We start from the raw sequence: 72,089 nt of genomic DNA on the forward strand, positions 1-72,089 counted from the left end.
CTCCTCGGAATTTTGAAAGTAATGATGTGTTGTTGTTAGATAGCAAGTTCGAATGATTCGACTTTACGGACTAAACCGATCTTTCGAAGATCTGTAACTTTATCTTTTATGATTTGACTCTAGTTTCTTCTTTTGCTTGGCCGGATTATACCGCAGGTCAATATTGAGCATATAAAACTTTTTATCCGGTGGTACACCTGCTATGTCAGCATGGAGGCAAGCAAAGCAATTTTTGTTAGCATGTAAAAGTTTAATCACCTTACCTTTAAATTCGGCGTTGAGTCTCGACCAACGTAAACCTTCCTATTTGGGAAGTCAATGATAATTTCTAGTTCTTCAGCATTTGACCTCGTGGCTTCTGATGCCTTCGGTTCAATGATTGCTTCTGAAAATATTTGTATAATTGTCCAAGGTTATTAATGAAACTTCCTTCCTCGTGTTTATTCCATCCCGCAGCTATCTCTTCTTTTTCAGTTGTTAGTTGTGGTATCTTTGTAAGCAATTTCGTGGGTGTTTTACCCATGTTCTTCCTAATCTTCTCCTGTGAAATTTTATAATTTAGCAAGGTAATTCCTTGCCTGTTCGGGTAGAGTCGGATATTTTCCAGCGCGTGAAGAAAATCTCGTACCTCTTTGCTCGGACCTGTTTTTTAAATTTTTGCATTTAGATTCGAATCACCCAAGAATCACATCCGCTTGATCTCCGAACCTATTTTTGACTTTCAATTGAATGAACGTGTCTTCCTCTATTCGAAGCTTTGTATTATATCGAATGTAAATTTTACTCCTCAGTTCCGGGAAGGTCCGGCGTTATTCTTCTGACCCTTTCAATCATATCCGGAATCACCTCGGTTTGGTTTTCGAACCTGTTATTGGACACTTATTAGTATCGATTCGACTTATCGTGTCTTCTTCTATTTAAATTCTGGTGCTGCAACAATTATGCATATCATTCTCGCAGGATAAATAGGAATTTCTGGAGGTGTTCTATCTGCTCGTTCTGTTCCTTGATCTGTTTCTGTAAGGTTAGAACTAAATTTTGCAAATTAAAATTACCTGGTGTAACTGAACCTCCTGTTCCGGAATTGTTTCGTACAGATCCGTTATAATCAGTTCTGGTATAGATAGTTGCGGTACCAATATATCGATGTACATTCTCTATTTTTCTCTGCTTGTTACTTACATATCATTATCATGACTATTCTTCCTTTTTTATTTTGCATGGTACGCCATCTCCAACTTGGTTGTCCTCAACTGTGTTGATTGGTAAATTTCGGCCATGATGAAGGTTTAAACTGAAAACAAGTGAATATTAACAAAAATTGTTACTATCTTTGGATGAATAACAAATTTGCTTGAGTTCCCGGTAACGGAACCAAACTGTTTAACCCAAAAAATAGTTTTCAAGGTCAAAGCAATAATTTTATATGACGGGCCACAAACAACCGATTCAATCCGAAAGATATAAAATTTCGTTAATACAATGTGATAGAGAAGTGAGAAATAAATTCAATGACAGATAATATAATAAAAATAAAGCAGAGAAGAAAGAATTCTTATTGAATGATCCTTGATAGGATAATGAGCCGAACAGAGCTTGAAGGGTCGAACTATGACTAACTTGGGAGCAAGATTCTATGAATTACAATGTATAAAATTGTAGAGAAGAAATTTAGATTGCCCAGCTGGTGGTAAAAGTATGTCTATTTATAAGGCTAAATCTAAGTAACTAGTCTCGTGAATTATGGGTCCATTATGAGCATTTACTCAATCCATCCATTACTTTTGGAAGACTTGTAACAGCTCTGTAAATGCTGGAATTTCGTAACTGATGAGTTAATTCCGTAATTGATGAGTCAATCCCGTGCTTGATGAGTCAATCCCGTGCCTGTTGAGTCAATTTCGTGCATGTTGAGTCAATCTTGTAATTGATTGCATTGTTGTGACAGTTACAATCATTTATTGCATTTATTAATAATTGATTTGTAACTGATGGTGTAATGATGGTAAATCCCATATAATCCGGGATTAATTGATTCCTTCCTCATTTGTAATTATGAGATATTCTCCCACAGCTGATCTGGGCTATTTCATGATGACCAGTTCCGAGGCTAACAGGCATGGTACGAGTATGTTCGATCCCGGGGGTGTTTCACATATCATCTTTACATGTCATTCTTCACTTTTCTTCAAACTTTGCTGACACGTGTCGCCATTTAATAGACCTACATGGCGAGTCTAATTTTCACTTGTACAGTAAGGTCTGCGCACACTCTATCCTCCCTAGACCACACTGGTGGAATTTTACTGGGTTGTTGTTGTATAATCTATCCAAAAAAGAATGATATTTTTAAATATTCAAAATTAATCTTAAACTTTAAACTTTACATATCATAGAAATTTTCTAGACCTGAATTTCACTTGTTTTATATTATAGAAATACGCATAACTTGTTTTAAACTAGTATAAACTTTTTTCTTTTAAAATAATCTTAAATTTTGTATCCGACCAAGATGCATCACATCAAATTGGACGGAGGGAATATTTAAATTTTGGGGAAATGGGAATAGTGACAAATGATATCCACGTTGAGTAAAATGAATAGCTTGACACAGCACATTGTCTAGTTTTGTTCACATCAATGAAAACAAATCTGTTTCTCTATTATTATATTATGTGTCGATTCATTTAAAGAAAAGTGGAAAAATCAAAGTTTATCAAACCAAAGCCGTGTCAATCACTCAACTTTTTCTCTATCATCAGCTTAATGAATAGTGGGTCAAGATTAGCTAGCTCATCTTATGCGAAACTTAGCTTAAACGCAAAAAATAATATTCCAAAATTACCATAGAGCTTCAACAGAAAGTACAGGATTCCAAACTAACTTCCTTTTAACAAAAGCAATTAACCAACCAATATCTACCTTTTAATTAACAAGGGCTTACCACAAATACTGTTTTTTTTTCTTCTTTTCGTCTGTAGAATCCTTGATAGTACTTAAAGAAAATAAGGAAACTGATAATTGTCAAAATTTGGGATTATCATTAACTGATTAAAGATGAAATAGTAGTACAGATAATTCTCCGAAACTGAGAATATAGTCATATAACTGATGAAAACTAAAAAATAAATTGGATATGGATTTTCCATTGAGGTATAGACCAACAATTAAATTCAAAATTCAGATCCAAATTGTCTTGGATCTTTGACAACACAATAACATCTGTGTTTAATAATTCACATATTGAAAAGGAAAAAGAATATATATATATATATATATATATATATATATATATATATATATATATATATATATATATATATATATATATATATATATATATATATATATATATATGAGTATAATCTTACATACATCAAGTGTTCTTTCCTAATTAGAAGATCGTGGAATTTTTCTTTTCTGGGTAACATTCATTGATTTACAGAAGACACCTCCTTTTGACATGATCAACAGACCTGAAGAATGAGTCAACTTCTTCTCTTGCCGCAACTTCGAAAAACTGAAGCTCATCTACTAATTTTCTCTTGCACGAGATCACTCTTTTGGGCTTCTTAGGCGCCGGTGGACAGCTCAGAATTTTGGGGATCAAATTCTGAGGAGATTTTGGGGTTTTGATTTCTTCTTCTCCTCTTGAATTCTGTGAAGATAAAGTAGTAACTACGTTGATTTTCGGCAATTGGATTTCCAACCGGAATTCTAGATCTGTAGACATTTTGAGTAGAATTCTATGGGTATGTGAAATGGACAAGAAATAGGAGGGATGTGTGTTAAGTTTGAGGTCAATATATACGGGCGGAAAAAGTGAAGAGAAAATTGTTAGTTAAAGGCGAGACGCGTGCCATTGAAGGTAGGAGTAATTGAGTTAAAGAAAAAGGGCGTTTACTATATTTCTTTATTCTTACACTAACCAAACACCTTTCTTCCATGTCTATTTCACACTCTTATTCGCATTTAATAAATAAATAAAAGTTATTGATAAATATTAAAAGTACACTTTAAACTTGTAGTATCAAATACAATATATTATGACATTTTTTATTACTATAACAACATATTATTAAGGATACAATAAAAAAGGTTTAAATGTATTTTTTTTTAAATACGTAAATATATTGTCCTTTTTTGTGGGGAAATTGGAAGAAACTAAAATGAACCAATGGAACACAGAGCGTATAACTTAAATACATGTTGATCATATGAAGCTTCTCCTTTCTAAGTTTGCTATTCTTTCTAAGTTAAGCTTGGAGAGAGATTAAAATGATTCCTCTAGTTAATTTTGTTGCTGCTTTTGCTTAATGTAGAGCCTTGTTTTAAATGTATGCTTTGTATGAAGGGAAAGAGTAAATTCCCTTAGTTAATTTTGTTGCTAATTTTGCTAAATGTAGTGCCTTGTGTATCATTTGAGGAATGTATGAGGACAAAAGTGAAACGGATGAGTAGTGCCTTGCACTTGGTGTTAGGTATATTCTTTAATACCATGATTCTTGAACACGATTCTGAAGAGGATATGTTTTTTTTTTCACTTCTCCACAATTAATTGCATTCAACTTAGAAATAAAGAAGGGAGGAATGAGGATCAACTACACAAATTTTTCTTACATTTCAATAGATGACAATTAATTAACACTATCACTTTTTTGTTTCATTCTCTAGTTTTAATTTGTAAAACTTACAAGTTTAGATACTTCTATCAATGAAAACCTTATAAACATTTATTAATTTATTACAAGGGGGAAATGGAAAACATTAATGAAAAGATAGAGGAGAAAGACAAAATAAGAGAAAATTTAGAGAATTAATGATTAGTAGAGGCAGTAGTGGGGGAGCAACAAAAAAGAGGATTGGAGAACCTTTCCTTTGCTGTCTCAGTCAGATCTAAAATTCATAACATTCTGTTTTTGGGGATTGCCATGTGAACTTTACAACTTGCTTTTGACACAAAAAGTTGTAACTCTATCAACTTTGGGTACCTCCCACCACCGTCATTACACCCCTTTTTCTTGCGCTCCCATCTCATCTTTCTTTTTGGGAACAAATTAACAAATGTGATTTTATAACGATCCGATCAGTTATTTTGAGAGTATTAGCTATGATCTTCTATTTATTATCTCCTCTGCTTCATTTTATGCTTACTTGATTTGTCGGGGTACTTGGTGTCGGGTTTGGGAAAGTTTTGGAGTGGAATAGGATACATAGTCCCTAAGTGTGAAGTTTGAGTTGTAAGAGTTGACCGAAGTTTGACTTATGTGAAGACGACTCCGGAACGAAGTTTCGTCGGTTTCAATAGCTCCGTATGGTGATTTTGGTTTTAGGAGGGCGTCTGAATGTAGATTTGGAGGTCCGTAGGTCATTTCAGCATTATTTGGCGAAAATTGGAAATTTGAGGATTTTTGGAAAGTTTGATCGGGAGTGAATTTTTTATATCCGAGTCAGATTCCAATTCTGAAAGTTGGAGTAGGTCTGTAATGTCAAATATGACTTGTATGCAAAATTCGCAGTCAATCGGAAGTGATTTGATAGGTTTCGACATCGGATGTAGAAGTTAGAAGTCCAAAAGTTCATTAAGCTTGAATTGGAGTGCGATTCATATTTTTAGCATTATTTGATGTGATTTGAAGGCTCCACTAGGTTCGTATAATATTTTAGGACTTGTTGGCATAATTGGTTGAGGTCCCCGGGGCCTCGGTTGGTTAACGGATAAACTTTGGAACTTAGAAAATGGCTGAAGTGCACCAGTTCTAGTACAATCGCAACTCCGCAAGTTTGACCGCAGGTACGAGCTCGCAGAAGCGAGAGGGCAAGGGCAGAATCGAGATTGAAGAGGTGGCCAGGGATCGCAGGTGCGAGGGAAATGTTGCATCTACGAGCCCGCAGATGCGCATGTAGTTCCACAGAAGCGGAGAGTGAGCTGGAAGGGAGGTTCGTAAAAGCGGACAATGTTCGCAGGCGCGCACGCGCAGGTGCGGCCTATTAATCACAGAAGCGGACCCAGGAGGCTTAAGTCAAGTCCGCACTTGCGATGAAAATTCCGCATGTGCGACTGGGAGCCCGCAGATGCGAAATCGCTAGGGCAGAAAAGGCCTAAGTCAAGGGTTTGATTTCATTATCTATTGTTGGATCTAGAGAGCTCAGATTGAGGCAAAATTTTAGGGTATTTTCAAAGAAAATATTTGGGTAAGGATTCTTGACTCATTTTTTTATTATATTCCACTAATTTATCGTTAATTGCGTCATTTAATTGAGGATTTGGGTTGAAAATTTGGGGGAAGGTGTGATTCCACTAATTTCGTCATTCCACTAATTTCCTGTTTCCTTGATTTGTATGTAGTCTTTAACCGTAGGATTTCCTTGATGTGAATTCGTTGTTCCATCGATTACGAGTTATGTATTTACTTTGGGATTACGAGGCGGCACCTCGGGAGCTTCCCTATTGAGTATTTACTTTTGGGACTATGAGGCGGTACCTTGGGAGCGCCCCTGTTGTTTACCCCTATGTGCTATGTTGTTACCTTTCTGTAATTTTTCATTGTTAAATTCTCAGTCTTTTCATTATACTACTATATCTTCTGCCTTAATTATTATATTCTAGTGGGCCCTGACCTGACCTCATCACTGTCACACCTCCTTTTACCTACACCCCGGGAGGGTATAAGGGAGTTTTTCCAATTAAAGTGACAATAACCAAAATGGGATTAATTATTTTGAAAATCAGAGTCGCCACTTGGGATAATTTATGGTATTCCAAGTCACCAGTTTAAAATCCCGAATCGAGGAAGTTTGACTCTATTATTGGTCCGCGAACACAGAAATCCGGGTAAGGAATTCTGTTAACCCGGGAGAAGGTGTTAGGCACTCCCGAGTTCTGGGGTTCTAGCACAGTCGCTCAACTGTTATTATTTGGCCTATTTACTGATTTTTAATACATGTTTTAACCTATGGTACAATTTTAACTTATTAAACCGCTTTTATTTAATTATTTTTGGGGAAGATTTCAACGTCATATAAAACACGTCTTGAACCACGTCACATAAATGCACCCACGGTCTACAACACATTTCATCTAACGTTGTTGAGATTTGGATTTGGGTCACATAAATGCACACCCAAATTTAGGAAAGTAGCTTTTTAAATAGCGTGCCTAAAGCAACTACGCACTTTCAGGTTTGCAAGGGCCATGGAAAATTCAACTAAATGGCACACCTCGATTTTAAAAGAGTTAAAAATTAATTAAGTGAGGGCCATGGGTCTTGGGATATTTATTCAACATGACACACCTCAATTTATTTCAAAGGGTTTTATTATTCGAAGTTGCTATGATCGGGCTACATGAAATGCACCCCCGAATTGGGATTTACATATCGTGACCATGCCACAGGAACCGTACCCATGACCACGATAATTTATTATAAAAACGCGCCTAAAGCAAGCTACAAATGTTCATTATTCTTCCTAAATTTTGAGATTATTGTGAAGGCCATGAGTTATGGAATTATTGTGAGGAAGAGGCCGACTTACTCGTTCCCAAGTGAACTTCGACAAATTAAACGAGAACAAAGACAACACAATAAAGCCATACACGTTATCACCGATTCCCCTTTTATGTTATTTCTCGATCAAAGCAACAACAGCATTAGTATAAAATTTGAGACCACACGGTTTGCAAGAAATGGAAAGATCATTAATACTATACATTTTGCCCCACATAACGGTGAAATAGAATATCATTGTGCAGAAACCTCAAATGCTAAGATCAATAATGGACCAAAAAGCTCACTGACTACACTATATTTAACTATAGTGTAGGAATCTTATTTCATTTTAACACTTAACCAAAATCACTCAAACAGGTCATGAGTAGCTTCAACAAATAATTAAACATCCAATAGAATCATACACCGAATGATCCATACAAGTTGTTTTTATTTTATTTTTAAAAATGGAATAAAATTGACGAAGAGTTAAAAGAATTGGACCTTTGTGTTGAATCTGAGCTTTTGAGTTTTATATCATGGAAATCTCAAAGCAAACAAGACCCGGACATGACCACGATGAACCCAGACCTTGGCAGACAAAACTCAAATCGGCAAACAAACCTTCACATCGACCGAAACGGGATTCTACTGAAGCTACAGCTCACTCTAGTTGCGCCAAACAGATCCAAATTCCTCACGAAAAGTGCTAGGTTTCGTTTGTGTTTATGGCTGTTGATTTCCGTTTCTCATGAGGAGTCAGATGAGGTCCTTCATTTTTGTTTTTTTTTTCGATCTTTTCCGGAGAAGTGGCCGATCTTTTTTCTTTTCTTTGCTTTAGGCGTTAGTCTATCTCTAGGTTAGCTCATGTTTTTGGGATTTTTGTTTTGTCCCATCTATGGAAACGCTAATTGTTGTGTGTCCGTTTTGCTGAAGATAGAAACGGCGGATCAGATGGTTTTAGGCGTCCCTCCATTATTTTGTGCATTAGGACCTATTATATAGGGGTAGGAATTAGGTTAGGGGTATGACCTAGGAATTATGGGCTTGAGAATTATGGGCTAGGTCCAAAATTAGGCTTAAAAATGGGTTGCTCGAACCCAAGTTTCATTCTTTCCCTGTGAACGAGATTAAAAATGCGATCTCATTTATTAATTAATCCTACTTAAATAAAATAACTATTAAAGTAAGACTGACCGCTAAAATAAACTATTTTTTTTTTGTATTTTTCAAGATTAAAAATGACTACAAAAGATTAATGGAACAATTTTTGTAATTTTCATTTTTCTTGTAATAAAATAAAGTAAAAGTGTAAAAATTAGTTGAAATAACTATATTAGGCCTAAATTAAATATTTACGTGCTAAAATATGAAAACTCTTGGGGAGGGTCAAAAATCACATGTCTACAGCTGCCCCTCTTTGACTGGAAACGCGAAGAGTTTTTAGACAAAGAATGACTAGACATGTTTTTTGACCCAACCCTTATTTAAGGAGATCAAAAACGAAGAGGAAGGAGAATGTGACCGAGCCCTGGTATCTGAGCTGCCTACATATCCTTGGCTATAAAGGAATCAGGCCACGTGTAATTCAGAAGTGAGTGAGATGATGGAGTATGCCGAGGTGAGGAGCTGGTCGAGGTGTCGTTCCGTCAAGGTTCTGGTCCGTGGTCCTGATGTTACATCAAAAATCAAAACATGAAAAAGACTAGCTAAGCCTATCAACTACGAGTTACAAGATTCTTATCTATAAGTCTTTTGAAGCTTGATCTTGAGTCTTGAGTGGTTCTTCATGCAGACTTTAGATTTGAACCTTGACGATTGCTAGTTGCAGGTGCTAGTTCGTTCTTCTTTAGCTTTTTGGATCAAGACCGGACATGCAGTACTTGTGACCTCAATCATGTCTTGAGCAATCCGCCTCTTGTTTCAGCTTCTGCATTTTGGCTTCACTCCCTTTTTCCCCTTTTTCTTTTCTTATTATTTATTTTTTTTTATTTTTTTTTTAATTCTGGACTAAGATTACTTCCATTGATCATCTCGTCTGTTGACTCGTCTTCTTGCCGCGAGCTTCTGCTACTTCTAACTTGAACTATTTTCCTTTGAGACTTGAACTGCTTTCCATTGAAACTTGAGTTATCTTCCTTCAAAACTGCTTTCCATTGAAACTTAAGTTATCTTCCCTTGTTCTCCAGGTGGGCGCCTGATTACAATAAAACAGACAAAACAAAAGAAATTTTTTCTGCCCCATTTTGCGCTAGGAAGATTTGTGAGTTGTTAGCAAAATTGTAAATCACTTGTACTATTGATGCAATGATGAGTGTAAACTAAAGAATAGACTAGGAAAACTATAAACTAAGCTTGACTAAAGTAAAAACTGATCCTATTCTCCAGGCGGGCCCCCCTGATTTCAGGAAAACTAAACATTGATAATCTTAAGAAAACTAAAAAAAATGACCCTTTTTTTTTCAAATTCAGACTTTCTTTTTTTTCAAAATATCCTAGGAGAAAATTCGCCAGACTAGGTTCTCTATCTTAGGAGAAAGATTCATCAGACTAAGACGTTAATCCTAGGAGAAAATTCATCAGACTAGGTCCTTTTCTCTCTTTTTTTTGTTTTGTTTTTGGTATCTTAGGAGAAAGATTCATCCGACTAAGACGTTTATCCTAGGAGAAAGTTCATCAGACTAGGTCTTCTATCTTAGGAAAAAAATTGATCAGACTAAGATTTTGATCCTAAGAGAAAGTTCATCAGACTAGGTCTTTTTTTGTATCTTAGGAGAAAGATTCATCAGACTAAGATTTCTATCCTAGGAGAAAATTCATCAGACTAGGTTTTCTATCTTAGGAGAAAAATTCATCAGACTATGATCCTACGAGAAAGTTCATCAGACTAGGATTTATATTGGGACGAAAATCCATCAGACTAGGACTTTTTATCCTAGGAGGAAAAATATAAAAATCAAAGGCAAGATTTTATGCACAATAGCAAGATAAATAAAGGCAAAGATTTGAGAAACTTCCCTTTGTCAGCTCTTCTCTTATCTTCTTTTCTTTTTTTCCTCTTTTTTTTGAACCACTTTCTCTTCACTGCTATGTTCCTATTTCATACAAAGAAAAAAATTTCAGTTTTGAAAATGGTGGTCGGTTTGTGGCCTTGAGTCTTGAGCAGCTTGGCTTTTGCTCGATCATCTTGAGTCAGTCTCAAGAAACTTTTGTTCTGCACCAACTCTAACTGTTTCACACCCGGTACCATTTGTATTTCTGGCTCAATCAGCATTATCCCAATTGAAGATCTTTTCTTAGATGATCTTTTCTGATATCTGAGCAATTTGTCTGTCAGAGAGAATCACAAGTTATCTTTGTTTGCGCTAAGCAGGCTGACAAGAGTCTTTTGGGGGAGCCTTTGTATGAATCCTCAAGGCATGTTGACAGTAACAACTGAGTTTGCAGGCCAAATTTGCTTTGTACAACTGAAAATCTGGTGGCAGATTTTGAAATCTTTTCTTGCTTGTTTTGAGAAGGACTGACTCAGGGTGAAGGACACAATGACGCAAAGAAACAAATATTAACAAGAAATTCCCCTGTCGGAAGGACAGAAGGAAGAATTTTTTTTTCTTTTTTTTTTTCAATAACTAGCCTTAATAATCATGACATGCCTTTTGGACTTAACAGCCGATCTATCAAACTGACCAAATCTTCCATTTTACCATTCTTATGATCTTTGAAGTCGGGCGTATCCGTGCCAATCTTTTGCATCAGCTTCACGACTCACTTTCGACTAATGGTGCCCCGAGGAATTTTCACCAACAAGCCTCTCTCATTTATTCATCTCTACTTACCGTCGCCTTATTGTGCCCGTGAGGGTTTTCACTAATAAGACTCTCTCATTTTCCTTTTTTTTTTCTTTTTCTTTCGCTTTTCTTGTGTGAGCATCCTGACAGTGTTCTATGTCGCGTGATCGTTGTTGCTCATTGCATGTTTCTCTTGGCATTCTTGAAGGTGTATCAGGAGGTCTTTATTTGGAAGGTTATTGGATAGGGTCGGGCAAAAAGATCGGCATGAAGGCTCAAAGTAGACTCAAAATGAGGAGTTATGGACTTACAACTCTTGGAACCGACTCTTTTACAAGTGAAATAAAAATCTCTGCCCCAGTTTCAGCTATTGGGGATTTTTTTTTGGAATTGTTTTGCTTCTCTGAATTCTTATTTGGTTGGACCGAACCGTGAGGCTGCCTACGTATCCTTTTTTAAGAAATCAGGTCGAACGTAGTTCAAACATCTAACCTAACTATTTTTTTCATCTTTCTTTCTGTTTCTCTTTTTCTTTTCTTTTTTTTTTAATCTTTTTTTCTTTTCTTTTCTTTTTTGTTTGCCCCAACTTCTATTTTTGAGGGCATGGACCTTCGACAATTCTTTTTTTTTCGAACTTTCTAAGAATTGCCCCAGTTTGTATTCTTGGGACATGGATTTTTTTTCTTTCTCTTTTTTTTTTGACTCTAAACTTGATTAAAAAAGAAGGTAGTTAAATAAAATAACACAGGCTCAAAAGGGGTAGCGAAGGATATAAAGTGTTTGATAGCAGAAAGAGGGCCTCCCAGCCTCAAGAATGCCAAACATAGTATCTTTCGCGATCACAGCATTGACGAACATGTCTGTCATCTTGGTGTGTCATGATCTCAAGATACTTTCCGTCCCTTAATGTCGAAATTTCTAACAAACTTCAATTGATTAGACATCCTCAAGCCCGATCTTCACAATGATTTGAAGGTGAATTTTGCTCGACCTTAATTCCAAAGTATTTCAACTCTTTATTCATCCTAAAAAAATGCCTTTTCCTCAGTTGTCCAATTCAAACTTAAACCAATTTTCTAAGATCTGGCCAAAAATTCCGCATGCATGTTATGCCATTAAGACTAGCGGAAAAAGAACTAAGTATGGAATGACACAAAAGGACAAACTATATTTCATTGATTAAACAACAAGACAAACAACCTAAAATTCGAGTTACAACCCTAGATAACCTGGCTAATGAAAAATAGCAACAGAACAGAAAGACAGGACTCACACAAACAGAATAGAGGGATAGAAGGGTTTGACTCAATAAAACAAATAAAATCTGGATCACAACTCTGAAATAACCCAGATAATAGAAAAAACATCAAAACAAACTACCAAAATTCCTTCCTAGTGAGGAGGGAATGACTTTTCAATTGCTAAGCTTGATATTTAGCCACAAATTCGCTCATCAGGATCGACAGAGCCTTCTCCAATTTCAAAATCATTAACTTCAGTTAGCAAATTCCCGAGAGGATTCTCATACTCCCTATCACCACGCATCATCCCCACAAAGTGTGCATCATCATGTGCAGGTAAAGGATTCTGCACGATATTCTGGGTGTCACTGTCTTGGATAACAATCAGGTTTTCCAGGATCATCCTGTCTATCTCCTTTTTCAAATCCCGACAGCTTTCAACATTGTGCCCATGGGCATTGGAATGGTATTCACACCTTTTAGAAGGGTCAAAGCTTCTTGCACGTGGGTCCACATGATTTGGAGGAATAGGTGCAATCATGTCATAATGCTTTAATTTCTCAAACAAGCTTGCATAGGACTCTCCTATTGGTGTAAAATTATCTTTCAACTTTTGTTCCCTTTTGTACCTCTGACCTGGATGTAGGTTATAGGGTACCTGAAAATTTTGTGGAAGCTAGTGGAGATTTTGTGATGCTCGTGCTCGCCTTCTGGGGTGTTTTGGTGGCTGGACAACATACCGAGGTGGAGCGATAGAGTATTGAGGGTTCTGAGTAGATAATACTGCTCAGGGGAGTCATGGGAAACTTGAGGAGGCTGCTCATACCTTCGAGATGTTCTCCTGGGACCTCTTCTCGACCCTGATGTCATCATGATTTCTTCAACCTTCTCATTTGTGTCGCTAAAATTATCAGATTCAACCCGGACAGCCTGAGTTGCGGCTTTAAAAACTGCTTGACTTATAATTTTGCCTGTCTTAAAACCATTCTCTACCATTTCTCCCATTTTGATTGCTTCCGAGAAGGATTTGCCAACTGCGGACATCATGTTTTGAAAGTAATCTAGCTCTTGCGCTTGAAGGAAGACAGTGATTAGCTCGTGGTCATCCATGGGTGGCTTAACTCGAGCTGCTTGCTCTCCCCATTTAATGGCATATTCCCTGAAACTTTCACTTGGTTTCTTCTTCAGGTTTGAAAGGAAAATACGGTCTGGGGCAATGTCGATGTTGTATTGGAACTGTTTGACAAAGGTTTATGCCATGTCATCCCAGACATACCAGCGAGATGTGTCTTTATCCATAAACCATTCGGAGGCTACTCCCGTAAGGCTTTCCCCAAAATAAGCTATTAACAATTCTTCATTTCTTCCTGCACTTCTTAGTTGATTGCAATACCTTTTCAGGTAGGCTATGGGATCTCCATGTCCATCATATTTTTCAAATTTGGGAGTCTTGAAACGAGGCGGCAAGTGGACATTGGGGAACATACATAGATCTTTGAAGGCACCACTCTTTTGACCTGCCAACACTTGCATGTTTTTCAACCGTTGTTCTAAGCTTTTCACTCTTTGGGTCATTTCTTCCTGTACCATCTTTCGGACAGGCTTCTCAATGTTTACAGGAAGATCAAATGAGTACGAGTGGTACTCAGGAGAGTAGTACTGCTCTTGTTGTGTAGCAAATTGTGACTCATGACGAGGCTGTCCTTGACCACTGGCCCATGCTTGACACATTTCGGTCATTTGCTGTTTCAATATTCTATTTTCCTCAACCACAGTAGACTCTTGTTGAATCCTCTGCCTCTGAGTCTCTTGAGCACTTGTAACAGCTTCGACGTCAGTTATCATTTTTCCTTGGATCTTGTGTTGGCCGCTTACCACAAACCGACCACCTCAACTTTCTTCACAATTCAAAACAAAACGTGTTAGAATGGACTCAGGTCGTCCTTATTATTATCAATATTTTTTCACCTTTGTTTTTTTTCATTTTTTTTAAACAGTTGATCGAACCTGATGTGGGTTGCCTACTTATCATGTGGGAACATGAATCAGAACTTGCGTAGTTCGGTAAGATCATGAATAAAGTAAATAAGCTAACTTTTTGTTTTGAATTTATTTTATTTTATTTTTCGAAAGAAAGACTTATAAAAAAAGGGAATATTTTTGAATTTTGATTTTTCTTCAGCATTTTTGCAAAGAAAGACTTCTAAAGAAGAAAGTTTTTTTTTTGATTTTTTTTTTGGAATTTTGAAAGAAAAACTTCTAAAGAAGAAAGAAAATATTTTTGGAATTTTATTTTGAATTTATGAAAGAAATGCTTCTAAAAAAGAAAATATTTTTGAATTTTGAATTTCTTTTCAATTTTGAAAGAAGAATGAAAATATTTTTGGAAGAAATTAAAAGAAAATATTTTTTTGTAATTTTTTTAAAACACAATTAGGGTCTAAAAGAAAGGCTTTCTAAAGCAAGTAACGGAAAATATTTTTGAATTTTTTGAAAATTAAGGTCTAAAAAAAAAGAGTTTTCTAGAGAGGAAGTAAAGGAAAATATTTTTGGATTTTTTGAAAATTATGGGCCGGAACCGATGAGGTTTGCCTACGTATCTCACATCCGGTGAGAATTAGACCCGCGTAGTTCGCCCAGTTTTGACGGAACAAAAGAAAATATGACTTATTTTGAAATGACTTTTCTTTTTTTTAAAAAAAATTTCAACAGAATTTTAGGGTAATTCAAATACCTACTTCTCACTCTCTTTACTTTTCTCTTTTTTTTTTCGATTTTTATTTTTTTTTTCATTTTCTTTCCCTATTCTAGAAGCCAGTCAGCATGCAAGCCGAAATAGACAGATACGCAAGTAGCACGTAAGATGTATCAGAATGGTCTTTTAATTTGGGTGCACCTATCCTAGACGGACTCAACCCCTGTGTTGAGTCCCCAAAGTCAAATGCACATGATACAAACAAATATTCCTACCAGGGATCCGGTATGAGGCTGAGTTATTCTAAGCTAAAAACCTGGGTATATTGTTCTATACTTGTGTACCCGAGCGGACAACTCGAGCCGAGGAGAGGGCTACGTATCGGGAACCAAAAGGCCATCCGGATTTGTAACTTGTCCGAGTCTCTTTCTTATTTCAAGGTATGACACTAACAGAAGAGGAGTCACCAGCGTGCACATCCCCAAAGATGAGAAGAGAAGGGTTTCGTAGCAGTTTATATACAGCTCAGGTAATATCAAAGCAGTAAAAAGCAACATCACATTAGGCCCAAACATGTAAATAAAATCAGACAACAAATAAAGCCAAATATAACAATTACTCTAAGCTCGAATTCTGAACCCTAAACTAGAAGTTCTGGGTTCTTTTCCCCAGCAGAGTCACCAGAGCTGTCACACTTCCTTTTTACCTACACCCCGGGAGGGTATAAGGGAGTTTTTCCAATTAAAGTGACAATAACCGAAACGGAATTAATTATTTTGAAAATCAGAGTCGCCACTTGGGATAATTTATGGTGTTCCAAGTCACCGGTTTAAAATCCCGAATCGAGGAAGTTTGACTCTATTATTGGTCCGCGAACACAGAAATCCGGGTAAGGAATTCTGTGAACCCGGAAAAAGGTGTTAGACACTCCCGAGTTCCGTGGTTCTAGCACGGTCGCTCAACTGTTATTATTTGGCCTATTTACTGATTTTAATACATGTTTTAACCTATGGTACAATTTTAACTTATTAAACCACTTTTATTTAATTATTTTTGGGGAAGATTTCAACATCATATGAAACACGTCTTGAACCATGTCACATAAATGCACCCGCGGTCTACGACACATTTCATCTAACGTTGTTGAGATTTGGATTTGGGTCACATAAATGCACACCCGAGTTTAGGAAAGTAGCTTTTTAAATAGCGTGCCTAAAGCAACTACGCAATTTCAGGTTTGCGAGGGCCATGAAAAATTCAACTAAATGGCACACCTCGATTTCAAAAGAGTTAAAAATTAATTAAGTGAGGGCCATTGGTTTTGGAGATTTTATTCAACATGACACACCTCAATTTATTTCAAAGGGTTTTATTATTCGAAGTTGCTATGATCGGGCTACATGAAATGCACCCCCGAATTGGGATTTACATATCGTGACCATGCCACAGGAACCGTACCCATGGCCACGATAATTTATTATAAAAACGCGCCTAAAGCAAGCTACAAATATTCATTATTCTTCCTAAATTTTGAGATTATTGTGAAGGCCATGAGTTATGGAATTATTGTGAGGAAGAGGCCGACTTACTCGTTCCCAAGTGAACTTCGACAAATTAAACGAGAACAAAGACAACACAATAAAGCCATACACGTTATCACCGATTCCCCTTTTATGTTATTTCTCGATCAAAGCAACAACAGCATTAGTATAAAATTTGAGACCACACGGTTTGCAAGAAATGGGAAGATCATTAATACTATACATTTTGCCCCCCCACATAACGGTGAAATAGAATATCACTGTGCAGAAACCTCAAATGCTAAGATCAATAATGGACCAAAAAGCTCACTGACTACACTATATTTACCTATAGTGTAGGAATCTTATTTCATTTTAACACTTAACCAAAATCACTCAAACAGGTCATGAGTAGCTTCATCAAATAATTAAACATCCAATAGAATCATACACCGAATGATCCATACAAGTTGTTTTTATTTTATTTTTAAAAATGGAATAAAATTGACGAAGAGTTAAAAGAATTGGACCTTTGTGTTGAATCTGAGCTTTTGAGTTTTATATCAGGGAAATCTCAAAGCAAACAAGACCCGGACATGACCACGATGAACCCAGACCTTGGCAGACAAAACTCGAATCGGCAAACAAACCTTCACATCGACCGAAACGGGATTCTACTGAAGCTACAACTCACTCTAGTTGCGCCAAACAGATCCAAATTCCTCACGAAAAGTGCTAGGTTTCGTTTGTGTTTATGGCTGCTGATTTCCGTTTCTCATGAGGAGTCAGATGGGGTCCTTCATTTTTGTTTTTTTTTCGATCTTTTCCAGAGAAGTGGCCGATCTTTTTTCTTTTCTTTGCTTTAGGCGTTAGTCTATCTCTAGGTTAGCTCATGTTTTTGGGTTTTTTGTTTTGTCCCATCTATGGAAACGCTAATTGCTGTGTGTCCGTTTTGCTGAAGATAGAAAACAGCAGATCAGATGGGTTTTAGGCGTCCCTCCATTATTTTGTGCATTAGGTACTATTATATAGGGGTAGGAATTAGGTTAGGGGTATGACCTAGGAATTATGGGCTTGGGAATTACGAGCTAGGTCCAAAATTAGGCCTAAAAATGGATTGCTCGAGCCCAAGTTTTATTCTTTCCATGCGAACGAGATTAAAAATGCGATCTCATTTATTAATTAATCCTACTTAAATAAAATAACTATTAAAGTAAGACTGACCGTTAAAATAAACTATTTTTTTTTGGTATTTTTCAAGATTAAAAATGACTACAAAACATTAATGGAACAATTTTTGTAATTTTCATTTTTCTTGTAATAAAATAAAGTAAAAGAGTAAAAATTAGTTGAAATAGCTATATTAGGCCTAAATTAAATATTTACGTGCTAAAATATGAAAAATCTTGGGGAGGGTCAAAAATCACATGTCTACAGTCACTACTCTACCGAGGTTAGTCTTGGTCATTAATGGGTACCATTATGATATACTCATACTACTCTTCTGCACATATTTTGTGTGCAGCCCCAGGTACCTCCTACCAGCCCTGATATTAGTAGAGTGTGTATGCTGCTACTTGGAGACTTCAAGTTATATCTGCCAGCGTCCACATACCTCGGAGTCACCCTCTATCCTTATGTTGTCTTTTTTCTTATTCTTTTAGATGCTGATGTATAGAGACAGTTAGTAAATTCCTTAGAGCTTGTAGCTTGTGACTGTCGGGGTTCGGGAGTTGTGTATACTTGGAGTTGTTGGTTTTACTTGTACATGGCGAGCAACAGTTTTCAGTATTATATATCTATTGAAGTATAGTCGTTATTTCTGTTATTATTTCCGTTATTCCGCAATTGTTAGGCTTACCTAGTCTTAGAGATTAGGTGCCGTCACAACATCTTACGAAGGAAAATTTGGGTCGTGAAAGATTTGGTATGATTCAAACTACCAATAATTTTGTCCATCAAAATTTGGACAAATATGAAAAATTACTTAGTTGTTTTTATCTTCATTAAATTTTAAATTTGAGATCTGATAAAAGACCAAAAGTATATATTTTTGTGCGTGTTTTCATCTTGTTTTGTCGTGTGAGTTGCATGGGGTTATTTCATTTTTGAACTGAAATATGTTCATTATTTGTTTTTTATGCATAGGAACAAGTTTGAATGAAAATGGAGTAAAAGAAGAAGTATTGTGGCAAAACAGTAAAGTATGGCGATGGCACGAAGCACTTCAAGGTTGGGCAGTACGGTGCACTAAGCTCCCGCTATGCACAGAGAACTTCGCAGAATAAAAATTAAACAGCTGGGAACTCGTCTATGACCGCGTGTATGAAAATTGACGTGTCCTCCAGTTTTCTTATCTGATTTTGGATTGCATTGGACGGCCCTCCATCCTGCCTAGGTCATAAAATACGCTCTAAGCAAGATTTTTACATAACTTTGTAGGGGAGACACTACTTTGGAGAAATACAAGACCCTCGGAGACAAGAACACACTAGGAGCAAGGAAGAAGATTCATCACAAGTTTCTTCCTTCTTCCTATTTTTTACTGTTGGTTATGAATTTTGGTATTGTATTTTCACATACTTTTTATGAGTAGCTAATTCTATTATCTAGGATTTTGATGGAACTTTTTGTAGGATAAATTCTTGATACGTTTTGATATAATTGAGTGTTTGGATCTTTCTATGTATTCAACTACATGCTTATTTTAGTTAATTGAAGAGCTCTTAATTGACTGTGCCTATTTACTTGTAAAATGGTACAAATTTAGGTGGTTGTTAAACAACATCACTCCAAGCGCATGTGAGGAATCAATAGGCTGATTTAAAGGTGGGTTTAGAAATAACAAAGCATTGGCGTGGTCATAGTAAACGATAAGATAGTGTTAGCTAGTGTCATTCGGGAGAATATATCCAGTAAATTATTGTATTTTCTCGGGAGAGAATTACGACATCTAAAATTCTCACGGTCACTACATAATACTTAGGTGAAATTATAGGAGATGTAATGGGAAGGATTCCGATAATTGGAAAAATCATAACTCTAGGCCTCCTTAATCTTTTCTCCAATTTCATCCTCGTTAGTTGATAATTTTATTGCTTTTTAGTATTTGTTAGTTAACTAATTTTAACTACAGATCACAATCTTTATGACTAGGAAATTATTCGAACTTGTTTTCTTAGCAACATAGAAAACTGTAGCTAAGCCTTTGTTCTCTGTTGGGTTTGACTCCGGACTCTTAGATCGAATTATATTTGCTATGATGCTTATTATTTTTTGGGCTAGAGTTGGGCGTGATAAAATTTTGGTACCATTACCGAAGAACAAATGGTATAGTTGTAGCTGTACATATTACTAGATTTCAAGTTTAAACTTTTATTTTATTTTATTTATACTTGTTGATTTGAGAAACATGAAATCTTGGAGTTATGCGAGTTTTAATGTTGGCAATTCTAATTTTGATATTTCTTATGAATATTGTGGAGGAAACCACTTGTGGTGAAATTATTAAAATATTTTATGGAGCGAGTTATGTGTATCAACTCAATCTTATGCGTGAAATATGTGTGGTAGTCAAGATGTTCACTTTTATGGTTGTGCTTGTATTTTTTTATCCTTCCTAAACCCCCTATTATGATAGTTCTGCCTTTTCTCGTAAAATTATAGGAATAAAGAACCTCGGAAAGCTAACTTGAAGAAGATCAAGGGTATGTTAAAGTTCTTGTGGAATAAAATAATGAGAAACGTCTGTAGATACAAAAGGAAAAAGGCAACAATTCGTAGCTTTGATGATCAAGTGAGTCAACTAGTTGAAGCTTTTAGTGCTCAAAAAGCTAATATTATGGATAGTAGCCAAAAATATTAGAGGTAGAATTAAGTTTCTAATGGAGGAGGTCAAAGTAGAACATCAACAATCTAACCAACTAAAATTTGATGATGTAGATATTGAAGAAGTGATACTAAAGTCAGATAAATATATTGAGGGTACAAATTTAGTTGACTATAGTAAGATTGGTATTGAGAATATTAAAAGTCTAGAAGTTCATATATTTGATCGCAATGGACGTCATTCTAAATACTTCTATATACTGTGTTTGGATGGTGAAATGAGAATGGATCATTACAATTACAAAAAGGTAAGAAAAGAGGTAGATGAGCCATATATTCTGAAATTTTCAAGGTCGTCTAGGCAAGGTGGCACTCCTCAGCTGAAAGCTAAAAAGTGCATAAGAAAATATTGTATTTTTGGCTCATAACAATTTGCACTGCCCCATGAGAACAATCACAATCTTGAATTAAACCTTGGGATCCAATTATAATTTCGAAAGTCAAAAAGTTATTCATGTCGTGCTGCAACGTTAAATCAGGTGCTTGTTAGAAGGCAACCCATCTTTCATATATTTTTATTTTTAGTTTTATTTTTATTTTTTATTGGATTATTTTTGTAGTATTATTTTTAATTTTGTAGGAGTATGAGCATGGAAAGAAAAGACATTAGAACTATGCAAAAGCAAGCTAGATGATTGAAACTAAGTGTGGGTACTCGCACAAAGGACCATGTCTAGGAGAAGTCTGAGTTCCCCATAAACTACTAATGCTTCGGCATTTGGCCTATCAGAGAATTTCTTTTACTATCTCGTTATTTATAATATGCATTGGGAATAATGCATAATTTTAAGTGTAAGGTGGAGAGGTTAATTGAGTAATTGTTTTTGTGCTATTTTAATTTAAAAATGAAAAATTAAGAATTTTTTTAGGTAGATGTCGTTTTTCTTATGGTCATGGTTCTTTTTCAAGGGACGACTCTTTGAACCGGGTGATAATAGGTTTTTTATGTAGAATATTCAGAACTTTTGAAATTTTTCCAATGATAAACTTCCTAGATAGTTTTTCTAAGGTACAAAAGTCTAAAGATTTTTTTTTAAATAATTGACAAGTGGAATAGGAAAATTTTGAGTATCTGTATTTTTTTGACATATTTTATATCAGACTTAGAGTAGGATAATTTGCATTGAGTACTTTTTCCTAAATTTTTGTGACTGTATACCTTGAGAATATATGTGACTTTCTTTTCATGTGTGGGCTCATCTTTTGACTCTTATTATGTACTTCTTATGTGGTTGAATTATATGATGAATGTGTTTAGTTGCTTTAACTTGAGAGTTGATGTCACCCAAACTCACACCATTAATTGAGATTGTGAGACGGTCGATGCAATTATAAATACCCAAGAGTCGGGGTTGATTCCATAGAGAGCTTTATATGGGATTAGGTATATACCTAGTCTAGTGTATGACGTATCCAAGATTGCACTTTCACATATTCAGTTGTTTCTTTTCTATTTCTCTTGTTTACCCTCATACTCACTCCTTCCATTGCATTTACTTGCTTGGGACCTTGCACTTATTGGAGTTGAGCTTTGGCTAGTCTATTCATTGTGGTGGTCAACTCGGCAATTGCTTGCCCATGATCATGTAATTGTTTATGCAAGTGAATCACATTTGGATCGCCTTGAGGAACCTTTGAGCTACTTTATCATGCCGATGAAGTATCCTCCATCCCATAAAGAATCTTACAAGCTTCCACATATGGCGTTGTCATGAAATTTTCACCAGCAAGTTGATTGACCACGCATTGATAGTGTTGACCCCTCTATAGAAAGTTTGCTGGATCATAGCCTCTATCATGTCATTGGGCACTCTTTCACCATAGTACGGTACCTTCCCCATATCTCATGCAAAGGCTCATTGGGTTCTTGTTTGAAATCTAGAATCTCATCCCTAAGAGTTGCCATATGCCCGGGAGAAAATAACTTGGAAATGAATTTCTCAGCTAATTCATCCCATGTATGAATAGAATGATTTGACAACCTCTCTAACCAATCCAAGGCCTTTACCTGAAGAGAGAAAGGGAATAACCTCAACTGCAAAGCATCCTCATAGACGTTAGTTTGTTTGCTCCCTCAACAAGTGTCAACAAACCCTTTCAAGTGCTTGTATGCATTTTGACTTGGAGCCCCGGTGAAGAATTCCCGTTGTTCCAACAGTTTAAGCATGAGATTTGTGATTTTAAAGTTTTCCACCCTAATGCGGGATGGGACTATGGAACTTACGTATCCTTCATTTGGCAACACCCGGTGTGCCGCCGCTCTTGGAGGAGGTGGGGTAGGAACGGGAACGTTGTCTTGAAGGGGGAGACCTCGTCTATTTCCTTGAGGTTCAAGAGGAACCTCATCAACTTGATCATCAACCCCGTCATCCCCCAATGGCACGTTTCCAAGAGGATCATTGTTGTTGACAGCCATTGTATCACCTACAATTGTTTCACCAAAAGATTAGTAACCGGAAGGAAAAGAAGACAAATCACACACAAAACCAAATATATAGCTAAATCCGTCTTTAGCTCCCCGGCAACAGCGCTAAAAACTAATGTCACCAAAACTCACATCACTAATTGGGATTGCGAGGCAGTCGATGCAATTATAAATACCCAACGCGAGTCGGGGTCGATTCACAAAGAGCTTTATATGGGAATAGTATATACCTAGTGTATGACATGCCCAAGATTGCACTTCCACATATTCAGTTGTTTCTTTTCTACTTCTAGTTTGTATGCTAATGCTTGTATTTGAAAAGCTAAGAGACAATGTTTTTAGCAGTGTTGTTTTTCAAGTTTATAAAAGATCTAGGGTCCTGACTTCCACCTAGGTGGTTACCTAACGGATTGTAGGCTCTAGGAAAAGTTTATTTGGTTGGGGTTGTAATATAGCAATCACACGCAAGTACCCACTCAATACCTCTCGGTAGTTAGAGTGATTTTGCCCAATTTGGCTTTCTGAAGTCCAAATTGGTATTGCACAAAACAAGTGATAAATGCTCAAGTCGGGTCTTACTATCTCTAGAATCAAACCTTTAATTGGGGCTATAAATTTATTGAGTTCACCCCAATTCCTTGTTAGCCAAGTTTTCCTAGACTTAGTCTCTCTTTCTCAAGTAGAAACTAATTTATTTAGGCATGAATCAATGTTTGCAACCATTAATTCTCAAATTCAAGCAATAACTAGGCTAAATATCATTATCCAATAATAAACAAGCCCTAAATCAAACACTCATTAAGTACCCACACTAGGGTTGAGACACAATCCTAGCTAGAAATTTAGCTACTCATGGAAGATAAAGTAATTTAAAAAGAAATTACGATAAAATTCATAATAGATGATTAAGGAAAGAAAATCTAATGTTAAAATATTAAACTATTACAAAGTTACCCAATACAGTAAAGAAAAATGACTCTCTATTCTCAGGTGCACCAAACTTAACCTAAAAATGACAAAAAGATCCATTTATACCCAGCTAAAATTGTCGTATAAAATTGCCCATGTGGAGGTTATGCGGCCGCACAATTCTGTGTGCGGTCCGCACTTTGAAACTTGGTTTGAAAGGTTGGACATATGTGGCCGCACTCTTGATTCTGCGGCTGCACAATCATGGTGCAATCCGAATTTCTTGATCTTGGGCTTTGGCATGGGGCGCTTCTGCCTACCGCACATTTTTTAGTGCGGCTGCGCTCTTGATTATGCGGCTGCACAATAGTGGTGTTGTCCGCACTTCTTCATTGCCCAACATTCCATCTCTATGAACCTCATATTCTATGGCTGCACTTTATAAAGAACTTCTGTCAGGGGCATCCTTATGTTCTGCGGCCGCACTCAATATTATGTCGTCCGCATTTTACCCTTTTAGCCTTGTTTTGGTCCTTGTCCAAAATTACTCCTTCTTGAGTTTATTTTCATCTCTTTACCTCATATTCTAACATTTCTGCAAGAAAGCATATTTCATTAGTTTTCGGGAATATCTTAAAGCAATTTTGAGCTAAAACGAAAGTAAAAGAGTGCAAATAAGTAGTCAAAATTCCTACTTTTCAACTTCCCCAAACTTAAGCTTTTGCTTGTCCTCAAGCAAATAAGGTAATTCCCACCTCCACAGGATAAGAACTATTTCAGTTGGCCTAAGGTGAATCAATTACATATCAATTGGGACCAATAATTACCCACAACACGTATGAATTATCAACAAAGTAATTATTTGACTTTTTAAGTACAATAGTTCTAATGTGACACTAGAGTATCAAGAATTGACTTTATTCATTAAGGAAGCTCGTTCTTTCATGTAGGTCATTTTGGATCCCAAACTCCTCCTCCTCTACTCTCCGTTAGCATATCCCGCTTTAGAATGTAGCACTCAATTCAAAGATTGTGAAAAGTTCGCTCATCTCTCTCAAAAGAATGTCACAAGTACGACTCTAAGTACCATATGCTTGCCCCTCGTGTAAATCACCACTAATATAAGCTCACTCAACTTGAAATCATGTAGGGCTTTTTTCGGGATGTAATGAAGGCTTTTGGACTAAGGTAGGACTTTTTGGAATAGAATGGGTTCATCTTTCCCTAATCACTCCATCTTCTCTTTTTGGCTCATACTTATCGACTCTTTGAGTCATTTTCTTTTTCCTCGGAGGAACTAGAGAGATGTAACGTCACTCTTTCTTGGTCATGATATTTATTTTTCTCCTTCTCTATTTACTCCTTGCCTTTCATCCTTGTTTTTCTTTGAATCCCTTCCACCTTTTACTTTATTCACTTTTTGATAACAACTAGGTCGGGAATCCAAATTAGAGTAAGAATTTGAGAAGTAAATGCGGAAGCAATAACAACAAGGAATTAAACAACTAGAATTAAAGAGATGAAAATAAAGGACATGGGAAGAATTCAAGGAAAGAATTCCAAGAACTTCCAAGAACGTAAGTTCTATAGCCTTGACAAGATCAAAGTAACAACGTCTTGATTTATGGAACAAAACAAACGCCTTTACTTAAAAAGCAAATCAAAACAATAGATTCGGATCTTGACCACTTTACGAGTAACTTGAGACAACAATTAATAACTAGTATTAATCGCCTTCTAAGAATACCACAAAGGAATCAAAGATATCATAAAAGAGAAGTAATCTTACTACCTTGAACTAAGAACTAGTAAAGGTTGAAAGATAAATCTCAAAGCACAAGTAACAAAGGTTCAAAAGAACTCTCAAAGTATGATATACTTAATCAATAAATGTTGTGTCTTATGAATGAGAAGAACTCCTTATTTATAGGAGTTAAAAGCACTTAAAATAATGTAGGGGGTTGCTAAAAAGTCATCTAAATTAGGTAGGGGGCTGCTAGGGGTCACAATAGCCATCAAACTTAGGTAGGTGGCTCCTAAGGGGTAACAAAAACCATCAAAATTAAGTGGGGGGCGGCCAAATCCTTTTGGGGCAGATTTGGGCCTTCAAACTATTAGTTTGGGCCATTGGTTTGGACTCCAATTGGGCTCCTTTTGAAACACTCCCTTTTGGACCTCTTTTAAGGTCATTTTGAGCCCTATTGGTGGACTTCAAGGGCTGATTTGGTAACCCAATCTTCCTCCTCTTGGACTTCAATTTGGACTACCAAATAATTGTAAAACTTGGACAATTCATCTCCTTTGGGCTTGAGCTCTTCCTCTACAATTAAAAGCTTCTTTATTTGCCATTGAAGTCTAGCAACCTTAACTTGCAACTCTTTAGCTTGAGATCTTGTAAATGGCCTTGGAGCTTCCAAAACTCTATCATCTCTATCATTGTCCTTAACTATTTCCTTGTTCTTGATGCTATCATTCCCCCCTTCTTGAAAAGAATTCGTCCTCGAATTCGATCCTACATCAAACAAAGATAAGTCAGCAACATTAAATGTGGCACTTACTTGGAACTCACCAGGAAGGTCCAACTTGTAAGCATTGTCTCCAATCCTTTCAAGGACTTGAAATGGGCCATCTCCTCTAGGATGCAACTTTGACTTCCTTTTGGAAGGAAATCTCTCCTTTCTAAAGTGAACCCAAACTAAATCTCCAGGTTTAAAAATAACTTGCTTTCGTCCCTTATTCTTTCTCAAGGCAGTTTGCTCATTTTTCTTCTCAATTGCAAGCCTTGTTTGTTCATGAATTTTTTTCATCATCTCAGCCTTTGTCCTACCATCAAGATTAGCAATATCATTAGTTTGTAATGGTAATAAATCAAGGGGAGTGAAGGGATTAAAACCATAAACAACCTCAAAAGGAGATATACCTGTAGAAGAATGAATTGTTCTATTGTAAGCAAATTCAATCATAGGTAAGTGATCTTCCCATGAAGTTAATTTACCTTTCAAAACAGCCCTCAACATGTTTCCTAAGGTTCTATTAACTACTTCAGTTTGTCCATCAGTTTGCGGGTGACAAGAAGTAGAAAACAACAATTTAGTACCTAACTTCCCCCAAAACACACGCCAAAAGTGGCTCAAAAACTTAGCATCCCTATCACTAACAATAGTTCTAGGTATACCATGAAATTTGACAACCTCTTTTACAAAAAGATCAGCAACATGTGAGGCATCATTAGTCTTTAAACAAGGAATAAAATGAGCCATTTTGGAGAACCTATCTACCACAACAAATATACTATCCTTACCATATCTTGTTCTAGGCAAACCTAACACAAAATCCATGGAAATATCAATCCAAGGCGAAGTAGGAACAGGTAATGGCGTGTAAAGACCATGCGGTAACACTTTAGATTTAGCTTGTTTACATTCCAAACACTGTGCGCACATTCTTTCAACATCTTTTCTCATTCCAGGCCAAAAGAAATTTTCGGCCAGTATGTCTAGTGTCTTTGGGACTCCAAAGTGTCCCATAATCCCTCCACAATGTGCTTCCCTTACAAATACTTCACGTAAAGAGCAATTAGGAATACACAACTTATTTTCCTTAAAGAGAAAGCCATCTTGGAGGTTAAACCTCTCAAAAGGACTCAACTTACAATCTGCAAAAATTTTGCCAAAATCAACATTATTAGCATAAAGTCCCTTGATTTGGTCAAAACCCATTAATTTAGAAGTCAGGGTAGAAACTAAGACATACCTCCTTGAAAGTGCATCAGCAACAACATTTTCTTTCCCTTGTTTGTAAGAAATTACATAAGGAAACGTTTCAATGAATTCAACCCACTTAGCATGCCTTCCACTTACCTTGACTCTTCAAGTATTTCAAGGATTCATGATCAGTTTTAATGACAAACTCTCTTGGCCACAAGTAATGTTGCCATGTGGCTAAAGCCCTTACCAAATCATATAGCTCTTTGTCATAAGTGGAATAGTTCAATGTGGCTCCACTTAACTTTTCACTAAAGTAGGCAATAGGTTTAGAATCTTGCATCAAAACAGCACCTATTCCTTTGCCCGAAGCATCACATTCAATTTCAAAAGATTTAGAAAAATCAGGCAATTGTAACAATGGAGCAGAACATAACTTTTCTTTCAACAAGTTAAAAGCATCATCTTGTTCTTTTCCCCATTTAAAAATCTTATCCTTTTTAATAACTTCAGTTAAAGGAGAAGCAATGGTACTAAAGTCTCTCACAAACCTCCTATAAAAAATAGCAAGTCCATGAAAACTCCTAACTTCAGTTACACTCTTAGGTTTAGGCCATTCTTTTATTGCTTTGATTTTCTCTTCATCAACCTCAACTCCTTTAGAACTAACGACAAAAACCAAGAAAATCACACGATCCACATAAAAGTACACTTTTTAAGATTAGCAAATAAAAATTGCTTTCTAAGAACTTCAAAAACTTGTTTTAGGTGTTCTACATGATCTTCTAAAGTGTTAGAAAAGACCAATATATCATCGAAGTACACCACAACAAATTTTCCATGAAAATCCTTAAAAACATGATTCATTAATCTCATGAATGTGCTAGGTGCATTAGTCAAGCCGAAAGGCATAACTAACCACTCATAAAGCCCATATTTGGTCTTAAAAGCAGTTTTCCATTCATCTCCAGGATTCATTCGAATCTGATGGTAACCACTTTTTAGATCAATTTTAGAAAAGATTTTGGATCCATGTAATTGATCCAACATGTCATCAAGACGAGGAATAGGGTGGCGATACTTTACCGTAATCTTGTTGATTGCTCTACAATCCATGCACATCCTCCAAGTTCCATCCTTTTTTGGTACCAATAGGACGGGAACCGAGCAAGGGCTCATGCTCTCTCTCACAAAACCTTTCTCAAGCAACTCTTCAACTTGCCTTTGAAGTTCTTTTGTCTCTTCTGGATTACTCCTATAGGCTGGCCTATTTGGGATTTGTGATCCAGGTACAAAATCAATTTGATGCTCAATGCCACGTAAAGGTGGCAATCCATTAGGAATATCTTCTGGAAAGACATCTTCAAAATCCTGCAAAAGAGAAGAAATACTACTTGGCAAAGAAGAAGTTAGCAACTCAGAATTAATCAAAGTCTCTTTGTAAGTAAGTAGTATTATGGGCAGCCCCTCTTTTTCTTGCATTTAAACACTCTTTGGTTTTTATATAAAAACTCTCTTTTTTCTTTCCTTAACCTCTTTCCTCTCACCAAGACTGTCTATTTTTTCATTCAAACCCTTTTTTATCTCTTCTCTCAAATTGCTGCCCTCTCTCTCTTTCTCTCGGCCATCTTTTTTTTTTCTAATTCTTGGCCTTCTTTCTTTTCTTTTTCCTCAAGCTCAGTTTTTATCTCTCCCCTTGGTTTTCCCATTGTTTCTCTTAATCTCTTTTGATCTTCAAACACTTGAGAAAGAGATAAAGGTGCAAGAGTAAATTTCCTGCCATTTAGTTCAAGAGAATATCTATTCTTTCTTCCATCATGAAAAACATTCCTGTCATACTGCCAAGGACGACCCAGTAAGATATGACAAGCTTGCATAGGTATTATGTCACAAAGAATATCATCCTCATATCTACCAACATTAAATGAAATCATGCACTGTTTGTTTACCTTTAGTTCACCACTATCATTTAACCATTGGAGTCTATATGGAGTAGGGTGTTTCATGCATGCAAGTCCCAATTTTTCCACAAAGTATGAACTCACCACATTAGCACAACTACCACTATCAATGATCATAGAGCAAGTTTTTCCCTTTATCCCACACCTAGTATGGAATATATTCTCCCTTTGTTCTTCACTATTGCTTGCCAAATTGATAGTCATAATCCTTCTAACTACCCCAATCATGCCCTCATTAGGTAGTTCTACATCATCTTCATCACTCACATCTCCCTCTTCTTCTCCCTCACCTTTTTCACTCTCATATCCTCCATCTTCTCTAAGAATGATGTTTCTTCTACTTGGACATTCATGCATTATATGACCCCTTCCTTTACATTTATGACATTGAATAGAACTAGAAGGTGTAAAAGGTTTAGGGTTAAAGGTTTTACCTCCCTCTTTGTTCTCAAATTTATCTTTACCCTTGTCTTCTTGAGGTCTAGAAGAACTCTTCATCTCATGATATGGCCATGGCTTCTTGGAGATGGTGCTTGTCCGACCTTTCCACGAGCTAGTCTGCTTTCTTTTATTTTAATTTTCTATCTTTACAGACAAATCAACTAACTCATCTATTGTTACATATTGATGTAATTCTACTACATCAGCTATTTCCTTATTTAAACCATTTAAAAACCTAGCCATTGCAGCCTCTTCTTCCTCTGTACAATTAGCTTGGATCATAGCCATATCCATAGCCTTAAAGTACTCATCCACAGACATGGACCCTTGCTTCAATGTTTGAAGACGTTGTTGTAGCTCTCTTTGAAAGTGTGATGGCACAAATCTCTTCCTCATCACCCTCTTCATCTCAGCCCAAGTAGCAACTGGTGCTTGTCCTTCTTGCAATCTGTCCCTAGCAAGCTTTTTCCACCAAATAGCAGCATAGTCAGAAAACTCAACAACAGCAAGTTTAACTTTCTTACCCTCAGAGTAGTTGTGACAATCAAAGATGGTTTCAACCTTTCTCTCCCAATCAAGGTACAAGTCTGGGTCCCTTGCTCCCTTGAATGATGGCATCTTCATCTTTATACTACTTATATTATCATCTTCTACTCTACCTCTTTGTCCCCTCCTATATCTTCCCATCCTATCAAAATCAATATCATTAAAATCATCTATAGGGTTTTCTTGATTTACAATGGGAGCATGGGGTACATTTCTCCTAGCTTGGGGTCTAACATTATTTTCCCTCCTAAGTTCAGCTATTGTATCATTTTGATCAGCAATGGTATCCCTTATCTCTTGGAGTTGCAAATTCAACCTTTCAAATTGTTGATGCATAGATTGCAAGGTAAAATCATTTCTTGCTTTGATTTCAGCTTCTTGGAGAACCCTTCGTTCATCATCACTACCTGTACGCGACATCTTTAAAAAAAAAGTGTAAACTGTATCACAAAACTTAGCTCTTTTTTTTTCTCGGAATAACCTTTGAACAAAATACTTTGTAGATTTATAATTAAACCCAACTCGTATGAAATTCTTAGTAGTAAAATTCAGATTTTTGGGGAACTAATGAAAGAAAAACCAAATCCTAGAACTATTAGGCTCGGTTGAAACATGACGCGAACAAAAAGGAAAGGATTATATGTTTAGATTAGAAAGAGTAAGAATATCTAGGATCCCCTCTTCTTGTTTCCTTTGTTAATTTTTGGTAACAAATTAGATACAAAAGAAATATCCCGGAGAGCACGCAATTCTATTTTTTGTTCTAAAAAACTTATTTTCGCTTTTTGTTTTTAATTTTTTTTTCTTTTCTTTGCTCTTAGTATTCAAGAAATTCCAAGACTTACCAAGAACGAAATCTTGATAAAAACCGCTCTGATACCACTTGATAACAACTAGGTTGGGAATCCAAATTAGAGTAAGAATTTGAGAAGTAAATGCGGAAGCAATAACAACAAGGAATTAAACAACTAGAATTAAAGAGATGAAAATAAAGGATATGGGAAGAATTCAAGGAAATAATTCCAAGAACTTCTAAAACGTAAGTTCTATAGCCTTGACAAGATCAAAGTAACAACGTCTTGATTTATGGAACAAAACAAACGCCTGTACTTAAAAAGCAAATCAAAACAATAGATTCGGATCTTGGCCACTTTACGAGTAACTTGAGACAACAATTAATAACTAGTATTAATCGCCTTCTAAGAATACCACAAAGGAATCAAAGATATCATAAAAGAGAAGTAATCTTACTATCTTGAACTAAAAACTAGTAAAGGTTGAAAGATAAATCTCAAAGCACAAGTAACAAAGGTTCAAAAGAACTCTCAAAGTATGATATACTTAGTCAATAAATGTTGTCTCTTATGAATGAGAAGAACTCCTTATTTATAGGAGTTAAAAGCACTTAAAATAATGTAGGGGGTTGCTAAAAAGTCATCTAAATTAGGTAGGGGGCTGCTAGGGGTCACAATAGCCATCAAACTTAGGTAGGTGGCTCCTAAGGGGTAACAAAAGCCATCAAAATTAAGTGGGGGGCGGCCAATTCCTTTTGGGGCAGATTTGGGCCTTAAAACTATTAGTTTGGGCCATTGGATTGGACTCCAATTGGGCTCCTTTTGAAACACCCCCTTTTGGAACTCTTTTAAGGTCATTTTGAGCCCTATTGGTGGACTTCAAGGGCTGATTTGGTAACTCAATCTTCCTCCTATTGGACTTCAATTTGGACTACCAAATAATTGTAAAACTTGGACAATTCATCTCCTTTGGGCTTGAGCTCTTCCTCTACAATTAAAAGCTTTTTTATTTGCCATTGAAGTCTAGCAACCTTAGCTTGCAACTCTTTAGCTTGATATCTTGTAAATGGCCTTGGAGCTTCCAAAACTCTATCATCTCTATCATTGTCCTTAACTATTTCCTTGTTCTTGATGCTATCACTTTCTTTTTGGCATTTTTATTTTTATTCTTTCTTTCTTTTCTTTGCCTTCCATTTTCTTCATTTTTTTCCTCTTCTTTTGTACCTTTATATCACTTTCAAAGTCCTCATCTCTCCCCCAAACTTATACTTTATTATTTTTCAAGAATGCTAAGGAAAGATCAGGTGCCAAGAGAGGGTCATTACAAAACAAAAAAGGCTTGTAACGTGGTTATTGAATGAAAAAAGGCTTATGCTGAAATGGGTTGACTAGGGATATCACATTGGTAGGCTATAGAAGATTTCAAGGTGGACCAAGGAGAGCCTACAATCATTTCTCAAGCCAACCTACACTTATAAATTTGCCTAGAAAAACATTCGGGGAAAGTTCTAGACTATTACCACGGGTACTTGGCCTTGCAACTAAATATCTCACCTCTCACGCTACTGGATTGCTAAAGAGAACAGAGTCGAGGTCCCATGACAACCCTAGTTAAGATTGAGAATAACAAATAGCTCGACTGGACCACTCGATGATTGCTTTAGTCAACATAAGAGTCAAAAGGTCACAACTAGAGCTATTTTCTGCCAACAACTTATTTTTAACCATAAGGACGTAGGAAAATCTATTGGTACCAAGTGAAGCATGCTTGAGACCCTTTTATTCATTACTACTATTTTTGCCTAAACATAAAAAAACGGACTCAATCCCTTAAGAAGGTTATCATGCCATCCATCATTAGGAAGAGCCACCCGGTTCACGCAAAAACCACCTTTAAAAAGAACCGTGTCAAAACCAAAGGCTTATTGCTCACTTAAACATAAATCGAAGCTACCAAATCAAAAAGAAGTTACTAAAGTAAATAAGAAGTTACACTAGTAAGAAAAATAAACTAAAAAGGCTATGAAATAAACTACAGAAAGTAAGACAAATGAATATACAAACGAAGGAAATAAATATGTACATCAAGTGAAAGGGAAGAATATATACATAACCAAAGAGAAAATAAAGATAAAAGAAAAGGAGTATTAGAGTTATTACAGGCCAAATGTCAATGTAATAATAAATCTTCCAAAATAGACCACCCCTGAATAAAAATAAGCATTATCCTCAATGCTTAGCAAAAACAAGGATAATGAAGGGTAGAGAGTTAAGAGAACTCCCTATGTGGTATCAGTGTGCATGGCATCCTCCTCACCCTCGGTCTCCTCCAACTGTATCTCATCATTACCTAGTTGAGGGACAATATGGTTGGTGAGCATTTGGAGCATCTCCTCAGCGGTGTCAGCAGCAAGGTCCAGCTCCTCAGACTAGCCGACTGCTGTTTGTGATGCCTCAGGTACTACTGGTGCTGCTATCTCCATAAGAAGGTCAAGTGGCAGATATCCTGCAGTACTATCTTGGTAAATTCTTTTTCTTAACCTATCCGCTGACTACTTCGAAGCCTGAGATTTCCGCATCTTCTTCACTTGCTTCCCCAATTCCTCAATGACTTCCCTATGTGCCACCAGAGTCTCCATAATGGTCTTCTTATTTTCCATGATCTTTGACAATGTTTCCTCCACTGCCAGAGGTGCCTGTGATGCTGCAGGGGCAGAAGACTGTGCTACAACAACATTGGATATGTCAGATAGATTTGAAGTAGCTAGCTGCATCCAGTTATTGAGACTCGCCAATATTTGGGAGACTCGCAGTGCAGTCAGTGGGTATATGGAAGAGGCAGACACTAGTATTGATGTAGATGGTCTAGCAGGTGGAGGTGGTGGCATGTCAGCTGTCTCAATGGAAGGACCAGCTGCTACAGAAGGCATGGTAGTAGTAGAAGGCTCAGTAGATGAATCAATAACCATTACCATTGGCTCCTCAGATTGGCCAGTGGAAGTAGTTGCCTTACCCTTGAACTTTGGGTTGTCATCTCCTTGCAGGTGGTACCATGAGAAGGACTTTTTGGCCTTTACTGTTGTATCATAATGCCTTGGCTCTACCTTTGCATCGTTGAAATACTCTGTGAGGGTGTTTAGGTAAGGGTAGGATCTTTCATCATTTTGGACAGCTAATGTGATATTGGTTGACATGATAGCACCCACATTGATTGGGTACCCAGCCATAATAGAGGACACCAGCACTGCTCGGGAAAGTTGGAGATTGTTCTCATTCAAACACGGAGGAGCAATATGGCTGCACACAAAGGTCTGCCACCATTTAGCTTCAAAATTTAGGGTGGCTCGGATGTTAGGAACCCCTGTTGTGATTCACGGTGGTGGTGGTCCTCGAGCAGCCAACATCTCAGCTAGCCACGGGCGAGCTGCATCACCCATAGCAAGCTTTTTCAAATACTGGTCTGCCTCTACTTCTTCAAAGCTCACATAAGTGATCAAAGAGCAGGAGTCAAATTTGACTTTCATATTTCTCACCTTTGTTATCTTGGTACCCTTCTTTATGTGAGCCACATTGGCATAAAATTCTTTAACCAAGTACTCATTTGCATCGATGACACTTTTTGTGAACCACTTCCACCTCTTTCGCTCCTAGAACTATCTAAGGACATTTGGATTGTGAATATCCAAATCCTTAATTAAGAACTGTAGCTCAAGTGTGGGCGATATCTTTGGCCACCACTCTCTAAACCGTGTGAAGGTTGTCAAACTCACAAACCGATCCTCCCATAATTCCTTCTTCTTTGACCTCTCAAGGCTGCCCACTCTAGTATCACCTTCTCTACCATCATCATCATCATCATCATCAGGAACCTCATCATCATTATCTAAATCAATTAGTGCAGGAGGAGTGTGTGTAGAGGAGGGCTCTGAACCCTCAAAAGAACTAGCTGAGGTGGAGGATTCGTCACGGAGTTGGTATCTGCCTTGAACTTGCTGTGATTGGGCTTCCGGCTATGCTTGCAGAAAGTTGCCCTCTGAAGCTTCCCTAGACGAAAGATACTCACTGGATGATGAGGGTTCATGAACTATGTTGGCAGTTGCCTTCTTGTTTATAACTCTTTGGACTGATAGTGGGAGGTTGCCTCTGCCTCAATCTCGGGAGGGTTCACACCTCCTTTTAAAAGTGTCACCTCGACCACGTGATCTAACTATTGTCTGCAATTCATAGCAATAAGAATCAGTTAGAGCTCAAAACAATGTACACAGATGCATGATAGTTACAGGAAATCAGACTACAGAAGAGGCGGTGCGGACCGCACAAAAGTGAGTGCGGCCGCAGACTGCCATGTGCGAACCACACAATTTTGTAGTGTGGTCACACACTCTGAAGTGTGGACCGCACAATTTCAAGTGCGGCCGCACAAATCTAGTCCCAAAATGCCGGTTCTCTGAAGTTCCAAAATGCAGTCACACAAATTTTTCTGCAACAGTGCGGTCCGCACAATTCATGCAACAATTTGCCCTAACTTTAAGGTCGGCGGACCACAAAAAAGTGTGTACGGCTACACAATTTGAAATTATGCAGCAGTTCTTTAGGGTTCATGCATTTTTCACACAGTTGAGACATGGGATTTGCTATTAAACATTATTAACGATCTACCCAATCCCTAATTTGCATACATGAGATTACCCATATGGTTTTTAGCACATATGAAGAACATTTGACCATTTTAGGCCTACAAACAGCTAAACTAATCAATAACAAAAATTAAATAAAATTGAAAAAATCTAATATGGATTGAACATACTAGTTATAAGGAATGCAGGTAAGAATCTACACAGATGAAATGTTTGAGAATTGTGAATTAATTGAACTTGCATTGTGCTTGCTTAGGGTTCAAGACTCAGAGTGTGTAAAGTTGTGAATAGTGCACCGAGCTTCTATTTATAGGTTTACCAAGTTGCCCAAAAATTAAGCTGAGTGCAGCTACACAATTTTGAGTACAGTCCGCACTCTTTACCTGGAACTGGAAGCAACTTTGCGGTCCGCAAAAAAGTGAGTGTGGCCGCAGAATTTGTGCGGACCGCAAAGTTTTGTGTGTGGCCGCAGATTGGCTTGGAAATTTGAAAGACCAACTTCAGAGAGCATCATCAAGTTTTCTTGACCAATCCGTCGGGTTGGCATTCACAATCTTTGACAAAATACTCTTGATCTCCCAGTTGGAGACTTCAACTTGTCCATTTTCTTGAGGATGATAGGGGGTCGATACTTTGTGAGTGACACCATGCTCTGTGTGTAAGGTATCAAAAGCCTTGTTACAAGAATGAGAACCCCATCACTTATGATAGCCCTAGGAGTACCGAATCTTGTAAAGATATTCTTCTTCAAAAAATGCCACCACACTTCGAGCTTCGTTGTTGGGTAAAGCCGCGGCCTCAACCCATTTTGACACATAGTCCACAACTACCAAAATGTAAGTGTTCCCACAAGAGCTCACGAACGGTCCCATGAAATCAATACCCCACACATCAAAGATGTCAATTTCCAAGATGGTGGTGAGGGGAATCTCATTTTTCTTAAAAATCCCACCGGCCCTTTGACATTCATCACAATGCTTGATTAGATCACTAGCGTCCTTGTAGAGAGTAAGCCAATAGAATCCACAACTCAACACTTTTGTTGCCATTCTAGCTCCACTATGGTGACCACTATATGGCGAAGAGTGACAAGCCTCAAGAATTCTCATTTGTTCCTCCTCCGGCACACATCTTCGAATCACACCATCAGTACAAATCCGGAAGAGGTATGGCTCATCCCAATAATAGTCAAGGCAATCCCATTTGAGATTCTTCCTTTGGTTTGGAGAGAACTCATTTGGTAGAATGCCATTCAAAAGATAACTTGCTAAGTCGCCGAACCATGGCATCCTGGTCATTGAAATTGCTAGTAATTGCTCATCGGGGAAGGAATCATTGATCTCAAGGCTGTCCTATGGCCTCCCCTCCTCCTCCAATTGAGACAAGTGGTATGCCACTTGATTTTCACTACCTTTGTCGTCTTGGATCTCTAGATCAAACTCTTGTAATAGAAGCACCCACCACATCATCAACCTTGACTTAGAATCTTTATAGATCAAGTATTGAAGCGCTGCATGATCGGTGTGGACAATCACCTTTGTACCCATCAAGTATGGGCAGAACTTCTCCATAGCAAAGACAATAACAAGTAGCTCTTTTTCGGTCACACTATAATTGACTTAGGCATCATTCATGGTCTTTCTAGCATAGTAGACCGGATGGAAGATTTTGTGGATACGTTTCCCCAAAACTGCTCCAACCGCCACATCACTTGCATCACACATGAGCTCGAAAGGCAAGCTTCAATCCGGTGCGGTGATAATAGAAGTAGGTGTCAATTTGAACTTGAAAAATTCAAATGCTTTCATGCAATCCTCATTGAAATGGAATTTGGCATCCTTCTCCAAAAGCTTACACAAGAGGTTCACCATTTTGGAAAAATCCTTGATGAATCGGCGATAGAACCCCGCATGACCCAAGAAACTCCTTACTCCCTTCACGGATGTCGGGGGCGGAAGTCTAAAAATCACTTCTATTTTGGCCTTGTCGACGTCAGTACCATTCTTTGAAATTTTATGGCCAAGGACAATGCCTTCCTCGACCATGAAGTGATATTTTTCCCAATTCAATACCAAGTTTGTCTCCTCACATCTTGCCAAGACCTTATCCAAATTGTTCAACCAATCATCAAAAGAATTCCCAACCATGGAAAAGTCATCCATGAAGACCTCAAGAATATCCTCCACCATGTCTGTAAAGATTGCCATCATACACCTTTCAAAAGTCATCGGTGGATTGCATAACCCAAATGACATCCTTGAGAATGAGAAAGTACCATAAGGACATGTGAATGTAGTATTCTCTTGGTCCTCCGGAGCAATAAGAATTTGATTGTAGCCTGAACACCCATCGAGGAAACAATAGAAAGCACGAGAGGCCAACCTATCTAGCATTTGATCAAGGAAGGGAAGTGGGAAATGATCTTTCCTTGTGACTTTGTTGAGCTTGCGGTAGTCCATACACACTCTCCATACGGTTACCGTTCTTATAGGAATCAACTCGTTCTTAACATTGGTAACCACAATCATGCCCCTTTTTTTTGGGACACATTGCATCGGAGAAGTCCATGAACTATCAAAAATGGGGTAAACAAGCCCAACATCCAACCACTTGATTATCTCCTTCTTGACCACCTCTTGCATTACTTCATTTTGCCTTCTTTGATGTTCAACAGAGGGTTTGGCACCCTCCTCAAAAATAATCTTGTGTATGCAAAAGGCGGGGCTTATGCCCCGGATATCTGCCAATGTCCATCCAATTGCTCTTTTCCTTCTTTGTAGCACCTCCAATGTAGACTCTACCTGTATGTTAGTCAAACTCAAGGAAAGAATAACCAGTAAAGTAGAATAAGGTCCAAGGAATTCATACCTGAGATGTGGAGGCAATGACTTTAACTCCAAAGTGACATGCTCCTCGATTGAGGGCTTTGTTGGAGGAGTCTTTTGGTTTTGAAGATCCAAGGATAACTTGCGGGGTTCATAAGTGTACGACCCCATTCCTTGAAATTCATTCACACATTCCACACAACCTTCGTTCTCCTCATCATTATCATGGTTGAGCAAAACGGCTTCCAAATTATCCTCAAAATTCATTGTGGCACTAGCATCATCAATTATCACATCGGTCACCAAATCCACGAACGAACAAACTTCATTGCAATTAGGTTGCCTCATAGATTTGCACTTGGAAGACCACCTTTTCATCACCCACATGGAAAGTGAGCTCACCAGCTTCCACATCAACAAGAGCCTTCCCCGTAGCAAGGAAAGGTCTACCCAAAATAGTAAGCACCTCATAGTCCACTTCACAATCAAGGATCACAAAGTCCGCCGGGAGGATGAACTTGTCAACACGAACCAATATATCATCAATAACACCCAAAGGTCTCTTCATTGTATGATCCACCATCTTCAACCTCATGGATGTAGGTCTTGGTTACCCAATTCCTAAAGGTTTGAACACCGAATAGGGCATTAAGTTGATACTTTCCCCAAGATCAAATAAAGCTTTGGAAAAGTCGGCACTTCCAATTGTACATGGGATTGTGAAAGCGCCCGGATCTTCCAATTTCGGAGCCATTGAGTGTACAATAGTACTCACTTGATGTGTCATCTTGATAGTCTCACAATTCATTGATCTTTTCTTTGTCACCAAATCTTTCATGAACTTTGCATAACCCGACATTTGCTCCAAGGCCTCAACCAATGGTACATTGATATACAAACTCTTCATCATGTCAATAAACTTTTTGAATTGGTTCTTACTTTTTTGTCTTGCAATCATTTGAGGGTATGGAAGAGGAGGCGTTGGCATTGGTGCCTTATCCTTTGGCACTACCGGTTCCGGCATGTCAATTACGAGTTCCCTAGACGGGTTTACTTTTTCTTGTGTCTCCTCCACACTTTTATCAATATCAATTCTCACTTCTTCATTAGCTTGAACCACATTACTTGGAATTTCATCTTCTTGAACCACTATATCATCATCCACAATTCTTATTTGATTTGAGGTGGTTGCATCTCCACCTTTTTCACTTCTTGTAGTCAAGGCCATAACATGTCCCGTATTATTCCCACCCTTTGTGTTCACCACCGTATCACTTGGTAGTGCCCCCTTAGGACAAGTGTTCAAAGCTTGCGAGATTTGGCCTAATTGAACTTCCAAATTGTGAATTGAAGTGTTGTAAGATGCTTGTTGAGGATCAGAGTCGGCATTCTTCTCCATCATTTGTTTAAACATGTTCTCAATTCTACCCATATTATTGTTGGAAGAGCTCAGACCTTGACAAGGGTAAGGAGGCAGGTTGCTCGGTTGTTGAAATATCGGGGGCCTTTAAAAACCTGACCCCCGGTTGTTGTTGTTGTTGTTGTTCCACCCTCCTTGGTTGTTACCTTCCCAATAGCCTTGATTATTGCCACTCCAACTGTATTGGTTATTTTTACCATTCCAATTTCCCTGATTGCCTTGATTGTTCCAATTCCTTTGGTTGGTTTGATCGTTCCAACCACTTGATTGCTTGAATTCCAATTTCCTTGATTTCCTAGTGGTCTCCATTGTTGTTGACTTGGGACTTGATTGTTGTTTCTTTGCCCTTGGAAAATGTTCACATTTGTACTTCTTCCTCTTGCTCATTGTATTGTCCATCTTGACCAAATCCACTATCATCTTGCTCATAATTGTCAACCCAGTTTTGCACTTGAGGACTCTTTGTCTTCTTTTGTTTGCCATCATACTCACTCCTTCCATTGCATTTACTTGCTTGGGACCTTGCACTTGTTGGAGTTGAGCTTTGGCTAGTTTATTCATTGTGGTGGTCAACTTGCCAATTGCTTGCCCATGATCATGTAATTCTTTATGCAAGTGAATCACATTTGGATCGCCTTGAGCAACCTTTGCACTACTTTGCCATGCCGATGAAGTATCCGCCATCTCATCAAGAATCTCACAGGCTTCCACATATGGTGTTTTCATGAAATTTCTATCGGCAAGTTGGTTGACCATGCATTGATAGTGTTGATCCCCCTATAGAAAGTTTGTTGGATCATAGCATCTTTCATGTCATCGTTCAGACAATCTTTTACCATAGTACGATATCTCTCCCATATCTCATGCAAAGGCTCATTGGGTTCTTATTTAAAAGCAAGAATCTCATCCCTAGGAGTTGTCATATGCCCGGGTGAAAAGAACTTGGAAATGAATTTCTCAGTCAATTCATGCCATGTATGAATAGAATGATTTGGCAACCTTTCCAACCAATCCAAGTCCATCCCCCGAAGAGAGAAAAGGAATAGCCTCAACTGCAAAGCATCCTTATAGACGTTGGTTTGTTTGCTCCCCCAACAAGTATCAACAAACCCTTTCGCTTGTATCCATTTTGACTTGGATTCCCGATGAAGAATTCCCGTTGTTCCAACAGTGTAAGCATGTCATTTGTGATTTGAAAGTTTCCCGCCCTAATGCGGGGCGGGACTATTGCACTTACGTATCCTTCATTTGGCAACACTCGGTGTGCCGCCGCTTTTGGAGGAGGTGGGGGAGGAACGGGAACGTTGTCTTGAGGGGGTGGCCTTGTCTATTTCCTTGAGGTTCAAGAGAACCTCATCAACTTAGTCATCATCCCCGTCATCCCCCAATGGCACGTTTTCAAGAGTATCATTATTATTGAGATCCATTGTATCACCTACAATTGTTTCACCAAAAGATTAGTAACCAGAAGGAAAAGAAGACAAATCACATACAAAACCAAATATATAGCTAAATCCGTTTTTAGCTCCCCGACAACGGCACCAAAAACTAATATCGCCCAAACTCACACCACTAATTGGGATTGTGAGGCGGTCGATGCAATTATAAATACCCAATGAGAGTCGGGGTCGATTCAAAGAGAGCTTTATATGGGATTAGGTATATACCTAGTCTAGTGTATGACGTGCCCAAGATTGCACTTCCACATATTTAGTTGTTTCTTTTCTACTTCTAGTTTGTATGCTAATGCTTGTATTTGAAAAGCTAAGAGACAATGTTTTTGGTATTGTTGTTTTTCAAATTTATAAAAGATCTAGGGTCGTGACTTCCACCTAGGTGGTTACCTAAAGGATTGTAGGCTCTAGGGCAAGTTTGTTTGGTCGGGGTCGTAATATAGTAATCACACGCAAGTACCCACTAAATATCTCTCGGTAGCTAGAGTGATTTTGGCCAATTCGGCATTCTGAAGTCCAAATGGGTATTGCACAAAACAAGTGATAAATGCTTAAGTCGGGTCTTACTATCTCTAGAATCAACCCTTTAATTGGGGCTATAAATTTCTTGAGTTCATCCCAATTCCTTGTTAGCCAAGTTTTCCTAAACTTAATCTCTCTTTATCAAGTAGAAACTAATTTATTTAGGCATGAATCAATGTTTGCAACCATTAATTCTCAAATTCAAGCAAGAATTAGGCTAAATATCACTAACCTAATCACAAACAAGCCCTAAATCATTTCCATTAAGTACACACACTAGGGTTGGGTCACAACCCTAGCTAGAAATTTAGCTACTCATGGAATATAAAGTAATTAAAGAAGAAATTAAGATAAAATTCATAATATATGATTAAGGGAAGAAAATCTAATGTAAAATGTTAAACTATTACAAAGTTACCCAATACAGTAAAGAAAAATGGCTCTCTATTCTCAGGTGCACCAAACTTAACCTAAAAATGATAAAAAGATCCATTTATTCCCTACTAAAATTGTCGGATAAAATTGCCCCTGCGGAGGTTATGCGGTCACACAATTCTGTGTGCGGTCCGCACTTTGAAACTTGGCTTGAAAGGTTGGACTTATGCGGCCAAACTCTTGATTGTGCGACCGCACTCTTGATTCTGCGGCCACACAATAATGGTGCGGTCTGCATTTCTTGATCTTGGGCTTTGGCATGGGGGACTTCTGCGGACTGCACATTTCTGAGTGCGATCGCACTCTTAATTCAGCGGCCGCACAATATTGGTGCGGTCTGCACTTCTTCATGGCCCAACAGTCCATCTCTCTGCAGTTTACAAAGAAAATCTGTCAGAGACATCCTTATATTCTGCGGCCGCACTCAATATTATGCGGTCCGCATTTTGCCTTTTTAGCCTTGTTTTGGTCCTTGTCCAAAATTACTCCTTCTTGAGTTGATTTTCATCTCTTTAGCTTGTATTCCAACACTTCTGTAAAGCACATTTCGTTAGTTTATGGGAATATCTCTAAGCAATTTTGAGCTAAAACAAAAGTAAAAGAGTGCAAATAAATAGTCAAAATCCCTACTTATCAAGAGTCAGATTTGAACCGTCCTGAGTGAGTTATGTGCAATGTATGAGGTAAGATTTGGTTGTACTCTGTGTCGTTCCTTGCTAGTCTAGAACTTGCCTCATATGTGAGTTGAAGCAAAATAAGTAAGCCTTGTGAGCCTACGAAATGATATAAGAATTTCTTTGATTAACCTTTGAGCTACTTGCTTACCACTGGTAAAATTACCTCTTATTAGACCATTTGATTATGTAAATCTTTTCTTTGGTACCCATGTTATAAGCTGAATCCCTTTTCTTCTTAATTATATCTTGTTGAATATTTACCTCCGAAAATATTAAAGTCGTTAGAAGAGTAAAGGAAGAGATTGTGTACCTTTTGAGTAGTATTATAGAAAGACCAAAAGGTGCGCACGTTTATTAAGAGAGTCACTAGCCGAAAATACCAACTTATGGAGGGTGTTGAAAAAATGTTGAAAAGGAGAAAAAGATAAAAAGGAAAAAAATACAATAATACAAATATATATACTCTCTCCGTTCACTTTTACTTGGCAGGTATACTAAAAATAGATCTTTATTTTTACTTGTCACTTTACACATATCAAGAGAAGATAAATTTATTTTTCCTATTATACCCATAATATTTATTACTCATTTCAAATCATTTTCTCAAATCTAATAAAATATGCATCAATTAATATGAATATCGTGATAAATTATGCACTTCATTTATTTATAGGTAGAAGTGCTTAAAGACAATGTGTTGTACTATATATGATTGCGTAGCAATCTGTTGAGTTGGTCATGAAGAGTATGCGCTTAAAAGTTAAAGTGTATTATATTAAAAGTTCTTAGGAGGGTTAGTCATTACTATCCATATCTATCTACCCGTCCCTTAGCCTACATTACAACCTGTAAAGGCCTAATTGATCCTAGATTTTATGATCTTAAATTAGTAGAAACTTACACTATTGGAAAGCTTATAATATAAACTTTGGTGGCACATGAGTTTCTTTGCGAGAGTGAGCGAACTTTTTCAATATCCGAGTCTTTAAATTATGCTTGAATTCATATTTAAGTGTATAGACTGATTACTATCGTTGGTTTGTTGGTGAGGGCACATGATTTGTGACGGATGGGTAAGGTCCTCGGTTCATTGGTTGGCACAAGAAACGAGCCATAGAGAGAAATTTATTGGAGTCATCTTTTGAGTCTAGGATGTCAAAAAGATATACACAAATATTTTAGATATTCTTGGCATGAGTCTAAACTTAAGGAAAGATGTCATTAGCTCTTACGTTGGGTTCTAAGCGTTAATATAAACCATTATTGTTGGTGTGATGCTTGAGTATATTTTGAAATGTGTTACTTGCCGATGTGCTTAATTTTAAAGTTACTCGAGGATGAGCAATAGTTTAAATGTGATGGGGTAATAAAAGATCAAAAGTTCATGTTTTTGCATGTGTTTTTATCTTGTTTTATCGTCTGAGTTGCGGGAGGTTACATTATTTTTGAAGTAAAATATGTTCATTATCTGTTTCTCATATGTAGGAACGCGTTTGGATGAAAATGGAGTAAAAAAGAAAGACTTATCACAAAACAGTAAGGTATTGTGAAGGCACAAACCGCTTTGCAAAACAAAACTTAAAAGAGTTGGAAGCTCGTCTATGGCCACACGCTTCGCAAAAGTTGACGCGCCATCCAATTTTCTTATCTGATTTCGGAATGCATTGGACGGCCCTCCATCCTACCTAGGTCATATAAATACACTCTAAACACAATTTTTAGGGGGGGAGGAGGGGGGATACACTACGTTGGAGCAAGACAAAATCTTTAGAGACAAGAACACGCTATGAGCGAGGACGAAGATTCAACCATGGATTTTTCTCTTTTCTTACTATTTTTTACTGTTTGTTATGAATTCTAGTATATTTTTTACATGCTTTTATGAGTAGCTAATTCTATTATCTAGGATAATGATGGAACCTTTTGTAGGATAAATTCTTGATACGTTCTGATATAGTTGAGCCTTTGTATCTCTCTATGTATTCAACGACGTGCTTATTTTAGTTAATTGAATAGCTCTCAATTGACTGTGTCTATTTATTATGTATTACTTGTGAAAGGGTACATATTTATGTTGTTGTTGAATAACGTTACTCCTAACGTTTTGAGGAATCAATATGGCTAGTTTAAAGGTGGGTTTAGGAATAACAAAGCCTTGACATACTTATACTGAACGGTAAGATAGTGCCAATTTGCGTAGTTCAGGAGAATTGTCTAGTAAATTATTTATAATTGCTCGAGAGAGAATTATGACGCCTGACGTCCTCACGATCACTAGAGAATATTTAAACGATTTTTAGGAGATGTAGTGGAAGGATTCCGACAATTGGCAAAATTATTACTCTTTGCCTCCTTAATCTTGTCTCTAGTTTCATCTTCAGTAGTTGATAATTTTACATTTTCTAGTATTTGTTAGTTAATTAGTTTAAAATAAAAATCAAAATCTTTATAAATAAAAAATTATTCGAACTTGTTTCTTAGTAATATTGATCAGCTGTAGCTAAGTCTTAGTTGTATGTGGGATTCAACTCCAGACTTTTAGATCGAATTATTCACGACAATTGCTTATTCCTTTTAGGACGAAAAGTTAGGCATGGTCAAGATTTTATAGCTTTCAACTCATTTTATTGACTACTGGGTCACAACTTTGAGTTCGATACGATTCAAACTATTTTCAAAAATAATATTTTTAATATATAAGTTATTCTTTAGTATTTGAAATATTCTCGGCTAAATGAGAGTGATTTTCTATTTTTGGATGGAAGTTGGTTCTTTTCATAAATATACCAATTACTCTTAACATGATCATATATGAAACATATAATTGTTTCAACCAATACTTAAGATTATCATCAATACTTAATAATTGGTTTTTTAAACAATACTTTCGCAGCCAAATCAAACACCAAAAATTACTTTTCTAAAGATAGATTTTTATGGAAAACATTTTCCCTCATGCTTAACACAGCCGAGGGAAAAAAAAGGAGAAGTAACGGAAAATAAAAGGAGAGAAAAACTAATCATATCTGATTTTAGTGTTTGCACATCAGAAAAAGTTATAGGGTGGGTTCGACGTTACGGTCAATGGTGCTATTATTGTAGCAATGTGGGGCCATTAAGTTCGAAATATATAGGTGGTATTAGAGTTTAATTTCAAATAACAGTGATTTAAATTAGTTTATTTTGTTGATAAACGTGTGAAAGTTGTTTCCTTTGATTCTTTTTATGTGGAAATATGATTTGTTTAATTAAATTAGTAGCCAGTCAATTAAATTTCAAAATGTAAGTTGAAATATTTTGAAAATTACATTAAGGTTTTTACCTAAAATAAATTGTTAAGCAGTCTAAATATTTGAGTATACTCTTGCTATAGAATATTTAGGGGTATTATCATTTTTAGCGCTCATGTCATAAACTATTTATATTTGGTAGCCGAAAAAATATATAAAATTTATATAATTTTTGTATTTAATATACATTTTTCTGCTATTATTTTGAGAGCGGTTATGTTCGGCTATTATTTTAAGAGTGGTTATACACTATCATTTTTTCGAATATTTACGTTTTTCTAGATTAGGCCCAAATTTATTGGAAGTTGGATTTATCTGAAAAAACCTTCATAATTGTATCTTTTCCTCTAGTCTTCAGTTCAAGTTTGGATTTATTCAACAACAATTATGTTAGTCTTAATATTGTCTAGGCAAGTCTCCTCTTGTAATAACATTTAACTTAAGTTTGTTTGAGTAAATATCTTTATCTACCAAAAAAGAAATTTTTTATTAGGTTTCATCACTCCAAAAGAAAAGGATTAACGTACACTTACAAAAGTAGGGACGAAAAGCGTTGAGTAAAATAAAAAATAAAGAAAGAAACGTTTTGTAGCATGACTAAAATAGTAAATATTTCTCCTTTTCTCTTGTTTACTCCATCTTCTACTTACTTCAATATATTTGTATTGTCTCTATTTACTTTGCTTTACAATATATTATCCGTTGTCCTTCTGATAATTGGTATCAGAACCAAACCAAATGTTTTTCGGCAAAGCAAAGTTTGGTCTTGAAACCAAACACAAAATCTGTTGGTTTACCCAAACCAATAAAACTCAGCTTGGCCTATTTTCCGATTTTCATTTGTTTGTTAGTTTTAATTTATTATCCGAAAATTTGTTTGACTTTATTAATTTGAAAAGTAGTTTTGAACAATAACTAGTATTTTGCTAAACTTTTAAAAAGTGTTTTTAAGTAAAAAAAATTCAAAAATATTTTTTTTCGATATAAACTACTCCCTCCGTTTTAAAAAAATTGGTACTATTTCTTTATTAGTTTGTTTAAAAATAGATTGACACATTTTAATATTTCCTTAATAGAAAGCATTTATAGTCATACAAATGTTATATCATCAAAAGTCTTCTCTTCTTTATTAAAATTTATGTTAAGTCAAACTATGACAATTTTTTTGAAATGGAGGGAGTACTTTTTTTCTACTTCTGAAAAAAAATGCTTCTGCTCCTACTAAAAATTACTTTGTTTTCCTTCTAAAAGTTTAGCCAAACACATTAACTTTGAAAAAATTACACGTTTAACAAAAAAAACACTTTTGACTAAAAAGAAGCTCGACGACCGAACGGACTATTAGTCTATTTTAATTAATTATTTCTTATTATTCCTTGAAATAATTTCACAAAAACTTATGTATATACAAGAAAAGATATCCCCCTGCCGGCCCTCTTTTCCCCCTTTGTTATTTGTTGTAGGTTTTATTTTCACATAGAAATCCTTATCGTGAGAGTCACTCTCAGAGTAGCATAGGATACCTTTAAGATGGAACAAGGAAGACGGTCTACGTACGTAACAGATCTCTCTCTCTCTCTCGATATTCTGTAATAAAATAATTAGGATAAGTGTCTCTTGTTGGGATCACCAAACACATAATGAATCTTTCCACGTGAAGTGTTGTTCTCTCCTACACCGTCGCTCTTCCTCTTTCACTCTTTTTTTTTTTTTTTTTCCTTTCTTCTTCTGCTGGTTTTCGCCATTGCCACCCTCCTTTCCTCTTTCGGTTTTTCTTTTTCTGAATATACCTCTTTATCTATTTATTCCGAGAGACGAATTTAACATTAAAATTTTGATAGATTTAATTTTTAAGATTTTTAGTATTAAACTCACAGTACTGTTAAATTATTATGAATCTTGATCTAGTATTTGAAGGGGACTTTTGGAGTAAAAGTATTCAGTAAAAATATCTTTGTATGACCTATGTGTCACGGGTTCGAGCTGTAGAAGTAACCACTAATAGTTACATTATTGAATAGTAGAACTAATAAAAATCTTGGAAAAAGAAAGTGAGTAATAAAATCTTGGAGAAACAAGGTGAGTAAGAATATTAAAGAGAAAGACAAAAACATGTAGGGGTTTCTAAAATATGAAGAGATTGGGGGAAAAAAAAGATTGGCTTGTACATATTAAGAAAGGGAGAGTAAAATTTGAAAGTACAAAATGGGCGTGAATTGTATATTTTTAAACTTAATCTCTGTTAGTTGACTGGTTTTTCGATTAGTCGACTAGATGCAATAAACTAAAAGTTGTAATAACAAAAATATAAGATGATGAAAGTAAATGCAAGAATTAAAGACATTTTTTATACTGGTTCGGATTCAATGTGAATCCTAGTCTAGCCCCCTTGGGTTGCAAGGGAGTTCTCTTTAGTGAGTGCGTTTCTTCGAGTACAATGGAAATGGCATGATAGCTCAGTTCCTATATCACTTGTCTCTTTTGATACAATGTCTCACTAGTATTGTTCTCTCTTTCTTCTCTAACTTGTTACACAGCAGGTCTTAGAGAGCTACAATATTTGTTTGCAGTAGAACAAAGAGAGGGTGTTTGGTTCGATCAAAGTATATTTGTCTAAGCCTTAAGGATATGTATAAATACTTTGTAGGAGGCCGTTTGCTGAAGAGATTTGACAACCCAAGAGATTTGATCCTTGGAAAGAGATTGATTCATTCCAAGAATAAAGTTATTTGCCGTTGCTCTTCCTTGATAAGAGGGCATTGATAGCTTTCCTTCTACAAATCTTGATGAGTGAGTTTTACTCCTTGATTGTTGGTCCTTCCGAAATTAGCAGCTTGTCGTTGCTCTTCCTCATTGATAGCTTTCCTTCTACAGGCTTTGATAACGCGAGATTTACTCCTTGATTATTGGTCTTTCTGAAAATAGCAGCTTGATTGATTATCTAGCAAGATCTTCGATTGCTTCTTTTCCATTTAAATCAATCTCTGATTGATTCTGAATCTCGAGATGGTTAATTGATTCCTTCCTCGTGATTCCTTCAATCTTGGATGCTTTCTTTCCTCTTAATTCCTTCAATCTTGGATGCTTCCTTGAGTTTCTGCACAGATATATTATTTGCATCATTAAAATCAAATCTAACAATCTCTCCCTTTTTGATGATAACAAAATAATATATATGTATAAACAACAGTTGACTTCCCTATATTTTAATCCCCCTCAATGTATGTGGTTGATTGGTTCATGGTACTCCCCTCAGTTCATGCAATTGACTAGTCCATGCTTATAGATGTTGTGGTCGACTCCTGCCGTAGAGGATGCTAGCATATATTTACCCTTCAGTCGACTATACTTGTATACAAATACATATACTCTTCTCCCCCTTTTTTGCATCAGCAAAGAGGGAATAAATACAAACAAAACAAACCACGAACTTAAACAAAACATATAGCATTATGCAGCAGAGTTATAGTCCAAAAGAAACAACCAAAACAAAATAAAAACAGAAATTGTCCAATGGCTGAGTTAACAGCCCCAAAACAGAACAACAATTTTTTTTCTTAAGCAACCATATTAATGATGCAGAAAATAGGTAAGAGTGTTGCAGAGGGCCTCCTTCAGTTGTTCAAAGCTAGCATTGGCTGAGATGCTCACTCCATCCAACTTGTCATGAATTTCCCTGAAAGCCTTGACAGCGTTCTCCCTTACTCTGAGAACGACAACTCTTATCTTGGACACATCAGACCCTGTTTCTTTGGAGATGGCATGAATGTCACCAACAATTGACTGAGTGGCTGTGAGGAGATTTTTGATTTCATAGAGTTGAATGTCAATGGCACGAAGCTTCTCACCAAGATCAGGATCACCAGGGCTAGGATGAGAGGTAGAGGGTTTAGGTTTGGGATCTATAAGAGCATGCTTTGCATCACCTTCGTGCTTCTTAACCCAGGAGCCCTTCACACTCACATATTCCATACTTGCAAAGGCTCTAGAATTGTAAGATTTTGAAACAGTGATAAAGGGATAAGCGGACAGGGAAATATGGTGAACTTCCAGAATGTGAGTGATGGCCATGCCATAGGGTAGATCGGTGGGATCTTCTACACTTTTAATCATGAAATTAATGACCCATGAGGATAACTTGACTTTGAGTTTGGTCATAAGGCAGTATACTAAGAAAATATCTCTTTGAGAGAAGGTGGAAAAGGAACCAGTGCAGGGAAGTAGAGTAGTTACTACATGCGAGCCAAGACTCGAGTTTCGAAACTAACATCGCTGGGGCCTAACTAGTTGGGAAGGGATTCAGAGGGATACTCAGCAATACATCGTTTAGCTTGATCAAAGGAAATTTCAAAATCATCGGGCCAGGTATTTTTGAAAAGCATAGGAACACCAGAACATTTACACTGAAAGAGTGAATCAAACATGGCACAATCAAGAACAATGCGCTTACCTAACACTAAGGATTCCAACTTATCAGGTTTACTAGAACGAAGATTAGTATAAAACATCTTTACCAGGGGTTCATTAACCTTAGGCAGAGGAATAGAAAGGAACTTATACCACCCTTGATGAACAAAAAGATTTTTTACCTTACAATTTAGGGCTTCCATGTCGTTGAGGTCGACTACCCTTCCACGAGCAATGGGTTTGTCTTTCAAGGCAATGAAGAGATCCATGTTTGGAGAATCCCAGAAATTCAGGTCAGATTCTAGAGAGCCATAAAGATCTATCTTGGATTTCTTTGGAGTAAGGGAAATTGGGAGGGGGGGAGGGGGTCTTCCATAGGTCGTTTTCCTAGGGCTTTTTCTCTTAAGATTTGAGAATGATCAGACAAATCTCCCTGTGAAGAGGCGAAACCCTCAGAGTGGTTGGACCCTAGGTCTACTTGTTCTGGGGGCATAAAATGGGGTTTTGCTTTGGAGCTGGTACATTTTCTGCTAGAGGTGGATGGGTTCTTGGGTTATTTGGCCATTGAAGGATAGTGGTTTGAGCAGGGCTTTGGAGAAGGGTTTTCTAGATGATAGGGATGACAGTGATTGAAAAGAGATATCCGCCTTAAGAAGAGAACCTTCTAACTGTTGAGTACAGAAAAGGAAAATGCGCTAGTTGAATAGACGTGATGATTGGCTTTCCAACTTTGAACGACGGAACTGATGTGAAAGAAGAAGAAAAGAGAGGGAAAACGGAGGCGTAATTAATGCAAGAGTAAAAGACAATTATTAAACCTACAAAAGTAACCGTATTACACATAGGTCATACAGGTTATTATTCAAGCAAGCAATGCCAAGTAATTTTCTTAAAGCACAAAATCTATCCTCTAATAACGGCTTAGTAAAAATATCTGCTAACTGATCAGTTGTTCCAACAAAAGATATTTCTATGTCTCCCTTAAGACATGATCTCTAATAAACTGATGCTTGATATCTATATGCCTTGCTCTAGAATGATGCACAAGATTTTTTGAAAGACAAATAACACTTATATTATCACAAAAAATTATATAGGTTTAAAGGAAAGTTCATAGTCATCCAGTTGATGGGACATCCACAGAAATTGTGCACAACATTATCCAATAGTAATGTATTCAGCTTTAGTAGTAGATAATGCAACTGATGCTTGTTTTTTACTGTTCCAGGATATCAATGCCTTTCCAATTAATTGACATGTACCACATATGCTCTTTCTATTTTCCTTATCACCTGCAAGGTCAACATCTGAAAAACCTTCTAATTTAAAAGAGTTAGAGTGAGGATACCATAGTCCATGGGAGATAGTCCCAATGAGATATCGAACGATTCTCTTTACTACCGTCAGATGAGATTCCTTAGGAGCTGACTGAAACTTGGAACATTTACACACACTGAACATAATATCCGATCGACTTGCAGTCAGATACAATAATGAGTCAATCTTTCCACGATACTTAGTTTCATCAACAGGGATTCCCTGTTCATCTTTGTCTAGACTCGTTGAAGGACTCATTGGTGTGCCAATGGATTTTGTTGCTCATGCCAAATTTTTGAATCGGTTCCTCTGTGTATTTGTCCTGACATATAAAGGTTCCTTCTTCAAATTGTTGAATTTGAAGTCTAAGGAAAAATGTTAGCTCTCCCATCATGCTCATTTCGAATTTACTTGCATAAGATTTGAAAATTCCTTGCACATAAGAGGGTTAGCACTACCAAATATAATATCATCAACATAAATCTGAATAATGAGATTACCTTCTGATGATCTTTTAATAAACAAGGTAGTGTCTACTTTACCTCTTGTGAAGCCATGATCAATAAGAAAAGAACTAAGTCTATCATACCATGCACGTGGTGCTTGCTTTATTCCATATAGTGCCTTAGTAAGCTTATATACATGATAGGGAAACTTTGAATCTACAAAAGCATGCGGTTGTTTCACGTATACTTCTTCCTCAATAAATCCTTTCAAAAAGGCGTTTTTCCATCTGAAACAACCTAAATCCCTTAAACGATGCATATGCCAGAAGGATTTGTATAGACTTCAACCGATCTACTAGAGAAAAAGTTTCGTCATAGTCGACTCCTTCCTGTTGTGAATACCCCTGATCAACTAATCTGGCTTTATTCCTTACCACCTTTCCATCCTCGTTCAATTTATTTCTGAAGACCCACTTTGTTCCGATTACAGAAACATATTCAGGTTTAGGTATTAGTTTCCACACTTGATTTTTGCCAAACTGATCTAACTCTTCCTGCATTGCTCGTACCCAACTTGAATCTTTTAGAGCTTCCTCTATCTTCTTTGGTTCAACTTGAGAGATTAATGCTAAATTTGCTTTCTTTTTGAGAGCTCCCATAGTTTTCATTCCTTCATTTGGATCCTCTATGATGAATTTTTGAGGATATTCAAGTTCGTTTCTCCATTCATTTGGATGCACAACATTAGTAGTCGACTCGATCGGATGATCTGGTACACTTCTGCTGATTTCATTAGTTGACTCTACCATAGCAGATTTATTAGCTGACTCTTGAGATTTGCTTGTCTCCTGAGTTTCTTGAGCTTGATCTTCGTCACCTGCAGTAATTTCTTTCTCGACCAAGGGGTTATTTTCGTCGAATATAACATGTACAGATTCTTCCACACATAATGTCCGTTTATTATAGACTCTAAAAGATCTACTATTTAATGAGTATCCCAGCAAAAATACCTTCATCACTTCTTGGATCGAATTTTTGAAGGTTGTCCTTACTGTTATTGTGAATAAAACACTTACTTCTGAAGGGATGAAAGTAGCTGATATTAGGACGTTTACCTTTCCATAGTTGATAAGGAGTCTTCTTCAGAATAGGCCTTATGAGACATCAGTTGAGAATGTGACATGCTGTACTTACACCTTTTGCCCAAAAGTGATTTGGCAGTGAATGATCTAGTAACATGGTTCTTGCCATGTCTTGGAGGGTTTTGTTTTTCCTCTCAACAACCCCATTTTGCTGTGGTGATCGTGGTGCAGAGAAATTATGAGTGTATCCCTGATCATTACAAAAGTCTTCAAATGCTCTACTTTTAAATTCTCCTCCATGATCACTCTGAATTGTTGAAATCAGATATCCCTTTTCTCTTTCAACCTTTTTGCTGAAAATCTCGAAATTTCTTAGTGCTTCATCTTTATGAGATAAGAAAATTACCCAAGTGAAACGTGAATAATCATCAACAATAACAAAAGCATATCTTTTTTCTCCTATACTAGCAGTTCTAATAGGCCCAAATAAGTCCATATGAAGCAATTGCAAAGGTTTAGAAATGGATACAATATCTTTATTTTAGAAAGAGTTTCTGGTTTGCCTACCTATTTGACATGCATCACAGATATGAATTCTAGAAAAATTCAGTTTGGGTAGACCAATAACTAACTCATATTTGGACAATTTTTCTATCAAATGCATGCTTGCATGACCAAGTTTCCTATGCCATAGCCATGGATCATCAAACATAGATGTTAAGCAAATATGACCATCTATCTTTTCAAAACCATCAATGATATAAACATTTCTATACCTTTTTCCTGGGAGGATTATTTTACCTATCTCGTCTTCAATAGCATAGCTTGTTTTCTTAAAATTTACCTCATATCCTGAGTCGCATAGTTGACTTATGCTCAGGATATTGTAGTTGAGTCCATCGACGAGATAAACTTCAGTAATGTCACAGTTGTTATTGAAGGGAATTGTTCTAGTACCAATTATCTTTCCCTTTAAGTCATCCCCAAACTTAACATTTCCTCCATCAATTTTTGTAACTTCTTTGAACAAGTTTTTATCACCTGTCATGTGATTGGAACACGCACTGTCTAAGTACTATTTTCCTTTGCTGCTTATTCTGTGGTGTTCCTGCAAAATATAATGATTACTTTCTTTTAGGTACCCAAGCTTGCTTGGGTCCTGGAAGGTTAGTATTGCTTGATTCAGAATTGTTTTTTTGGTTTCCAAACCCATCCTGAAACATTTGCTTCACGAAAGCAACAAAAAGAATATTTATGTCCACTTTTGTTACAGTAGTGACACGTAACTCCAGACCCACCTTTAGGTCTTTCATTAGTGTTAGTACTAGTGGACTTTGTTCTAGCTGATCCTTTTCCAGTTGACTTGTAAGTCGCCTTGTTTGACCTGACAGAACTGTGACTGGTGGATTTGAGCATGCCATTGAGTTGCATTTGCAATTCTTCAAATTTTTCTTGAAGTACTTCTTTTTCAATTTCACATACTTCATGTTTGAGATTCCAGTCTTTAACTTCTTTATTTAGTCTCCTGAGCTCATTCATCATTTTTTGAGACTCTTTCAAAGTTAAATCAAGAATATCCTGCAATTCATTGCATCTTTCACAGTTATAAGATCTTATCTGACTTGTTTCACCTCGTGCCATGAAATAGTTCTCATTGTCATCTTTGCATTCGTCATCTGAGGTGTCCTCATCCATCTATCATCCTGAGGATTTATTCATCTTGTTTTCCAGAATCGTCATGAAGCAAAGATTTGCTATCTCTTCGTGTTCTGAACTATCTTCATCGCTCCAACTTCCAAAAGATTTGTTCTTGTTAAAGCCTCTGGAAATTTTTCTTTTTAGATCTGGGCACTCAGCTTGAATGTGTCCAAATTTTCCACACTCATAGCATTTCCATCATTCTTGTCCTATTCGTTGTATAGCCTGGATCGCCTATGTGGAATTATTCCTTTTCTCGTATTTCTGAATCTTCTCATTAGGCCATCCATGTTTCTTGATAACATAGCAATCTCTTCTTGTAGAGCTTCAAGATCATCATCGATTTCATTTTTAGCTATTTCAGTTGAGGCCTTGAATGCGACTGTTTTCCTTTTTTCTTCTTGACTAGTCTTCTTGAGATGTGTCTTTTCAAAGGTTGTGAGTTCTCCTCGTAGTTCATCATAGGATAAATTATTTAGATCTTGAGATTCAAGTGTGACTACTTTGGTCTGCCAAGTGGTTGGTAGGCTTCTGATAATTTTTCTGACTTGATAACCACTCGTATATGGTTTGCCAAATACTTTTAGATCGCTAATTATTTTGATGAATCTGGCAAATATCTCTTCAATAGACTCTCCTTCTTTCATTGAAAAGAGTTCATAATCATGAACCAACATGCTGATATATGTTTCTTTTACTTTGCTGGTTCCTTCGTATGTAACCTCAAGCTTGTCCCATATTTCTTTGGCTGTATCATAGCTAGAGATTTTCTCATACTCTTCACCATGTATAGCATTATAAAGCAGGTTTCTCGCTTTATTGTTAACTTGTACCACTTCCATTTGCTATTTTGTATATGATTCTATATCTTTAGGATCACCAAGTGGTGGAGTAGCAACTGGCAGGGGATAGTTCCCCTTTTTGATGACTCTCCAAACTTTAACATCATATGTCTTGGCATAGATCTCCATACGCACTTTTCAGTAAGAGAAATAATGTCCATTGAAGTATGGTGGTCTAACTTGTGAAGTTCCTTCCTGGAAGAGAGCTCCTATGATAACTTGATTTGCCATGATCTTTTCTCACAAGCTATTAAGCAAAAGAAAAATATGAGCCTTGCTCTGATACCAATTGAAAGTACAAGAGGGGGGGGGGGGTGAATTGTATATTTTTAAACTTAATCTCTGTTAGTTGAATGGTTTTTCGATTAGTCAACTAGATGCAATAAAATAACAGTTGTAATAACATAATATAAGATGATGAAAAAAAATTCAGGAATTAAAGACACCGAAATTTTTATACTGGTTCGGATTCAATGTGAATCCTAGTCCAATCCCCTTGGGTTGCAAGGGAGTTCTCTTTAGTGAATGCCTTTATTTAAGTACAATGGAAATGGCATGATAGCTCGGTTCCTATATCACTTGTCTCTTTTGATACAATGTCTCATCAGTGTTGTTCTCTCTTTCTTCTCTAACTTGTTACACAGCAGGTCTTAGAGAGCTACAATGTTTGTTTGCAGTAGAACAAAGAGAGGGTGTTTGGTTCGATCAAAGTATATTTGTCTAAGCCTTAAGGATGTGTACAAATACTTTGTAGGAGGCCGTTTGCTGAAAAGATTTGACAACCCAAGAGATTTGATTCTTGGAAAGAGATTGATTTTTTCCAAGAATAAGGTTATTTGTCGTTGCTCTTCCTTGATAAGAGGGCATAAATAGCTTTCCTTTTACAGATCTTGATGAGCGAGTTTTACTCCTTGATTGTTGGTCCTTCCAAAATTAGCAGCTTGTCGTTACTCTTCCTCATTGATAGCTTTCCTTCTACAGGCTTTGATAACGCGAGTTTTACTCCTTGATTATTGGTCTTTCTGAAAATAGCAGCTTGATTGATTATCTAGAAAGATCTTCGATTGCTTCTTTTCCATTTAAATTAATCTCTGATTGATTCTAAATCTCCAGATGGTTAATTGATTCCTTCCTCTTGATTCCTTCAATCTTGAATGCTTTCCTTCCTCTTGATTCCATCAATCTTGGATGCTTCCTTGAGTTCCTACACAGATATATTATTTGCATCATTAAAATCAGATCTATCAAATTTTTATACGTTATCTAATGAAAGAGTAAAACTGAAACATTGAAAAAACTATTCATCTACCCATTTTTAAATATGGCAAATTATTACTTTAGTTACATATCTAAAGAGCTTTATTTCCTTTTATATTAAAAACTCTACTTTTGTATTAAAAGTATTAAATACCATTTTTTGTATACCTATAAAACCTTTTTTTTTTAAAATAGGCCCCCAAATTTGGGGGCCTAAAGCACAAACCTTACCTCTCATCACATTAGAGCCGGCCTTGGGTGTGTTCCTTCCCCAAATCCAGCATGAACGCGGGATATTTGTTTACCAAGCTACCTCTATCCTAAATCTAGTATTTAATGAGATTTAATAAGTTATTACGTATTTAATTATAATCCGTGTCAAATATTACAGGTTGCTCCGACTCCATAACCAAAAGGCGCCTACATCCACCTCTATTGATTTCTTCCTCTAGTTTTTAATGTTGCCTTCAAATCCAGTATAGTCAGAAATTAGAATATTTTACGTATACTCACTAAATTTTATTTGATATAAAACAATCGTGATTATTTTTTTACATAATGAAGAAACTGAAATTTACCTATTCTAATGACAATATCATAACTTAAAGTACTTTTCGAACCCTATAATGGTCGATTTAAAAGCCTAAATGGCCTGCTTCAGAACTTATTGAAGAAAGAAGCAGCAACACGTGACTATTATGTGAGTCAGTGGGTTTAGGAAAATTAGTTAGGAAGTTAGTTATAACTAATTATGGGATTGGTTGTTAGTGAATTAATAGAAGCGGTAAGATTGATTAGGCTAGCTGTTAGTCATAGTGTATATATATTAGACAAATGTCATTATATTCAATCAAATTAGAGAGAATAATTTTTAACTCATTTGATCTCCAATGGAGCCTTTGTTCTAGAACCTTCTGGTTCATTTCTCTCCTCTGTTTTCAATCGAACTAATATCCGATCTTCATCATGGTATCAGAGCACGGGAGCTAGATACATGCTCGCTGTGATCGATCTCCTCTGTTTTTGCAGAGTTGTTCTGTTGCTGATTGTTTGAGCTTTCCTCGATCGATTAACCAAGGTTTTGTTTTCTTCTTTCAATTTGCAACTAGTGAGTCTTTAATTCATTGAAGCGAAGAGTTAATTCAATTGAATATATCTGCTATGGCAATTGGAGAAGAAACTTCAACTGGAATGAGCATAGGAACGACTGTAGATCATCATCATCCTTTGTATCTATAGCCTTGTGACACTCCATATTTTCCCTTGATTTCTATTCAACTGACTGGGACTGAAAATTATGCATTGTGGAGTTAATCTATAAAAATAAGACTGATTGGTAAGAGTAAGCTAGGTTTTGTTAATGGGCGATGTACTAAGAAAAATTTGATCGATACTTGCATGAACTTTGGGAGAAATATAATGCGATAGTTTTGTCATGGATTATGAATACTGTAAGTAAGGAGTTATTTAGTAGAATTGTGTATAAATTTAGTGCTCATAAAGTCTGGACAAATTTGAAGGATAAGTATGATAAAGTCGATGGATCACGTATCTTCTTCTTGCACAAAGAAATTGTTATTTTATCGCAGGGAATTTGCTCAGTATCTACATATTTCTCTAAGTTGACAGACCTTTGGGAGGAATATGATGCCTTGAGGTGTGATTGACCAGAATCTAAGAACTATTTCGAATATTTTGAGTACCAAAGGTTGTTACAGTTCCTAATGGGGTTAAATGAGACAAATAGCCAACCTAGAAGCCATATTTTGATGATGAGTCCAGTGCCCACAGTCAATAAATCTTATTCTATGATAGTATTTGAAGAAATCCAAAGAGCTTTAGGAAAGTTTTCGCAGGCCATAGGCATAGCAGATGGAACAACATTGTTCACCAACAAAGAAATGAACTTAGGAAATAACTATAAGCCCAGGAGAGGAAATATGTTCTGTAACTACTGCAACTATAAGGGCCACACAAGAGATACCTGCTTCAAATTACGTAGATATCTAGCTGACTTCAAAATGAGGAAGAAAGCAACAAGTTTTCCTCAAAAACCTATGGCTAATGCAACTACACAAGAGGGACAACAGTCAATGACAAAGAAAATGGCCAATATAGCTTCACAAGAAGGACAACAAATGATTAAGCACCTACTGCCAATCTAGCACAAGGAATGCCAATCATGTTCACTCAGAAACAATATGACCAAATTTTGAAGTTGATCAATAAAGACACAGGAGAAAACACAAAAGCCTTTGTAGGTACAACAAAGACTTTTGTCACAAATGAAACAATTAAAAATAAGAATTAGATAGTGGACTCTGGTGCAACCAATCATATGGTTCACACTAGAGAACTACTTGACAAGATAAACACAAGTATTTTAGGTAATGCACCAAAGGTATACTTACCGGATGGAACTTCACTTGATGTTGAATGTACAAGAGAGAATAGAATTAGTGAAAATAGTGTTGTTAAGAATGTTCTGAATATTCCAAACTTTAAATATAACTTGCTATCTGTGTCCAAGCTTACAAGGGACTTAAGATGCTTTATATCCTTTTATCCTGATTTTTGGATAATGCAGGACCTTCACAGTGGGAAGGTGAAGGGGATTGGTAAGGAGTTGGAGGGTTTGTACAACTTGTAGCATCAGAAACTTGAAGCTAGGGCTGCAGCTGTACACCTTTAGGATCATTCTATGCAAGAGGGGATTTGAAAGTATGGCATGAAAGGCTTGGGCATGCTCTATATAAAGTGGTGAAACAGATTCAAAACATGAAGTTCAAAGCTAGTACTGATGGAATAAAGGAATCCACAATCTGTCCTTTAGCTAGACAAGGCAGATTGCCTTTCCCTAAGAGTATAAACATATCAAGTAAACCTTTTCAGTTGATTCATGTGGATGTCTGGGGTACATATAGAGTACAAAATCATAGTGGACATAGATTTTTCCTTACTATAGTAGATGACTGTAGTAGAATGACATGGATTTACTTGCTGAGACTTAAGAGTGATATGGTTGTATGTTTGGAAAAAATTCTAGCCTTAATAAATACTTAATTTGATGTGATTATGAAAATTTTGAGGAGTGGTAATGGATCTGAATTTTTTAATTCTGAATGTAATGGTTTGTTTCAGTCTTATGGAATAATTCAACAAAGTTCTTATGTCTAGAACCCACAATAAAAAGGGGTAGTGAAAAGAAAAAAAGCACATATTGGAAGTGGCTAGAGCCATCAGATTGCAAGGTTGTTTGTTTCTCAAGTTTTGGGAGGAATGTGTACAAACAACTATTTATGTGATAAACAGATTGCCTCTATCAATGTTATTAGGAAAGTCATCCTTTGAGGTGTTGTATAGGAGAACACCATCTCTGCAGCATATGATAACCATAGGTGTTTATGTTTTGCTAAGACAGTAGGAGAAACAGACAAATTTACAACTAGATCAATTGGAGTTGTATTGATGGGATAATCTTCATCCTAGAAGGGTTACAAGCTATATACCATTTTAACTAACTCTTTCTTTGTTAGCATGGATGTCAAGTTTATGGAACATATCTTCCCATTCCAGTTACTTAAGGAAGGAAAGCTACAACCCTTCCCTAATGGTGTGCTAGAATCTCCAGTCACTACTGATGCAATGCCACCTCATAGTGCAGATATCTCAAAACGAGCAGGATCACCAGATGATGACACATCCTTCTCAGCAACACCACCTATTGCAGATAACTATGTTGTTGATACACAACCTTTATCACCACATTCTCTGCTCCTTGAAGACACACATATTCAACAACTACTTCATTTAGAACAAAGAACATTTGCTCCTGTAGAAAGCCAGCTCAGAAAATCAGCTAGGACGGCTAAAGAGCCTATGTGGATGCAGGATTATGTCTGCAATGGTTCATCAACAACATCAGCTAACAAACAGCTTTGAAAATATCCTATGTAGAGCTATTTAAGCCATGCAGGAGTATCAGCCAAATACCAGTCTTATTTGTCCAAGATTACCAGTGTTAAAGAGCCTGTGAATTTTGAGAAAGCTGCATCAGACCCCAAACGGATTGATGCTATGAGTGAAGAACTAAATGCACTCATGGAAAATGGGACTTGGACTTTGGTAGACTTACTAACAGGAAAGACTCCTATTGGATGTAAGTGGGTGTTCAAGATAAAGTATAAAGCCAATGGGGAGACTGAAAGATACAAGACACGGCTGGTAGCCAAAGGATACAATCAAATAGAAGGGCTAGATTACCAGGAAACATTCTCTCCTATAGTCAAGATGGTGACAGTAAGAGTAGTTCTAGCTTTGGCAACAACAAACAACTGGAACCTACATCAGATGGATGTTTATAATGCATTTGTACAAGGAGACCTCAGTGAAGAGGTCTATATGTATTTACCTCTGGGATTTCCCAGCCAGGGGGAGAAAGTCTGCAGGTTGCATAAATCCCTGTATGGTCTAAAGCAAGATTCAAGACAATGGAACCTAAAACTAATTGAGGAACTACTCAGTTCATGTTTTGTGTAGAGTCACTTTGATTACTCTTTGTTCGCAAAAAAGCAAGGGACAAAACTAGTGATCATCTTAGTGTACGTAGATGATCTTCTCATAACTGGGAATGACCAAGGACTAATCTCTGAGGCAAAAGCCATACTGCAAGGTAATTTCAAAATCAAAGACTTGGGGGAATTGAAGTTCTTTCTTGGGATTGAGATAGCAAGGTCCAAAGAAGGAATACTGATAAATCAAAGAAAGTTTGCAATGGAGTTAATTGCTGAACTTGGATTAGCAGGGTCAAAACTAGTGACCACACCAATGGAATGCAACCAGAGATTCACCACTGTGGAGCATGATCAACATATGAACTGGAAAGAAGATGAGAAGCTGGCAGACTCAAGACCATATCAGAGGTTAGTTGGGAAGTTACTATATCTCACCATGACTAAACCAGATATATGCTATGCATTTTATGTACTAAGTCAGTTCATGCACTGTCCAAAGAAATCTCACATAGAAGATGCAGTCAGGGTCGTTAGATATGTTAAAAGTGCTCCAAGACTGGGGTTGCTAATGAGCTCTAAACAATCCATAAAGCTCGCCTTTTGTGATACTGATTGGGCATCATGACTAGTTTCCAGAAGGTCAGTAAAAGGGTATGTGATAAAATTGGGAGATTCATTAGTGTCATGAAAATTCAAGAAACTATGCACAATCTTGAGAAGCTCAGCAGAGGCAGAATACAGGAGCATGGTAGCAGGAGTTGCAGAAATCTTATGGTTGACAGGACTTTGTAAAGAGTTGGGTGCAGAAGTTGAATTGCCAGTGGAGCTTCACTGTGATAGCAAAGCAGCAATTTAAATTGCTACAAATCTCATATTTCATGAGCGTACAAAGCATATAGAGATAGACTTACACTTCATCAGAGAAAGGATTCAACAAGGGATAGTCAGAACCAAGTATGTGATGTCTAAGGATCAAGCAGCAGACCTGTTCACAAAGGCACTGGGGAGATCACAACACGGGTACCTGATGAGCAAGCTAGGAGTGCTTAATCTGTTTGCACTTCCCAGCTTGAGGGGGAGTATTGAAGAAAGAGGCAGCAACACGTGATTATCATGTGAGTCAGTGGGTTAGTTAAGAAAATTAGTTATGAAGTTAGTTATAACTAATTATGGGATTGATTGTTAGTGAATTAGCAGAAGCGATAAGATTGATTAGGCTAGTTGTTAGTCATAGTGTATATATAATAGACAGATGTCATTGTATTCAATCAGATTAGAGAGAATAATTTTTAGCTCATTTGCTCTCCAATGGAGCCTTTGTTCAAGAACCTTCTGGTTCATTTCTCTTCTCTCTTTCCAATCGAACTAATATGCGATCTTCATTAGAAAAACATTTCTTTCTTACTGACAATATTATTTCTGTTGAACTCATTAGTTAGCTAATTATCCTTTTATTTATATATGACTTGTCACTTAAATAATTAATTAAATGGTTAGCATGAATTAGTGTGTTAGTTTCTCCCGTAAAAGAAATTACTGTTAAAATCCTTTTGTGATATTAGGGCAATAATACAATTATCAATATGTAACAAAACAAAATTATTTGTTTGTAACATAATTAAAGAGTGAAAGAAGCATATTTCTTTGTGATTGGTATTTTTAACATGTATGAGATGGTAGCAGCTATTGAAGAAAAAGGACGAGATAAAAAGAAAAAGAAAATTGTTATAAAATAAAAGTAATACGGTAAAATGTAAATAAGAAGAGATAAAAAGAAGGGAGAAGTGTTTTCTTCTTTCACTTTTGGTGTATTTTTCCATTGCAACTACATGGCCTTTTATAGGCATAAAAAGTAAAAATGATGGACATAAAGTAGGAAATTTTATCTTTAAGTTATTCACAACATGTGCATCCAATGTAGCATCCAATGTAGTATCCAAAGTAGTATCCAATGTACAAACTATTCATAACACTCCCCCTTGGATGTCCATGTAAGATAGTTTGCCTCATTAAAAACTTACATAAAAAATATTGGGATGTACATAGTTATTTATAATATGCATTGCTTGCTGCCTCATTAAAAACCTTACCAGGAAAACCCAGTGGGACAAAACCTTGGTTAAAGAAAAGAGTGCAGCGTGTAGTTACTCCCCCTGATGAAAAATCACTTAATATCTCGAAGACGACGCATTCCAATCTTATATATCAGCTTTTCAAATATTGAGGTTGGTAACGCCTTAGTGAACAGATCAGCCAAATTATCACTTGAACGAACTTGTTGTAAATCTATTTCACCATTCTTCTGAAGATCATGAGTGAAAAAGAATTTCGGTAAAATGTGTTTTGTTCTATCTCCTTTGATATATCCTCCTTTCAATTGAGCTATGCATGCATCATTGTCTTCATACAATATTGTTGGAATATTCTCTTTCGAAGAAAGACCACATGTTTGCTGAATGTGTTGAGTTATAGATCTTAACCAAATGCATTCTCGACTTGCTTCGTGAATGGCTATTATCTCTGCATGATTTGAAGAAGTAGCAACCATAGTTTGTTTTGTCGAACGCCATGATATGGTTGTACCTCCACTTGTAAATGAATAGCCTGTCTAAGATCGACCTTTGTGTGGATCAGACAAATATCTTGCATCTGCATAACCAATCAATTATGGCTTGGATTCATTTGAATAAAATAAACCCATATCAATGGTCCCTTGGAGGTATATGAATATATGTTTAATACCATTCCAGTGTCTGTTGGCAAAGTACTAAATCTTGCCAATAAGCTTACTGAGAAAGCTATATCTGGTCGGGAATTATTGGCAAGATACATTAATGCCCCAATTGCACTAAGATATGGTACTTCGGCACCAAGAAGCTCTTCATCATTTTCATGAGGTCAGAATGGATCTTTCTTTATATCAAGTGATCTCACAACCATCGGGGTACTCAATTGATGTGCTTTATCCATATAGAATCGCTTTAAAATCTTTTCGGTGTATGTTGATTGATAGACAAATATTCCATCTTTCATATACTCAATTTGTAGACCAAGACAAAATTTTGTCTTTCCAAGATCTTTCATTTCAAATTCTTTCTCAAACAGTCTACTGTTTTTGGAAGCTCCATAGGAGTTCCAATGATATTTAAATCATCAACATACACGACGATTATAACAAATTCAGATCCAAACCTTTTTATAAAGGCACAAGGACAAATTGAATCATTCTTGTACCCTTCTTTCAACATGTATTCACTCAGGTGATTGTACCACATACGACCTGATTGTTTCAATCCGTATAAAGATTTCTAAAGCTTTATTGAACAAGTTTCTCGAAAACTTTTATATGCTTCTGGCACTTTAAATCCCTCAGGTACTTTCATAAAAATTTCGTTGTCTAATGATCCATACAAATAGGCTGTAACAACATCCATTAGATGCATATCAAGTTTTTCTTGCACTGCCATATTTATGAGATACCTGAAGGTGATAGCATCCATTACAGGAGAATATGTCTCCATATAATCAATTCCGATTGGTCTACCATTTGCTTAGACTCATTTGCTTTAATTAATTGTCCTACCGGGATATCAACTCGAATTGGAGCATTAGCAGCCGGAATATGTGACTTAGTCACCCTTGGTAGGTCAGTGAATGCATCTGGCAATTGATTTGCTATATTTTGTAAATGAATAATCTATTGAACCTCTTGTTCACATTGATTTGTTCGAGGATCTAAATGAGACAGTGATAATGCATTCCAATCTATCTTCTTTTTCAGCTGCTTATTTTCTTCTCCTAATGTTGGATATACTGATTCATCAAAATGGCAATCAGAAAATCTTGCCATAAATAAATCTCCAGTCATCGGCTCTAGATATTTTATAATAGAAGGAGATTCATATCCAACATATATCCCCAACCTTTTTTGAGGACTCATCTTTGTGCATTGTGGTGGAGCAATTGGAACATATATCGCACAAACAAAGATCCTAAGATGGGAAATATTTGGTTCCTGACCAAAAGCCAATTGCAATGGGGAGACTTTATGATAACTTGTGGGCCTTATCCGCACAAGTGCTGCTGCGTGCAAAATAGCATGACCCCATATTGAAATGGGAAGTTTTGTTCTCATAAGCATTGGTCTAGCAATTAATTGGAGGTATTTGATTAATGATTCTGCTAGACCATTTTGTGTATAAACATGGGCAACCGGATGCTCAATTGTTATCCCAGTTGAAATACAATAATAATTAAAGGCTTGGGATGTAAACTAACCAGCATTATCAAGACGAATTGTCTTAATTGCATAATCTGGAAATTGTGCTCTTAGCTTTATTATTTGAGCCAACAATCTCGCAAGTGCCATATTGTGAGTTGATAGTAAGCATACATGTGACTATCTTGTAGATGCATCTACCAAAATCATATAATATTTGAATGGTCCACATGGAGGGTGAATGAGCCCACATATATCACCCTGTATATGTTCCAGAAATGCGGGGGATTCCATCCTAACTTTAATAGTTGATGGTCTAATAATTAATTTTCCTTGAGAACATGCATCACAAGAGAATTCATTAAATTGAAGAGTCTTCTGATTCTTCATTGCATGTCCATGTGAATTCTCAATTATTTTACGCATCATATTAGAACCAGGATGGCCCAACCGGTCATGCCAAATAATAAAATTATCTTGATTAGTAAACTTCTCGTTTACTATGGCATGTGTTTCAATCCTGCTAATACTTGTGTAGTATAAGCCGGAGGAAAGAGTAGGTAACATTTCAAGCACATATTTCTTACTGGACATTATTGTAGTAATATAAAGATATTCAATCTTTTCATCATTTGTAGTCTCAATATGATAGCCATTTTGGTGAATATCTTTGAAACTTAATAAGTTTCTTTGAGATTTACTACAATATAGTGCTTCATCAATAGCCAAATTTGTTTCTCCTGGTAGTAATAAATTGGCTCTTCCAGAACCTTCAATTAATCTTGTACTACCAGATATTGTATTAACATTCGCTTTTTTCATTACCAAATAACATAAATATCTCTTATCTTTTAAAATAGTGTGTGTTGTAGCACTATCCAGAAGACATATATAATCTTTATTAATCTTGAGTCCAACTGAAGACTGAGGAATTTTCATATTCTTTATAAAAAAACAAATAATACATCATAAGAAATATGAAAGACAAGCGGAAAAAAAACATTAAGAAATATATTAGGAATGTAGAAACTAGCAACACATGATGCATTAGGAAAATACACTCAAGAAAAATAAACTAGTTGCAAACATAAAAATAACAACTTTTATAGCTTCATTCCCCAGTAAGATGATTAGTTCTTCAGTCAATATCCTCAAAGAAGTCTCCAACTTCTAAATGAGTAATATTTGTTAGGCCTTCAAAATCATCATCTTTATATGCAAGATGTGCCTTAGAATCATATTTATTTGAGGGACCTTGCTTCATCATCATTATTTTGAAAGGTCAAGTGTGCCTCCACATTATTTTCTTTTTTCTTGAGGGAGTCTAGATAAAGTTTGACAAAATATTCTGGTGTACGACAAATGCGTGCCCAATGACCTCTCATACCACATCGGTGACACATACTAGCTTTACCTTTTGAATGATTAATTTGAGAACCCTTATTGTTCTCCAATTTATTTCCACCATAATGACGATAATTGTTTTGCCCCCTGCCACGTCCACGTTTACGACCATGTCCACGACCACGGTAATTATTTTATTTTCTTTCAAACTTATCATATGTTGCTACAACATTCACTTCCGGAAATAGAGTTGACCCGGTGGGACGAGCTTCATGATTTTTCATTAATAGAGTATTATTCTGCTCAGCCACAAGTAGGCATGTGATTAACTCAGAATATTTCTTAAAACCTTTTTCACGGTATTGTTGTTGTAGCACCACATTTGAAGCGTGAAAAGTAGAAAATATTTTTTCCAATAAGTCCTCATCTGTGATAGTGTCTCCACATAATTTTAATAGAGAATTTACTTTAAAGATAGCAGAATTATACTCACTTACGGTTTTAAAGTCTTGAAACCTTAAATGTATCCACTCATACCGAGCTTTCGGTAATACCGTAAGTTTTAGGTGGTCATATCGATCCTTCAAATTAATCCATAATTCAAGTGGATCTTTTACGATTAAATATTCAGTTTTTAACCCTTCATGTAGATGATGACGTAGGAAAATCATGGCTTTCGCTTTATCCTGATTTGATGCTTCATTTCCTTGTATAATAGTATTTCCAACACCTTTAGCATCAAGGTGAATTTCAGCATCAACAACCCATGATAAATAGTTCCTTCCGGTGATGTCAAGTGCCACAAATTCAAGTTTTGATAAATTTGACATAGTGAAAACTATCATAAAAGATGAATAAGTTAGAGAAATAATTATAATAATAAACAATTAATGAAAACAAAACGATTAAGGTAAAAGAAATGAAAATAGAGCTATATCATGTTAACAATCTACTATTTCAATTTATTCTTGCCATAAAGTAGAAATTACATACTTGTTTCATTTCACTTTATGTTATTGATATATATGTGTTAATAGAATTGAACGTGACTAACATTATTTATATGTTCCAATAAATATGAAGTAATTAAAAAATTATTGCTTGTCAATTCATTTCTCACAGTTGTTCAAAATGCCTTAAAGATATGTTTTGATCCAGGGAGTCCATGACATTAGTGCATAGCTAGTTTGATGACTTTGAGGTCCTCTAAGAGTTGAGCACGGAAGGAAATAGTTATTTAATCACTGCAATGTACTTAAACTATTTAAGATGCCCAAGCGCACAAGTAATCTGCAAACAGTGAGCATATGATATGTACTGCCATAAATAAGATGATTATAATGATACATACCTTAATAAAATATGGCTCAACTTAGCGGGAGTTAAGAATAAAATTAGAGCTTCGTGCTGATAACGTGTTATAAAATAAAAGTAATGCAGTAAAATGTAAATAAGAAGAGATAGAAAGAAGGGAGAAGTGTTTTCTTCTTTCACTTTTGGTGTATTTTTCCAGTGCAATTACATGGCTTTTTATAGGCATAAAAAGTAAAGATGATGGACATAAAGTAAGAAATTTAATCTTTAAGTTATTCACAATATGGACATCCAATGTAGTATCCAATGTAGTATCCAAAGTAGTATCCAATGTACAAACTATTCATAACAAAAATGAAAATTTCAGCAAGAAAGCCAAGTTTTATTGACTTGACCAAAGAAACACTCTATGTGGAAAGTAAAGAGCAAAACCGCCTACATAATGTTGTGGGGTTCCATTGTTAATACTCTTCAAAGACATTTAATATTATTTTCAATTGTTCGTTTCTCCTTTTTCTTCGTTAAAGAATTTCATGCAACTTATTATAATGTTTCTTCCACCTTTGGAATTAATAAATAATTAAACTCCTAGCCGGGGTGGATGTATCCCTATAGTGGTAACGAGTTTAATTGAACCTATAACTTTGCTACGGAGCATAAATTTATGTGTAAAAATTATTAAAATAATAATAAAGTATAGATATGAATTCATAACTTTAAGGATATAATGAGTTCAATATTAAAAACCTTAAAAATTGAACTCATAGAGTTTAAATCCTGAACGTGTCTCTGCTCTTAGCCTATGACAATATTAACATTCTTAAATTAACCTATTAATAACTGCTCTAAAATTAACCTATTAATTAAGAACTGCCCTTTTCTTCATGTCATCGCTTGCTAAAGAATTACCTCTGCCCTTGGACAAAAAAAAAGGAAGGAAAAGAATTACCTCTGCCCGTCGTTCATTAAAATATTTTTTGTTTTCCTTTTCATTTCCTATATTACCTTTGAGCCCTTCTAATTTTGTAATAAAATTCTTGTTCAAATTCATTAAAATCTAACACTATTATTAAAAAAGTATATCGACGGTCAGTTTTATATAATCTCCAACTTTCTAAATAATTGTTTATCGGAAAATGATAATAATAATTAAATTTGATTTAGTGGTTCTAAAAATACGTGATCTATTTTTATGCTAGTTGTTAGACACTTGATGTTATGTGAAAGACTTAGAAATGAGATAAGAGCTTAAAAACGAGATGTTAACCAAACCGAATCGTTGACAATCGGGGCCTCGAGCTTGCCTATTCGACGGCCTCGGGGTCGAGTCTGAAGCTCGGTTGGGAGCTATCGAAGGTGGTCGATGGTGACTAACAATTATAAATAAATCAAAGACGGCTCTTTATGGACAATAATAAGCAATAAATGATGAATAATAAATAGAACACAATAAATATGGGCAATAAATGAGATAACGAGACCAAGAGAATGTGTTAGAGAGCAGAGAGAATGTTCTAGTATATTTAGTATGGAGCAACAGATGTTTACAAAATGACAAGGATCCCCCTTATATAAGAGGGGGAATCCCAACATAGTACAAGTGCATTTATTACAAAGATATGGAGATGGGACATCTAGTTAATGCCACGATACGGGCTCAGACTAGCCTGCCAGACTTTGCTGGCTCTAGATTCATGCCTTGGGAATTCCCCACTTTCTTTCCATAACCCTCGATCTCATACTGCCCCGAGGTCGAGCGTCGATGGCCCTCGAGGGATGAATCTCGACCGTGATTTCGAGCCTTCGAGACGTTATAACGATGAAAAATTGGACCCTTCGATTTTACCGTATACAGATAGCCCCCGCATTTCTTAGAGTAGGACGATAAGAAACGACCTTGATAACCATCTTTCCAAATTTCTCACGATAACGTCATATTAATGGCGCAAGCATCCGTGACAACCGAGATGTCCCGTCATTTCATCTATCTAGAATCATTCAAAGCATTACCGTTTCTTCTTCTTCAAAGTGGTAATGTCATCGCCGGTTTAGCTCCCAAGGATGCATTAACTGCGCTTGGTGTTACGTCTTTCAAAGACAATAATGGCTCTGTCGGTTACACTGCCTCCCCTCCTATAAATGGGAGCCTCCTAGAACCAACTTTTTGTTCAAGTGCTCTTCAATCAACCTTTCTCCCATTTCTTCTCTCCATCCTCATCCGCTGTCATTTCCCATGTCTGAGGCCTGTGGCCTCAAGGCTGTCTAGTGGTGTTATCATCAGTTATGCCATAGTTTTTTCCCGAGGCTATTCCCTACCGAGCAAGACTATACCAACTTGTTGTTGTTGTTATTGTTATTACTGCAGTCGTCGTTGGCTCGAGGCGAGGAGATAGGGGGACCGATTTCTCCCGACTCAGGAAAATATTTGGACTCTACACCACTGCTCACGAAGGAGTTCGAACTATACACCACTACTCACCTCCCCCGATTACCTAGTGCAACGCCTCACTCCTTTTGCTTTCCGTGGAGTGAGGTGGTACTATCTACTAACTGTTGCATCCCTCACATGGGTAACGTCCCAAAAAGTGGCTTTACAATAGTAGCACTGACGAAATTCATACAAGCCAGATTTTTCACCCAGCCACTTCTTCGTTCCTTTCTGCTTCTTCTGCGTCACTTTTCTCTTCTCCACCACTTTCCTCTTCTTCATTTTTGCCCTCTGAGATATCATTATGAAGGACCGAGATGAGATTCCCGTGGAGATGGTGCTCGAAGATACTGCCACCAAGGATGCACCCTCGAGAATAGGCTAGGCTCTAGGCTTTTACTATATGTGTACCTTTTTGGTTCTTTGTTTCTGTGTAAGGACCCCTCGTGGGCATTTGTAATCATATGTAAGGACCCATCGTGGGATTTTGTAATCAAGTATTTATGAATATAAAGATGTTTCTTCAATTCTATCTTTGATGTATGTTACATTTCTCTTT

At 36.6% G+C, this 72,089-nt stretch overlaps 1 protein-coding gene and 1 long non-coding RNA gene across 2 annotated transcripts; both read right to left on the bottom strand.

Annotated features, from left to right (window-relative positions):
* Window positions 1-7,780: 7,780 nt before the first annotated feature.
* LOC142181621 (uncharacterized) lies at window positions 7,781-17,852 on the bottom strand. The gene is made up of 2 exons (XR_012710380.1): window positions 17,265-17,852; window positions 7,781-9,636 (listed from the first exon to the last, which is right to left on the bottom strand). It is a non-coding gene; the product is annotated as an uncharacterized LOC142181621 (long non-coding RNA).
* Window positions 17,853-52,227: 34,375 nt separating this feature from the next.
* On the bottom strand, window positions 52,228-52,644 carry LOC107794432 (secreted RxLR effector protein 161-like). The gene has a single exon (XM_016616917.1). It carries the CDS (start codon window positions 52,642-52,644, stop codon window positions 52,228-52,230), a length of 417 nt encoding a protein of 138 aa, XP_016472403.1.
* Between the last annotated feature and the right edge of the window lie 19,445 nt (window positions 52,645-72,089).

This window comes from Nicotiana tabacum, chromosome 6 (assembly GCF_000715075.1).
Source record: "Nicotiana tabacum cultivar K326 chromosome 6, ASM71507v2, whole genome shotgun sequence".
Lineage (NCBI taxonomy): Eukaryota > Viridiplantae > Streptophyta > Magnoliopsida > Solanales > Solanaceae > Nicotiana > Nicotiana tabacum.

Coding starts and splice junctions, on each gene's coding strand:
- LOC107794432 (XM_016616917.1), bottom strand. CDS start 52,644: ATGAGTCCTTCAACGAGTCTAGACAAAGATGAACAGGGAATCCCTGTT.